This window comes from Drosophila miranda, chromosome XR (assembly GCF_003369915.1).
Source record: "Drosophila miranda strain MSH22 chromosome XR, D.miranda_PacBio2.1, whole genome shotgun sequence".
In the NCBI taxonomy this organism is placed as follows: domain Eukaryota; kingdom Metazoa; phylum Arthropoda; class Insecta; order Diptera; family Drosophilidae; genus Drosophila; species Drosophila miranda.
In genome coordinates, this window is record NC_046674.1 from 44,253,182 (window position 1) to 44,325,270 (window position 72,089).

General features: G+C 42.1%; 2 protein-coding genes across 8 annotated transcripts; both read right to left on the minus strand.

Annotated features, from left to right (window-relative positions):
- Window positions 1-1,405: 1,405 nt before the first annotated feature.
- On the minus strand, window positions 1,406-2,047 carry LOC117186172. Its single transcript, XM_033386417.1, has 2 exons — window positions 1,906-2,047; window positions 1,406-1,845 (listed from the first exon to the last, which is right to left on the minus strand). Exons 1-2 carry the CDS (start codon window positions 1,990-1,992, stop codon window positions 1,525-1,527), a joined length of 408 nt encoding a protein of 135 aa, XP_033242308.1. The 5' UTR covers window positions 1,993-2,047; the 3' UTR covers window positions 1,406-1,524.
- Window positions 2,048-7,271: 5,224 nt separating this feature from the next.
- On the minus strand, window positions 7,272-59,862 carry LOC117186171 (G1/S-specific cyclin-D2-like). 7 transcript variants are annotated; one of them, XM_033386412.1, is made up of 5 exons: window positions 59,523-59,859; window positions 30,999-31,220; window positions 11,792-11,966; window positions 7,772-7,917; window positions 7,272-7,711 (listed from the first exon to the last, which is right to left on the minus strand). In XM_033386412.1, the coding sequence occupies exons 1-5, from the start codon at window positions 59,574-59,576 to the stop codon at window positions 7,391-7,393; spliced, it is 918 nt and encodes a 305-aa protein (XP_033242303.1). In that variant the 5' UTR covers window positions 59,577-59,859; the 3' UTR covers window positions 7,272-7,390. The 7 variants fall into 7 exon arrangements, with proteins under 7 accessions (XP_033242303.1, XP_033242301.1, XP_033242304.1 ...); XM_033386410.1 differs by having other exon boundaries at window positions 58,823-59,859; XM_033386413.1 differs by lacking the exon at window positions 59,523-59,859 and adding an exon at window positions 40,286-40,372.
- Between the last annotated feature and the right edge of the window lie 12,227 nt (window positions 59,863-72,089).

Below are 72,089 nucleotides of genomic sequence, written 5' to 3' on the forward strand. Positions count from 1 at the left end.
TAAGTCTGACCAACTTAAATTTTTCATGTTTTTTACTAGACTAGAAGCTATTTTTACAAAAAATAATCATGACCATAGCGATAAGCCTTCCTTATATTTTCGGGTACCTTGATTTTTAATATTAAGCAGTCGATGTTTTTTGGCTTATATCCCTTTCTGTAAATATTTGTTTTCGAATTTGCCCAAAACTTTTTAACTGGCCTTAACTGAGGCACATTTGCAGGTTTTGCAGCTTAGGCACGAACTCAATGCTTTGTTAAGTGCTTAACAAATGAGTTGGAAGCAGATCAAGGATAGTGGCTTCAGTCTTCTTCAGATGTGACAAAGTTGCGACAATGTTTGAAATAAACATAGAAATGTTGAAAAAACCCACAATGTTGCGAGAATGATAGAAATAAACAGTGTAACGTTGAAAAAACGGACGCATGGTATGAGAAATGCTACGTTGTGAAAACAGTCAAGGAAAACACTTAGAAAAGAAAGGTTTATCCAACGGCTTCGAGTTGTGCGATTATATGTGGTTAGTCTACACGTCAATAAAACATACGGCTTTTCCTGTGAATACGGATATTTGGAAATTCCGCCAAGAATTTGCCGAAAAACCAACAAAGGTATTCCCATATATATGGGAGGATCTGAACCCAAAACAAGCAAAAAAAAAAGTGGCCAAGAGGCTTCAGAGTTGTTCTGGCATAATGAGCAGAAGGTATTATCATTCGCATAATACCTATCAACAAATTTTTTAAGCGTCGGAAGACAATTGTCCTTGTAATTTTGCGCATTTACAGCCAATACTGCCAATATGTTGGTTTTTTTCATCTGGTACAGAGAAAAGTTTGATCAGGTCTTCTGGTGTCTGCATATGTAGTATAGAGAAAACTATTTTTTAACAATTTTTTTACAGTCGGTCCGGTTCAGCGCATTTTATTATAATTTATTGTACCAATACGTTGTATTAAATGTAATTCGTTACATAATTACCCATACTAATAAATCGTTATATATATATAAATGGAGTAAAAAATTTACGGGATTTCATAAATTGAGCATGACTGAGCCGATCTGTCTCAAATTTGGTTTTCAGCTGTTTAAATTATCCAGGAGAAGGTTTATACGAAAACGCTCCCGAAAAAAATGGATTTTCTATTTTATTTTTTTTAATACTAGCCGTAGTAGCCGTATTAGCGGAGAATCAATTGCCATAGTCGGAGATCAGGTCAAAACTCTTTATATTCTCCATCAAGAAACAATCAACTGAGTTGTCCTCATTTCTTATCCGTGCAACCACAATGAGCGCCACAGCAAAACGAGGCAGGGCCGGCTAGTTAAACAACAAAAATCGAAGTATAGAGGCAATATAAAGAAAATTCCGTTTTGTATAAGGAGACTTAAAAAAAAAATGTAATAATGTTAATTATTATGTATTCTTCTTTTTTATGTGTAATTTAATTTACAAAGACTTGGAGGAAACTAATATATATTTAAATACTAATATTTAGTATACTAGCTCAAAAAATACTTTTCTCAAAATTGTATGTCTTGTAACTCATTTTTAGCCTGCCCTAGAATCTTAAATGTTTGCGTCCGATAGGGTAGGGTAGCCTTAAAGCAATTTTGATCAGCGTTGGTGTCAGCAGTAGTAAATGTTAGGGAGGGTATTGGCATTTGCCTCATGCGTTGCGGGCGCTGCTGATGATATTGCTGGTTTGGATGAGTCTGATTACGTCTCTGGCAGTACATTTTTGCAGAGTTAGGAGGTTGAATGTCAACAAAAAACGGCTGCAGGTTGCGACTGTGCTCTTCAAAAATGTTCTCCATATGCAACATACACTCTTGCAGTTGAACCTATTCATATAAAAATAAAATTTAGTCAATGCCTTGGACTTCAATCTTTCTTATACAAACTTGTTCGATGCTGGTTAAGTCCGTAAGTAGACCTAATAAAAAGGGAAGATTATGGCCTGTGCGAAGATGCCATTTTAGCCCACTCATTGAAGCGGCTATACTCGATGCTGCTACTGTGCTAGCTGGGTACTTTGCAAATTGATGTTCTGCGGAATAACAGTTATATAACTTATATAAGTGTTATATATAATAAGAAGAATAATAAAATATTAAAATACCGAATATTCGGTAAAATGCACATCCCCACAACAAAACATGTCTGTCCAGAGAAGGGTTGGTAATTTCGGCTTCAGAATTCCAAAGGGGGCTCTAAAACACATGATGGGTATATTTTGGTATATTGTAAGGAATGGGCAGATCAAGCAGGCCAAGAATTGGGCCTACCTCATGCCGTATTGACTAGGAATAGTTTTTCTTAGCTCAAACTTGGTTCGCCATGGAGCTTAAATTTTGTCTGAAATATTGTGATCCCATAATTGTAAAAGTAACTCTCTGTCTACATTCCTCGATTCGGAAATTTAAAAAAAAAAAAACGGAAGGGCTCGTTGTGAGGTGCTGTGGCGACCGCAACTCTACATTTATACCCGATACTAACTCCGGCAGACGCCGAAATTTTGAGATATACGTTGTTTAGTGACATCTAACAGGAGTGTGGATACCAAATTTGGTTGCTCTAGCCTTAATAGTCTCTGAGATTTGTGGATGCCCCAGATTTTCGTCCTTTGCGGGGGCGGAAGGGGGTGTGGCGAAATTTTGAAACTAGCTCGTCAAGGTCCGATATCACAGGAGTGTGGATCAAAAATTTGGTTGCTCTAGCTTTTATAGTCCCTGAGATCTAGGAACTCACTTTTAGCAATAGGCAAAGCCGACCATGAAACCTGTGTGTTAGAGAGAGACAGAGCGAAGAGAATGAAATTTTTTTCATCAGATTCTGCAGTCTAGAAGATATAATCATTTTTGAAATTGTGGATGCCACAGATTTTCGACCTTTTTGGGGGCGGAAGTGGGCGGGGCGAAGTTTTGAAATATACCTGTAACAGTGACATGTCACAGAAGTCTGGATACAAAATGTCGTTGCTCTAGCTCTTATAGTCTCTGAGCACTAGGCGCTCATAGGGACGGACAGACAGATATGGCTCTATCGACTTGGCTTTTGATGCTGATCAAGAATATATATACGTTATGGGGTCGGAAACGGTTTCTGGACGTTTCACATATCCACTTTCACCACTTATCTAATATAATATAAGAGTACTGGATATAAAAATTGACTGACTCAATATGGCAGAAAAAAAATTAGAAGAAAAAAAATTTCGCCTCAAAATACATACTCCTTTTGAGACATTTCAGGTATTCAAAATTAAACAAGTTATACCTTTTTACGAAGTTAAAATTTAAGAAGAAATTATAAACCTGATGAAATTTTGTTACATTTACATTCATCTTCTATTTTTCATGGCTTTACACAATTTCCCAAGATATCTGCTGTTCATTGAAATAGTGTTGCTTTCAAACAAAATCAAAAAAAGAAACTTAAAATAAAACCTATGTTATATGTTCTGTATGAGCTGCTTTACCCCAGCCTGGCATGGGTCAGTAAGGTCCTGCCAACGTTTCAATAGGATTTGAGCCAATAATTTGAATAATTCTTAAACCACTTGCCAAAACTTAGTTCATGTTGACGGATTTGCAGTTGGTAGAATTCCTTTGACCTTCGGCCATAAGATTTCGATGAGTTTAAGATCAGTGACTGAGCTAAAAATGGCAGAACGTCGATATTTTCGGAATATTTTTTGTTCAGGGCATCAGTAGATAATTGCCGCGCACTGTGCCAACTCCGTGCGGTCCGGTCCCAACTCGATGTCGCGAGTTTGGCGGTGCGGTCGGAAGATCCACAATCCACAAGGCGTTCACCGCAGCGTAACGCTTAAGATAAGTTAGTTACGCTCCCACCGCCGTTTTAACCGGCGCGCTACCTACACGTTACACCCAAGTGATCCAGTAGCTATTTCTTAATAATCTTGAACTTGAATCCCCGCACATATTTATGTACATATGTTTATGGCTACGTATACATTTTCAATTAGCATATACTTGAACATATGCATACATATATATATTCACTCATGCCTTCATAGTTATTGATACACATACATATATCACTATAAAATGGTTATATACCGTTTTACCCGTTGTTTGAATCTCGTCAAAAGGGTGGTTCGTTAACCGAAGCCTCGGTAAATAGCACTTACAGCCATACATACATACATGCAGTGCATTCTTTTCGTTTTTTCGCTTCTCCACTGGTTGCTTGGTTTGTATTTGTTGGGATAGTTTTCGATGCCGCACTTGAACTTAATGGAACGTTAAGCAACGCGCTACCTCGCATTTCGAGGGTATATTTTTTTGAACTGCCGTTTGCAACCGACTCTATACATTGGTACCTCGTGCCTCAATATTATTGTTCGTCCACAATTTTCGCTCTTGGTTAAACATTTATTGATCGTAGTATTTATATCTGCACATTCCGGCCACATTTTACAATTTCCATAATATTGTTACGTTTATACAGTTCGTATTTTATGGGTTGAGAATATGCTTTCGATGTCTTGTTGCTCCCCTCGGCAGTCCCTCTTACGGTTCCGAGCACTATGGACCAATCGGCAGCCATTTTCACACGGTCTAAGTTTGCCTTCGCTGCAAGCAGACTGACCCGCTTCGACCAGAAGCTCGACGCTCCAGATGCTAGCACTCCAACCTGCTCCCAAGTCCATCGAGATCAACTCCAAAGCCTGTGGGCAAAGGTGGACGCGGAGCTCTAGGCCTGTTCGGTGGCGATGGCGGAAGCGGATCCAAAGGGTGGTAGCTGATGTCCAAGGGATGTACGATGACTGCTACACGGTCTACACGTAATGCCTTGCCAAACTGAACGATCAGCTCGAGCCCCCGAGTGTCTCTCACACGCCGCAACTGGCCGTTCAAGTGCAGACTTCCGGCGGTAGCCTCCATTCTCCATGTGACACTGGGGACTACCAGCAGTGTCCCACGTTCTGAGACCTGAGGTCTCCATTCTCAATGCCGTGTCCGCTCAGTCAAAGAAGATCTGCAGTTTTTCCATCCGCTCTCTGACTAAGCCGGGCTTACAACTAAATGCCGCAACCTACGTTATTCCGGAATTGGCCCTATGTGGTGGTTCTCTTGAGAAAATTACCGTGGTGGATGATCTTGGTGTTATATTAGACGCCAAGCTAAAGTATTCTGAACACATGTCGACAATGGTAAATATGGCCATGGCCGTACTTTGGTTTATAAAGAGGTGGTCAAAAGAATTTGACGACCCCTATATAACAAAGACTCTCTATACCTCGCTAGTTCGTACAAAGTACACCAGGACCGTATAGAATCAGTACAGAAAAACTCTTTACTCTTTGCTCTGCGGGGCCTTAACTGGGATACGGGTGTGAGACTTCCATCTTACTCTAGTAGACTGCTATAAGTAAACCTCCCATCCTTAGTTAGCCGTACGAAAATGCTTGGTGTGATTTTTGTGCACAACTTGATCAGGGGTTACATAGACAGCCCTGATCTGTTGGGCCGCATAAACTTCACGATTCCTATTAGACTAACTAAAAATGTTATACCGTTGTTCCTTCCACTTTGTAGATCGAATTATTCCTTGCATGAACCGTTTAGGGTCTTATGCTCGGATTATAATTCCCTCTACCTAAGTTACTCACACAATTTGAAATTAGAAATTGTAGTGGTATTTGTATTTGTATTTTAAATGCATGCTTAGTTGCTTAATAAGTGTAGTGCTAATTTTCCTCGAATATTAGTCTTACAACTATCTTTCCTGCATGTTCGCGTTTGGTTCGGCTACGCACCGCGCGTAATGCGGCGGAGGAGGGCTGACGGTGCAGTAATTGCATCGCCTCTTTTAAGATGCAGTCATTGCATGTCAACGTCCATAAAGAAAAAATGTCTGTCCGGTAAAAGTAAGTCTGACCAACTTAAATTTTTCATGTTTTTTACTAGACTAGAAGCTATTTTTACAAAAAATAATCATGACCATAGCGATAAGCCTTCCTTATATTTTCGGGTACCTTGATTTTTAATATTAAGCAGTCGATGTTTTTTGGCTTATATCCCTTTCTGTAAATATTTGTTTTCGAATTTGCCCAAAACTTTTTAACTGGCCTTAACTGAGGCACATTTGCAGGTTTTGCAGCTTAGGCACGAACTCAATGCTTTGTTAAGTGCTTAACAAATGAGTTGGAAGCAGATCAAGGATAGTGGCTTCAGTCTTCTTCAGATGTGACAAAGTTGCGACAATGTTTGAAATAAACATAGAAATGTTGAAAAAACCCACAATGTTGCGAGAATGATAGAAATAAACAGTGTAACGTTGAAAAAACGGACGCATGGTATGAGAAATGCTACGTTGTGAAAACAGTCAAGGAAAACACTTAGAAAAGAAAGGTTTATCCAACGGCTTCGAGTTGTGCGATTATATGTGGTTAGTCTACACGTCAATAAAACATACGGCTTTTGCTGTGAATACGGATAATTGGAAATTCCGCCAAGAATTTGCCGAAAAAACAACAAAGGTATTCCCATATATATGGGAGGATCTGAACCCAAAACAAGCAAAAAAAAAAGTGGCCAAGAGGCTTCAGAGTTGTTCTGGCATAATGAGCAGAAGGTATTATCATTCGCATAATACCTATCAACAAATTTTTTAAGCGTCGGAAGACAATTGTCCTTGTAATTTTGCGCATTTACAGCCAATACTGCCAATATGTTGGTTTTTTTCATCTGGTACAGAGAAAAGTTTGATCTGGTCTTCTGGTGTCTGCATATGTAGTATAGAGAAAACTATTTTTTAACAATTTTTTTACAGTCGGTCCGGTTCAGCGCATTTTATTATAATTTATTGTACCAATGCGTTGTATTAAATGTAATTCGTTACATAATTACCCATACTAATAAATCGTTATATATATATAAATGGAGTAAAAAATTTACGGGATTTCATAAATTGAGAATGACTGAGCCGATCTGTCTCAAATTTGGTTTTCAGCTGTTTAAATTATCCATGGATTTTCTATTTTATTTTTTTTAATACTAGCCGTAGTAGCCGTATTAGCGGAGAATCAATTGCCATAGTCGGAGATCAGGTCAAAACTCTTTATATTCTCCATCAAGAAACAATCAACTGAGTTGTCCTCATTTCTTATCCGTGCAACCACAATGAGCGCCACAGCAAAACGAGGCAGGGCCGGCTAGTTAAACAACAAAAATCGAAGTATAGAGGCAATATAAAGAAAATTCCGTTTTGTATAAGGAGACTTAAAAAAAAAATGTAATAATGTTAATTATTATGTATTCTTCTTTTTTATGTGTAATTTAATTTACAAAGACTTGGAGGAAACTAATATATATTTAAATACTAATATTTAGTATACTAGCTCAAAAAATACTTTTCTCAAAATTTTATGTCTTGTAACTCATTTTTAGCCTGCCCTAGAATCTTAAATGTTTGCGTCCGATAGGGTAGGGTAGCCTTAAAGCAATTTTGATCAGCGTTGGTGTCAGCAGTAGTAAATGTTAGGGAGGGTATTGGCATTTGCCTCATGCGTTGCGGGCGCTGCTGATGATATTGCTGGTTTGGATGAGTCTGATTACGTCTCTGGCAGTACATTTTTGCAGAGTTAGGAGGTTGAATGTCAACAAAAAACGGCTGCAGGTTGCGACTGTGCTCTTCAAAAATGTTCTCCATATGCAACATACACTCTTGCAGTTGAACCTATTCATATAAAAATAAAATTTAGTCAATGCCTTGGACTTCAATCTTTCTTATACAAACTTGTTCGATGCTGGTTAAGTCCGTAAGTAGACCTAATAAAAAGGGAAGATTATGGCCTGTGCGAAGATGCCATTTTAGCCCACTCATTGAAGCGGCTATACTCGATGCTGCTATTGTGCTAGCTGGGTACTTTGCAAATTGATGTTCTGCGGAATAACAGTTAGTATATAAACATTTTAATAAGAATAATAAAATATTAAAATACCGAATATTCGGTAAAATGCACATCCCCACAACAAAACATGTCTGTCCAGAGAAAGGTTGGTAATTTCGGCTTCAGAATTCCAAAGAGGGCTCTAAAACACATGATGGGTATATTTTGGTATATTGTAAGGAATGGACAGATCAAGCAGGCCAAGAATTGGGTTCTCATGCCGTATTGACTAGGAATAGTTTTTCTTAGCTCAAACTTGGTTCGCCATGGAGCTTAAATTTTGTCTGAAATATTGTGATCCCATAATTGTAAAAGTAACTCTCTGTCTACATTCCTCGATTCGGAAATTAAAAAAAAAAACGGAAGGGATCGTTGTGAGGTGCTGTGGCGACCGCAACTCTACATTTATACCCGATACTAACTCCGTATAGCTCTCCTCCGGCAGACGCCGAAATTTTGAGATATACGTTGTTTAGTGACATCTAACAGGAGTGTGGATACATAATTTGGTTGCTCTAGCCTTAATAGTCTCTGAGATTTGTGGATGCCCCAGATTTTCGTTCTTTGCGGGGGCGGAAGGGGGTGAGTTGAAATTTTGAAACTAGCTCGTCAAGGTCCGATATCACAGGAGTGTGGATAAAAAATTTGGTTGCTCTAGCTTTTATAGTCTCTGAGATCTACGAACTCACTTTTAGCAATAGGAAAAGCCGACCTGTGTTAGAGAGAGACAGAGCGAAGAGAATGAAATTTTTTTCATCAGATTCTGCAGTCTAGAAGATATAATCATTTTCTACGATTCTGCGTTTTCTCGTATCTTTGAAATTGTGGATGCCACAGATTTTCGACCTTTTTGGGGGCGGAAGTGGGCGGGGCGAAGTTTTGAAATATACCTGTAACAGTGACATGTCACAGAAGTCTGGATACAAAATGTCGTTGCTCTAGCTCTTATAGTCTCTGAGCACTAGGCGCTCATAGGGACGGACAGACAGATATGGCTCTATCGACTTGGCTTTTGATGCTGATCAAGAATATATATACATTATGGGGTCGGAAACGGTTTCTGGACGTTTCACATATCCACTTTCACCACTTATCTAATATACCCCTATACTCTAAGAGTACTGGATATAAAAATTGACTGACTCAATATGGCAGAAAAAAATTAGAAGAAAAAAAATTTCGACTCAAAATACATACTCCTTTTGAGACATTTCAGGTATTCAAAATTAAACAAGTTATACCTTTTTACAAAGTTAAAATTTAAGAAGAAATTATAAACCTGATGAAATTTTGTTACATTTACATTCATCTTCTATTTTTCATGGCTTTACACAATTTCCCAAGATATCTGCTGTTCATTGAAATAGTGTTGCTTTCGAACAAAATCAAAAAAAGAAACTCAAATTAAAACCTATGTTATATGTTCTGTATGAGCTGCTTTACCCCAGCCTGGCATGGGTCAGTAAGGTCCTGCCAACGTTTCAATAGGATTTGAGCCAATAATTTGAATAATTCTTAAACCACTTGCCAAAACTTAGTTCATGTTGACGGATTTGCAGTTGGTAGAATTCCTTTGACCTTCGGCCATAAGATTTCGATGAGTTTAAGATCAGTGACTGAGCTAAAAATGGCAGAACGTCGATATTTTCGGAATATTTTTTGTTCAGGGCATCAGTAGATAATTGCCGCGCACTGTGCCAACTCCGTGCGGTCCGGTCCCAACTCGATGTCGCGAGTTTGGCGGTGCGGTCGGAAGATCCACAATCCACAAGGCGTTCACCGCAGCGTAACGCTTAAGATAAGTTAGTTACGCTCCCACCGCCGTTTTAACCGGCGCGCTACCTACACGTTACACCCAAGTGATCCATTACCTATTTCTTAATAATCTTGAACTTGAATCCCCCGCACATATTTATGTACATATGTTTATGGCTACGTATAAATTTCAATTAGCATATACTTGAACATATGCATACATATTAATGGAACGTTAAGCAACGCGCTACCTCGCATTTCGAGGGTATATTTTTTTGAACTGCCGTTTGCAACCGACTCTATACATTGGTACCTCGTGCCTCAATATTATTGTTCGTCCACAATTTTCGCTCTTGGTTAAACATTTATTGATCGTAGTATTTATATCTGCACACTCCGGCCACATTTTACAATTTCCATAATATTGTTACGTTTATACAGTTCGTATTTTATGGGTTGAGAATATGCTTTCGATGTCTTGTTGCTCCCCTCGACAGTCCCTCTTATGGTTCCGAGCACTATGGACCAATCGGCAGCCAATTTCACACGGTTTAAGTTTGCCTTCGCTGCAAGCAGACTGACCCGCTTTGACCAGAAGCTCGACGCTCCAGATGCTAGCACTCCAACCTGCTCCCTCTCCCAAGTCCATCGAGATCAACTCCAAAGCCTGTGGGCAAAGGTGGACGCGGAGTTCTAGGCCTGTTCGGTGGCGATGGCGGAAGCGGATCCAAAGGGTGGTAGCTGATGTCCAAGGGATGTACGATGACTGCTACACGGTCTACACGTTATGCCTTGCCGAACTGAACGATCAGCTCGAGCCCCCGAGTGTCTCTCACACGCCGCAACTGGCCGTTCAAGTGCAGACTTCCGGCGGTAGCCGCCATTCTCCATGTGACACTGGGGACTACCAGCAGTGGCCCACGTTCTGAGACCTGAGGTCTCCGTTCTCAATGCCGTATTCGCTCAGTCAAAGAAGATCTGCAGTTTTTCCATCCGCTCTCTGACTAAGCCGGGCTCACAACTAAATTCCGCAACCTACGTTATTCCGGAGTTGGCCGCGAATATTCCATCGCATCCGATCTCGCAAAGTTTCATGAGAGACTTGCCGAGACTTCCATGGGCGGATCCCACATTTTTCAAGAGCTCTCCAATCTATCTCCTGATTTGAGCTGATGTCCTACCATCCGTCCCGCTAAATGTGCCCTTAACCCGTTCTAAGCTCCTTACTAATACTTTGAATTTTGTATTCCATCCTAGTTTTTTGCATCCAGACGGAGAGCCTCGAGATTAGCTTGTGCCGTTGCCGGGTCTGCCGAGGGGTCTATCCTACGGACCTGCCACCATTTTCGTCGCCTGAGCCCCGAGAAGAGACTCCGAGCCGTCCTAATTAATATATATTACGTCAACTGCCTGGCTCACCAACATTCCGACAAGGATTCTCGCTGTGGCGGGCTGTACCGGGTGTGTGGGGGGGCTCGGAAGATTCACGATCCACACGGTGTTCGCCGCTGCGTAATGCGTCCCACCCCCGTTTAAATCGGCCGCGCTACCTACACGTTACACATGCATACCCTACGAAACCACAAACAAATATATGAATATATGAAGATTATTGGAAATATTCAATCCTGACCTCGTTCAAGTACTCTGACGTACACAATTGTTAAATTTTGCATCTAATGTTCAACCTGAATACTATAAATGTACAATTTGAATACTATAAATGTCTCAAAAATAAAATTGAAAGTAGTGACAACTATTTCATTGTATGTACATTCATTTTGACATCAACCTCCTCTGACAGACATCTTATTTATAATTTAATTTCATAATTTTTCGTTTCACTTTTTTTTTGCGCAATTTGTTGTAGGCTGCGTAGGAGTATTTCTTTTTTTTCTTTATTTATAAAATGTTGTATTGTACTAAAATGAATTTAATAATTTATAATATTTGTACATATAGTATATATTGTTTTTTTCTTTTTTACAGTTAAATGTAAAGGCACTTTCGATTAAGTTTCATTACCACTCACAAGAAGGTTTTCATTGGATCGTTAGTTGGTGATTAGTGAACGAAAGGTATTGTGTGCTGATGAAGACCTATTGACTTACCTTTGGCTGCCATCGATATAAAGGCCTGAGCATGTTGTCTAACTTTAGCAAAGCTTATATCAGGGATTTTTGTACTATTTATTGGCACTCGTCTAATTAAAAGATCAAGAAAGTCCAAGGGGGTCACAGATGAAAGGTCCCATCCCAGTCGGCTTAGCACGTACAGTTCCCATTTCTTAAGGTTAGAGAAGAGAATCAAACTGTTAAAAAAACGAAAACTGCATTGTGTATTAAGAAGTCGAGGACAATAAAATGTAGTTTCCTACATATGTATTTTTTCTATCAATTTTTTAATAATAAAGTAACTGATCCAGATTCGGAAGATTCGCCACAGATTTTTGCACTTGTTGTGGCAACTTGTTGTGGCCTTAATTGGCCTTCTAGATAGGGGCGGCACTGGCCGTCAGCCATCGGGTGCTACAGAGGGATAAACGGATGACGGGTCGGCTCGTCACAACTGTAAGCTCGGAACGGGGCACAGGCGTCTCAGGTTCATGGCTTGCCCTGAATCCAAGGCAACTGTGCTTCACGCCATAGGATACAGGTGGTCACGAGCAAACAGGCACCCGCCGTAACTGTACACACCGGTGGAAGTGCGACTATACTCTCCCCGTGATGCTGGCTAATTGTAGTCGGGGGAAAAAGAGAAGAAAACTCTCAGTGAAATACCCCAATCCAAGGTGACACTGTCATATGCCGAGGGATGCATGGCCGAGGGGGTGTTCGGTCGTTAATATGCGGACTCGGGATACCTGCTTACTTCCAGTTTAAATAAGGCTTCCCGGGGCACGCGGGCTATGCCCTGTCCGACTAACCCCTTCCCGCCTACTCGTGGGACCAACAATGCCAAATTTAAAGATAAATATCAAAAACACCGCAATCCACTTCGGGGGGCCCCAAGGGCGACCCGGTTACCATTGACAACCCCGGCAGCCTGCGCTTCTGCCTCGAAAGATAGGACCAAGTTTCAAGACAAGAGACGTGCGGCCTTCATCCTGGGCAACGACGACCCAGTGTTCCTGGCGTCTGCCCAGGGCATCGAATCGCGGCGATGGGCCAAGACGGTCCTGCCCGACTACCAGCCAGCAAAAGCTGGCAAGGCCGCAGGGCCAAGACGGTCCTTCCCGACTGCCAACCAGCAAAAGCTGGCAAGGCCGCAGACAAGGCCCCAAGCAAGCGACAACGCCTTGCGGAACACACCACTACGCAAGTCCAACAGGCCAAGAGGACGAAAACCTTAAGCAACGGCTCGTTTGCCGAGGTGGCGAGAGGAAAAACCCTAATTGGAGTCATAGACAGGGGCTCTAAAGACGGGACGATTCCTCAGGACAAGTGGCACCGCGTAGAAAACGAGCTCCAAGACCGCTTCCTCCAGGAGTTGGAAGAAAATGGAGGACCACCGCCCAAGTGTGAGGACGCCGGGTGGCACCAAAGCAGAGTGAAAGCCATCGCCTGCCAAGATGCTCGCTCGGCGGCCCTCTTCACGAAGGCGGTAGCATCGCTCAAGGAGGTCTACCCAGGAGCCAAACTGGAGGCCGTAAAATGAGTACCATACAAGTGCATGGGCATGGAGATCAAGCCTGCGGTGTCAGACGTGGCATCAGTGGTGTCGGATGACATCCTGGATGGTTACGTGTCTGACGTGAGCGATCTTACTAGGGATCTCAAGCACATCGGGGTCGGGGAGGAGCTGGACTCTTCGGAGAGCGACCACGATAAAACAATGTTGGAGGTGAACCTCAGGAATGTCACTGATACTCCTGCAGATAAACCTCCACCATTGTAAGGCAGCATGCGCTGCTTTCTTGCTCCACCTAGCCAAGGGTGGAGCCGACATAGCCGATTTGCATTTATTTTTGCTCCCAAATTTCAGCAATAAAGACCAAACTGCAGTGAGCCTCGAAGGCCAGGGGCGCTCACTGAAGATCTGCTCCACGTACATGGGTCACGACCAACCCGACCCCCCTCCACATGCGCTCCGGGCGCTAATCGCAGACAGCGAGGCCAAGGACACCGGCCTAATCGTAGGGTGCGACGCCAACGCACATCACTGCCAGTGGGGAAGCACTGACACTAACTAAAGGGGTGAGTACCTTTTCAATTGAACCAAAGAAACCGGAATGGTGGACTCCTAAACTGGGGGAACTACGGAAAGCCTCCCTGAGACTCTTTAACACAGCTAAGGCTGAGAACGTTGAGCGGAACTGGGCCGAATACAAGGTCAGTCTGTCAACTTATAATAAAGAACTTAGGAAAGCCAAACGCGCCTCATGGCGTAAGTTCTGTAGCGAAATCGAGAATAACTCAGAAGCCCTGACGCTGGCGCAAAGTTCTCTCAAAGACTACACCCAGTCTGGGCTACCTGAAGAATGCCGACCAATCGTGGACAACGTCCAGCAATGAGTCGCTACATCTTCTCCTCAACACCCACTTCCCCGGCTGCGATGAAAACAGACCACACTACTTCCGTTGCCTCAAGTGATATTAAGAACCTTCTAAGCCAGGAGAACATTTCCTGGGCAATCAAAAGCTTCAAACCATACAAGTCTGCGGGGCCAGATGGCATTATCCCTGCGCAACTGATTCAAGTTGTACAAAAAGCCACTAATTGGCTCAAAAGGATATACGAGGGAATCTTCTCCCATGGATATATCCCGGAAGCCTGGCATCATACCAAAGACGTCTTCATTCCTAAGGCAGGCGTACTGCCCCCAAAGATTTCAGACCCATAAGTCTATCGTCTTTCCTTCTGAAGGCAATGGAACGGCTTCTGTGGATGCATCTCACGGTGAGTATTCCGCCTAGTCTAATCTCAGACTTCCAGCATGCCTATCGGAAGGGAAGATCCACCGAAACGGCCTTACACACGATCACATCGATCATAGAAGCGTCCCTTAACTGTAAGGAGTGCACCCTAGTAGCCTTCCTTGACATAGAAGGCGCCTTTAATAACATCCTCCCGACCGCCATCACGGGTGCACTGACGGACCTGGTGGTTGACTCCCGGATGGTGAGCCTGATCGATCATATGCTACAATGCAGGACGGTTGAGGCATCACTGGAGACGTCAACGTCCACCAGATTTGTCAGCAGAGGCACACCGCAGGGCGGAGTCCTCACGCCCCTCCTATGGAACGTGGCAGTGCGGGAGAAAGGGGGGGGTGTCTGCCGCGTGGTGGCGTATGCGGACGATGTTGCCATAGCATTCTCCGGTAAATTTCCGCAGACGCTGTGTAAGTGCCTGACAAGCACACTCATGAAGATGTCAAAATGGGCAGACAAATGCGGTCTAGGTGTCAATCCGTCTAAAACGGAACTGGTGCTTTTCACTAGGAAGTACAAAGTTCCGGCACTGATTCCCCCAAAACTATGTGGGAAGCGCTAGTCTTTAGCAACAACGCCAAGTATCTTGTCCTAATCCTCGATAGAAAGCTCGACTGGAAATTTTGCATAGAGGATAGAGTACAGAAGGCCACAGTGGCCCTCTATACTTGTAGAAAAACCATCGGACTAAAATGGTGAATTACCCCTATATAGTTTGGTGGCTTTACACCGCCATCATACGACCAATCATATGAGGTGCTGGTATGGTGGCCAGCCTTAGACAAAAGAACATGCCTCAATAAACTCAGCAGAGTTCAACGCATGGCAGAGCTATGCATAACTGGCGGGCTACGCACTACTCCAGGGGAAGCCCTGGATACTGTGCTGGACCTCCTCCCCATAGATCTCATGGGAAAGAAGGTGGCAACACTTTCCGCACTCAGAATGAGAGAAGCCAGACTGTGGAAAGCGTCCGCGGTTGGGCACTCGGGAATCCTGACGAGACTCCCGCAATTACCAGAGAGGACAGATTATTGTATCCCTAGTGATCACCTCTCGACGCCTTTCCAGGTATCAATCCCACCTAGGGAGGACTGGGAGATGGGCGAACCAGGACACGCAAATGCGGTTCACTTCTACACTGATGGCTCAAAGTTAGACGGCCGCGTGGGAGGCGGAGTCTACTGCAGCGAGCTGAACATCAGTCGTTGCTTCAGGCTCCCGGACCACTGCAGTGTGTTCCAAGCGGAGGTTGTAGCCATCAAGGAGGCCATTTCCATCGTCTCCAAACTACTTCTAGACACGCACTTAGTGTGCGTTTTCTCGGACAGCCAAGCAGCTATTAAAGCTTTAGGCTCAATATCGTCGAGCTCAGCGACTGTAAATGACTGCCATAGGACTCTGCACGAGATCGCAGAGCAGCTAGATATCTTCCTTACATGGGTCCCCGGAAATAGGGACATCGTGGGGTATGATGCCGCCGACGAGCTAGCCATGCAGGGCACTACAAATCCTCTCTTATTAGAGAGGGAGCAGGTAGCGGTGCTTTTGGCTACGTGTAGGCTTCTTACGCACGAAATATTCGAGCAAAAGGCGAACGGGAGATGGCAGCAAACTATCTCCTGTAAAGTGTCGAGATCGATATGGCCTCATCGATCGAAAAAGCGCTGGGCGGAGCCATAGAGGCTCAGTAGAGTACAATGCTTTGCAGTTATCCAAGCAATCACGGGACACTGGCAGATAGGCACTCACGCCTCTAGGCTGTCAAACCCTCACAATGACTCCTGCAGGAGTTGTCGCGACGAGGAAGAGGAGGAATCGATCTCCCACTTCTTCTGTCATTGCCCGGCCCTTGGAAATCGCCGTCTTCGGTTTCTCGGGGCCCCTTTCCTCACAGACATTTCGGACCTTTTCGAAATCAAACCTGGGACCTTGTCTAAATTTATACAAGCCTCCGGATGGGACTGCTCTTAATTTGCAACAGTTTGCTCTCCACGGTTTTAGGCATTGAGAAGGGGCACACGCCCATACGGATTCACAACGGACCTTGTTACAGGTCCAAGTGAGCTTGGGGGGGTTTCATCGCTCCCCCTCAGGCTACCGCCTAAACCTTACCTAACCTAGGGGCGGCACTGACGGTCGGCTCCGTCGCGACAAATTGCACTAGTCGGAGAACGAGCTCAAGGACAGCTTTCTGCAGGAGTTGGAGGAGAGCGCGGGCACCGCCTAAATGTGGGGACGCCGAGTGGCAGTAAGGCAGAGTGAAAGTCATCACATGCCAAGAAACTCGTGCGGCGGCCCACTACACGAAGTCGTTGGCTGCGCTACCCCCGGAAATCTACCCCGAGCTTAATTAAAGGTCGTAAAATGGGAAGATGTTCCCAGCAAAGCGAGACCTAGAGGATGCGTTTTGGCAAAGCCTGCGGAGCCGGAGAAGATTCCGAAGAGAGGCACCAGTTGATCCTCGTCATAAACGAAAAGTCGTTAGATGTTATCGGATAGACGGGCTATGGCTAGAAAAAGGTAACAATAGGTATCTGTTGTTTCACCCCTATTCCCCTATCCCGCCCCGAAGGGGGAAATCAATCGTCCACCATATCGGACGTAGCATCAGTGGTGGCAGACGATATCCTGGACGGCTACGTGTCTGACAAAAGCGACATAGCCAGGTGTCGGAGATTGATCGATGCCGATAAGACAATGGTAGAAGGAAATCTCAGTTATGGCACTGGCACACCTGTAAAGAAAGCCATGATCCCTGGTCTCCGGTTTGAGGACTCAAGACTATAGGCCACACGTAGATGCCACCACAGGTAAAACACGTACTTGCATTCTTGCACTTACTTATGCTCCCAAATTTCAGCAATGAAGACCAAACATCAGTGAACCTCGAAGGCCAGGAGAGCTCACTGAGGATCTATTCAACATACATGGGTCACGAGCAACATCACAGACTGAGAAGCCAAGTAAACCGTCTTAATTTCTGACTCGATACTCAGGACATTCTTCCGGCGCTATTCTTCCTGAGTCCCACTCATAGAGGAGATTTCATGGGAGGCGACAGGTGGTCTTCGAAGACTATCTACTGACGCCTGCAGGCGCTCAATAAATCTTGCCTTTTTAGTATAAGAATAGTTTAAGGAATAGAGTTAAAGGAATAGAGTTAATTAAAAAAAATATTTTCGAAATTTCCAACAGAAGTGTGGATACAATATTTGGTTGGTCTAGCTCTAATAGTCTCTAAGCCCTAGGCGCTCATAGGAACTGACGGACGGACAGACAGACATGGCTCAATCGACTCGGCTATTGATGCTGCTCAAGTATATATATGTACATATACATCATGGGGTCGGAAACGCTTCCTTTTGGACGTTACTACACTCATCCATTTTCACCACAAATCTAATAAAATTCTATACTCATTCTGAGTATCGGATATAATTATTCACTAAAGAAAGTTTTTAAAAGTACCACAAAAATTTCCGTTTCTATTATTTTTTCCATGACTGTAAATCGTCTTTACGCATTATAAAGTACACTTTTTGTGCGGTCTTTTATGTTTTTTTCATATTTTGATTCATTACTTACAAATTAAGCTTTACCCTGCTGGCTCCCGTGTATGGTTCAATTTTTTATCTTTCCACCTTGGTTAAAGCTTTGAATCAAACCATTTGTTTAAATTGCATGTCCTATTTAAATAGCCCAAAATTATTCCCCATATCGCAGTTTTCTTTGTTAATGGTTTTTTATAAATATTTTAAACATATATGGTCAAATTACAATCATTAAATATTATAACAGGGACATCGATAAGAACGATGCTGCCGACAAACTGGCCAGGCAACGTACTACCTCTACAATCGGAGAGGGGACATAGCGATCCCATTGGCCACGTGCAGGATTCTCACTCTCGAAATTGGTTATGGACGTTGACATGCAATGACTGCATCTTACAAGAGGCGATGCAATTACTGCACTGTCATGTGGCCCGTGTGACACCAGCAGAAGGCTGTTATGCGCGGATCCCAGGCAAAACGCAGCCCTCCTCCCGCCCAACTGACCGAGGGGCGCTGCCGCATTACGCGAGGTGCGTAGCCGAACCAAACGCGAACATGCAAGAAAGATAGTTATTAGACTAACATTCGAGGAAAATTAGCACTAAACTTACTAAGAAACTAAGCATGCAATCAAAATACAAATACCACTACAGTTACTAATTAATAGAAAGGTGTGTAAGGATTAATAATTTAATAAGAGGAAGAGAATTAGTGTTGGATATAATATGGTAGAGGGAATTATAATCCGAGCATAAGACCCTAAACGGTTCATGCAAGGAATAATTCGATCTACAAAGTGAAAGGAACAACGGTATAACATTTTTAGTAAGTCTAATAGGAACCGTGATGTTTATGCGGCTCAACAGATCAGGGCTGTCTATGTCACCCCTGATCAAGTTGTGCATAAATATCACACCAAGCATTTTTCTACGGTTAACTAAGGATGGGAGGTTTACTAATAGTAGTCTACTAGAGTAAGATGGGAGTCTTACACCCGCATCCCAGTTTAGGCCCCGCAGAGCAAAGAGTAAAAAGTTTTTCTGTACTGATTCTATACGGTCCTGGTGTACTTTGTACTGAGGGCACCATACACAGGAGCCGTATTCTAAGATCGGACGAACAAGCGAGGTATAGAGAGTCTTTGTTATATAGGGGTCGTCAAATTCCTTTGACCACCTCTTTATAAACCCAAGCACGCCCATGGCCTTATTTACCATGGTAGAAATGTGTTCGGAAAACTTTAACTTGGGGTCTAACATAACACCAAGATCATCCACCAGGGTAATTCTCTCAGGAGAACCACCACATAGGGTATAGGGAGCCAACAAGGGGCTAAAACGATGAAATGTCATAACTTTGCATTTCCAGGCATTAAGGTGTAACAAGTTTGCACAACACCATGACTGAAAGTTATTGAGATCGGATTGCAAGCGAGAATGAAATGAAATGTACTTATACTGGACACAGAGTTTAACATCATCCGCATACATAAGTACTCGAGAGTATGTTAATACCGAAGGCAGGTCATTAATAAAGAGTGTGAAGAGTAAGGGGCCTAGATGGCTGCCCTGTGGTACTCCCGAAGAAACCTTTATTGGTAAAGAGAGGGAGTTTTTGAAGAGGACTCTTTGAGACCTGGAACAAAGATAGCTAGAAATCCATCTCAGGAGGTTGGGCGGAAACCCTAAAAGTTCAAGTTTATGCGCTAAAAGGGAATGGTTTACAGAGTCGAATGCTTTACTAAAGTCGGTGTAAATAACATCCGTCTGTAAGTTACCTTGAAAGCCTTTAATAATGAAAGAGGTAAACTCTAACAGGTTCGTGGTGGTTGATCGCCGCCTTATAAATCCGTGCTGAGTTGGAGATATAAGTGACTTGCAGAGATGTTGCAAGTGCGGAGTTAATACCTTCTCAAACATTTTGGGAATAGCGGATAACTTTGCTATACCTCTATAATTTTATGCGTCAGACTTGCTACCTTCTTTATGGAGAGGAATTATAAACGATTCCTTCCAGATCGCGGGGAAGCAAGAAGAATCGATGGACAGGCTGAATAGTTTAAGCAAGGGTCCACACAGAGCCTCGGCGCAGTACCTGAGTACACTACCTGAAACCCCGTCTGGACCCGGTGAAAACACCGGCTTAACTAGTCAACGATCATGAAGTAAAGAACATTCACTTAACAAGGGACTGAAAATGCCATTCGACCTCGGTAAACCGTATGGGTACGGATGACCAGAGTGGCTTTCCTCAGAATAGGTGGTTTGGAAAAATTGGACAAAAAGATCGGCAATTGCCTGATCATTATTTGCCGACGTATTACGAAATTATAGCGAGGGTGTGCGGACGTTCTACGCTTACTGTTTACGAAGCAGTAAAGCTGTTTGGGGTCCTGAGAAACTCATCCTGCATCGAGATAAGTAGTTCTTATAGAATTGAGCATTAAGAACTGAAAAGTTTGACCGAGTTATTACATAGCGAGAGTGAGAAGTAGCAGAACCAACTTCTTGAATTTTTGTATAAAGTCTTGATTTTAAGTTTTTGGACTGGATAATTCTTTGGTAAGCCAAGGCCCTTTTGAGGTTAATAATGAATAATAATGAGGTTAATAAGCTTCGCACACTCGGCTTTACGAAAGCGGCGGACACGTCCGGCTAGCCTACTCGACCGATCCAATACAGTTAGTCCTATATCTAGCGACACTTCGATAGTAGGATGGTAGGCGTCTTCAGGTATAGTGAGCGGAAGGGCTCGGGTTATCAATACTATGGTCGGATCCGATACAAAGCACAGATCAAGCAATCGACACAAGGAATTTTTCACATGGTTGACTTGAGACAGGGACAGGTCAAGCAAGCCGTCAACAAAGTCATGTCGTGACATGGGCACTAGGTTACTAGACTAGTTTACCGAAGACCAAACAGTTCCTGGCAAGTTGAAGTCACCAAGAACTATCATATGATCTCTATCTGATAGCGAGGAAGAAACAGCGGTTAAAGCGGACAAGTGCTGCTCATAAATAGGGATATCCGAAAAAGGTGGAATAAACGAGCAAGTAATGAATTTTGCGAAAGCGGGAAGAATCAGTTTTACATACAGGAATTCCATTCCCTGTTGAACTTGGACTGTGAAGTGCTCAGACATGAAGTGAGAGTCCAGTGAAATCAGAGCCCCTCCTGCACGTGGAGACGAACGATCCTTTCTAAAAGTTGTGTACCGACGAGACAACACTTCTTAACTAAGAATGTCCGTTTTCAGCCAGGTCTTCGTAAACACAACAACAAGAGATGCAAATGCAAAAATATCTCGAAAAAGGATTTCGAGCTTACTGCGTAAACCATTGGTAAATTAATAAGAGGGAAGTTAGTTTTTTGAATGGGTTAAAGAAGTAGGATGGGAAGATGTGGATGGCACGTTGGGCTGATTTGGGAGATTTATGGGGGGCCTATCGTTCTTCATAGCCTTAAACTGCTTCACCACCAAGTGCTCCGGCCAAAACTTGGCAAAGCAGCTGGTGTCAAATTGAGTGATAGAGAGTGATAGAGAGGGTACTTACAGAAAGCAACACACAAACACACGATTAACCAACGCACAGAATTAATATCAAAAAACGAGGGGGAACGTTGTGAGTTGCTGCGTACACCGCAACTCTACAGTTATACCCGATACTAAGTCAGTATGGCTCTCCTGCGGCAGACGCCGCTAATATTGAACCACACGACAAAGAGTGCGTGCGAGAGAGACAGAAAATCAGTCTGAGCGTGACGTCGGGCGCTGCGTGGCCACTGCAAATTGATTTCTTGCTTTTGGCTACAAAAATGATCCGATCTGATCCAGATTCAGCAATCTGATAGATATGGTCATTATCTATGATTCTGCGTTTTTAGTTTTCTCAAATGTGCAATATTGTGGATGCAACAGATTTTCGTCCTTTGTGGGGTTGGAAGGGGGTGGGGCGAAATTCTGAGATATACGTTTTATAGTGAGATCTAACAGAAGTGCGGATACCAAATTTGGTTACTCTAGCCTTAATAGTCTCTGAGATTTGTGGATGCCCCAGATTTTCGTCCTTTGCGGGGGCGGAAGGGGGTGTGGCGAAATTTGGACACGAAACGGTCAAGGTCCGATATCACAGGAGTGTGGATACCAAATTTGGATGCTCTGGATCTTATAGGTTCTGAGATCCTTGAACTCATATTTTGCAATTGGCAAAACCGACCATGAAACCTGTGTGTTAGAGAGAGACAGAGCGAGAAAGAATGAAATTGTTTTCTTGATTCTGGCTATAATAATTATACGATCTGGTTGAGATTTTACACTCTAGAACATATAGTCATTCTCTACGATTCTGCGTATTTTTGGATTTATCGTATCTTTAAAAATGTGGATGCCACAGATTTTCGTCCTTTGTGGGGGCGGAAGTGGGCGGGGCGAAGTTTTGAAATATTTTTGTAGCAGTGACATATTACAGAAGTCTGGATCCAAAACATCGTTGCTCTAGCTCTTATAGTCTTTGAGCACTAGGCGATGAAGGGGACGGACAGACGGACAGACGGACGGACGGACAGACAGACATGGCTGTTTTGTAAAAAAACCAGCTGTACTTGCAAAATAAAAGGAAAAGAAGCGGAGCTCAAAACAAAAAGACGTCTGGTCACTACGAAAGACAACGAACGATGAACGAATATTTGAAGTAAACCTGCACTTGCAGAACGTCACGATCGATAAGGCCAGAAGTCGGTGAAATTGAACTAGGGCCATGGCCACAGGTGCCTGCCGGGTAGGAATAAAACGCCAGGGGGTGGTTCTACGTATGGACCTTCGGGTCAAATATAGAGCAGACGGAAGATAAAACCCGGGTTGGGATGTCAACCCAAACATCAGAGGAAAGAGTGGCTGCTACCACCGGTGGGCCGCGCGGGTGCTGTTGTCGAGACAAACTCGGACCTGGAGAATAATAAAAAAAATCATAAAAAGACAGTCGCCTGAACTAGTTAGCTGCCTCCTGCGTAGGGAAGGGCCGAAGAGTTCTAGGGAGGGGATGAAGGCGAAAGCCCAATACAAGGCGGCCCTCAAATTACTGAGCCGGCTCCAAGGCAAGGAGGTTATCTCCCAGGAGAAGAAATTCAAGCTAGCCTGAGCTAAGCAACGGGTGGAGGAGGGTCGTAGATACTACGCGCAGTTGCCCCAGATGCAGGCGGCGAAAGGCGGATTCGCCAACAAGGTGGAGGGGATGCTGGCCACCAAAAGGCAACGCTCGAGCGAGAGTGCTGTTAAAGGCATTCTGGCAAGAAAAACGAGCGACGACAATGGGAAGATAATGGCAGAGTAATGGAAGGTAGTTCACGTGCAGCCCGTATTATCGCGAATGATGGACAAACCCAACCCATGTAATAATCCTTAAGCGCAATGACGACCCAACGCAGCAGTGGCAGATGCAGAAGGTGCCTCAGTTGGAAGCTGAGTGGGAGGGGTCCAATCAAGAGGTAGTAGAAATATACAGTCAGCACAACATTTATTCGGATGTCAACTTTCTTTATAAATAACTTGAAAAGTATTTAAGTTTGACGTTTTTTTATTTCATTATGAACATGGATATTACTACTACTCATTTTAAATCTAAAAACAAAAAAACCTTCTTTGGCATATAAAAAAAAATTAAAAATATCAAAAAGGCCACTTTTTTACGCACAACAATTATTCGGACAGCTGCTGCTATGAGGAATGTGCCGAAAAGAAACTGCACACTTACAATCGTCAGTGCGAGCTTTCGATCATGCCGTTCGATGCACCGTTAGAAAGCTCGAGAAATTCTGCGTTGTTTGCATGTTCCTTTTTCACTATTCGCTTATCAGTTTCAACGATGCCTCGAATTGAAGAGGAAGTTCGCAAAAAAATTGTGCACAATTATTGCACAGAAAAAGGTGTGTCTTACAGACAATTAGCTAAACGCTACAAAGTTAGTGTTAATAGTGTTAAAAATATTATAATTAAGTTTGGAGAGACATGTTCTTTAAAAGATCTACCAAAAACTGGGAGAAAAAAGGGTCCAAGGGATCAAAATATTGATGAAAAAGTATTAGCCTTAATCCACAAACATAACACGATGTCCGTTCGAGAATTGGCAAAAAAAAGCGCAAACAAGTATGAGTATGGTTCAAAGAATAAAGCAACGCCATAATTTAAAGACATACAAAAAACAAAAAGTTCCGAAAAAAAGTCGCGACAAGTAGAAGTCGGCAAAACGAGAGTGCGAAAGCTTAATGATCGCTTGCTCAATGATGCAGTTCAATGCGTTATTATGGACGACGAAACTTATGTCAAATTGGACTCGAAAACTTTACCCGGCCCTCAGTTTTATACAAAAGTTAAAGGTGGAACTGTTGACGAGTCGGTGTCAACAATTCAAGTCGATAAACCTGGGGAGAAACTGCTAATATGGCAGGCCATTTGCACCTGTGGCCTAAGAACCAGTGCTTTTTTCACAAAAGGGACAATCAACGCCGATGTGTACATGAAGGAGTGTTTGAAAAAGCGTCTTATACCTTTTTATGAAAAACACAATGTGTCAAGAATATTTTGGCCAGATCTGGCGTCCGCGCACAATGCCCGCTCAACTTTAGCGCTACTTGACTCAAAAGGCATCAATTTCGTGTCAAAAGAGGAGTACCCACCAAATTGCCCAGAGCTCCGGCCAATTGAGCGATATTGGGCATTAGTTAAAAGAAATTTAAAGAAGAATGGTAGTCTCTCCGAAAACATGGAAGATATGAAAAAAAACTGGATGCGTGCGACCCGTAGGATTACCAAAGAGTGTGTGCAGAACTTAATGAGCGGTGTTAAGCAAAAAATTCGATCAAAAATAAGAGGATAGACATTTTTTTAAATTTATTAACAAAATTGAAAGTTAATGTTTTTCTCTAAAATTAAAAAAAAAATTAAAATTGAAATCGGAACGAAAACATCGAAGTTATAAGAAAAACAAAGTGTGCAGTTTCTTTTCGGCACATTCCTTACACCCCCAAACCATTACATTTCCACCGTCATGCTTCACTTCATTTCCGATGTGAAAAAAAAAAGATTCGAGTTCGCCAAACTTCACTTAAATAAGCCAGATTCTTTTTGGGAGAATGTTATATTTAGTGACGAGTCTAAATATAATATATTCGGACATGATGGACCATCCAATGTATGGAGAAAGGAGAATCAAGCCATGAAAGAGAAAAACCTCGAAAAATTGGGTCTTGAAGCGAAGAATTTCTTGTTTCAACAAGACAATGAACCCAAACATACCTCGTATTTGGTTCAAGAATGGCTGTTGTATCAGTGCAAGCAGTTAAAAACGCCGCCGCAGTCACCAGATCTGAACCCCATAGAGCATGTTTGGGATTTGCTAGAAAAAAAAATTAGGAAACATAAAATTTCCTCCAAGGAAACCCTTAAAACGGCTCTGATGACGGAATGGGAGAAAATTAATCCAAATGAAACCAATCATTTGGTAAAAAGTATGCCCCGACGTCTAAAAGCTGTTATTGAAGCTAAGGGCGGCCCCACCAAATATTGAAATCAGAAAAAATGTGGGACAATAAGTTTTTTTCGTACAAAATAAAAAGTGACCGAATAATTGTTGTGCGTAAAAAAGTGGCCTTTTTGATACTTTTAATTTTTTTTTATATGCCAAAGAAGGTTTTTTTGTTTTTAGATTTAAAATTAGTAGTAGTAATATCCATGTTCATAACGAAATAAAAAAATTTTGTCAAACTTAAATACTCTTCAAGTTATTTATAAAGAAAGTTGACATAGACGAGTGTCCGAATAAATGTTGTGCTGACTGTAACAAGGAGGGCGAGCACTGAACATTTTGCAAAGGCAGAACACAGATGTGCCAACAGCAAACTATAAAATTTTTCATGCTGATAGCCCATTACCCAACGAGGGAGGCCAGCATGTGATACTCCAGATCAGCAAGGAGCCGGGAACCTGCTATACCCTTAATTGGATAAGAGAGCGTGGGGCGTAAGCAGTTTCTCCATACGGCTTAAAAAGCGCCCCCACGAAGATAAAGATGCGCACACGCCACAGCTCCTCATAGCCATAGGTCAAGGTCCTGAAACCATGGATTGCGTTAGGAAATACAGTGAGCGGACTGAAATCCTCTTACCAAAACTCATTCCACTCAACATCGATAAGAAAGATCAGATCCGTCGTACTCGTGCGAAAGAGAATCCATGCTTACCTCCTGTCTCATTACAGAACGGATTATCTGACAGTAGTGATACTGGATAGTAAGGAAAAGCGCTTTCTGGTATCTTCCAGCTACATGGCACACGACAGGCCCGAAACACCTCAAAAGCTAAGGAGTCTGGCGGCAAAGACCGGCTGTAAAGATCAGCCACTTCTTTTTGGTACGGACTCCAATGCCCACCAGAGCTTTTGAAAAGGTCACACATCAATAACAGAGTTGAGTCACTTTTAGACTTTATACTATTCTTACATAGACATAGATTTCTGGCTGAAGAGTCTTGGAAAGACCATACTTCTCAGATCATAAGTACATTCAGTTCAAGAGAAAACCTAAACACACTCCGAAGATAAAGGTCTATAGAATCCCCCGGAATACAAACTGGGAAAATTTTTAAACGACGGTTACTTCGAATCTCGCGAAGCCAAGCTCTGTGAAGTTCGCAGAGGATATAGAGAAGTCCCTATCCTATTACTGGATGCCTACCACGCATCTTGCCCAACCACAAAAAAGAGGACCAAGCCACTCTGGTGGAACCGGGATCATTCTCTGTAAGAAAACGAACTCAAGGAATTCTTTAAGATCGACAACGAGAAATACAGAACCATACTCAGGAACTACAAGAAGGAAATACGTAAGGCCCAACGAAACTTGTGGATTCACTTCTGCTCCAACATCGCGAAAGTATATGAAATGGCTCAAGCTAGATGACGGACAGTGGGCAGGGGGCAGTGAAGAAGCCCTAACAGCAATAACGCAAGCTCCCTTCCCAGGATGCACCCAGGTTACAAATGCCAAAAATCATCAGGACATAATACCCGAGGAACAACACCCCCTAACAGATCTGATAACCTTTAAAAGAATTCACTGGGTCATAGACTCCTTCGCGGGTATAAAGGTAAAAACAACTGAGCTGGACGGAATGTTTCCAACCATTCTGGTGACCAAAGAGGTGACTATCCCAGGGAGATATGTGAGTGGGTGGACGCAATAGGACTCAGCATCAAAGCGGACAAAACGGTACAAAGTACCAATATGGATCCCCCGAAAATTGAATAAACTAGGCTAACCCCAAAAACACAAGTCAAATACATCGGCACAGTACTACACAACAAACTGGCATGGATAACTAATCTAGTTGAAAGGGTGAGCACCATTGCGGTTTACGTATGCAAGAAGATGCTCAGCTGCACATGGGGCCTGCTTTAATGCACTTGATTTACATATCGGTGGTGCGAACAACTCTGCTGCATGGGGTCTTTGAGTGGCAAGCTACCGAAAGGAATACGTACCATAAGCTTATTGGAAAAACTCAGCGACAGGCTCTGCTCTGCAGACAAGGCCTAATTGCATCGGGAAACATGTCGATGCAAGGATACGGGCATACCTCTATTGGCAGGGAAATGATAGGTTTTACTAACTACATGATCCGCCAAACTTGCCTCGATGTCAAAAAAGCCTCATTTATGGGAACCACCGACTGGATAAAGAGACGGGATCAGATTCAGCACCTTAACATATATACAGACGTCATCAAGATGATCGTTATCAATAAGATAAGGCTGTCATACACACTACCGGACCGATGCAGCAGGACGAAGAAAGCAGCAGGGGTTGCGCAACTTTTTGGATCGAGCATACGATGTGGTCAACCTATTAAAATTAGCGTTTAGAGAAGCACATGGAGAAGTACCACTACCTGCAAAATCTTGAAACCCATATGCAAAGAACGCAATAAAAACTCAATCACTACTTACTTACTACCGTGGTAAGTAAAACCACGGTCACTGTCTAGCTGCGGTACATGCATCCGAGGCATCATCCACTGAGACAGCTCTAGGAAATGTGATGAACCTTGGGCCATTGAAACCCTGGAACATCCTATCAGCAACTGCCCGGCTAAGATACCTGGGCGTCCCGACGCTGTGGTCATTGACAGATGCCTCCAAGAGAACGCCAAGGAAAAAACAGTTCGATTCTCGATCAAACCGCAACAACAGGCGGACAGATGGACACATCCACTCGGCTATATATGTATATATGTACATATATACTTTATGGGGTCTGAGACGCTTACTTCTTGCTGTTACATACATCTACACTATAGGTGGAGAACTATCGATGGCACTATCGAGACACCATCGATAGTGGCTCGTCACTATCGATAGCATTCGATATTTTTTAGTGAATGCTTTACACAGTGAAAAAAGTGTGTGTAATGGCGTCTGAAGCTACCTGATATGCTAATTTTGCCTCATTCGATGGTACGTTCTGTTGGGATCTGTTGGATTTTTGATTTTTTACAAGAAAATGCAATGGAAAACAAAAATACCGCTCGAAGTAATGCCATTATAACAAATCGTCCCTATTTGGAGAAGTCAATTGCCACCGAGGATACTGATCTAAGCTTTGGATAAAAGTAAATATAAACATATTTTAATAATATTTTACAAAAATACTTATTATTTTTCTATTTTTCAGGTCATTTTGGATGTTCCTAATCCGCACGTTTCTGTGCGATAGTTAGCCGATAGTTTTCAAATGCAATTCTGAATAATTGTCATTCACAACGAAAAAATGGTATTCACTGCGAAAACATAAACAATGATTGTGACAAAATTAACAAAAAACAACAACAATCATGCGGCATGGCCGAGTCTGCCAGGCTGAAGTTGCAAGTTTGTGGCGAATAAATGGCAGACGACTGACAACATAGAAAAAATATTTCTCTGCTCTGTAAATGCTTTATGTTATGCATAATTTATATTTATACCCGATACTCAAAATGAGTATTGGGGTATATTAGATTTGTGGTAAAAGTGGATGTGTGTAACGTCCAAAAGGAATCGTTTCCGACCCCATAAAGTATATATATTCTTGATCAGCATCAATAGCCGAGTCGATTGAGCCATGTCTGTCTGTCCGTCTGTCCGTCCGTCCGTCTGTCCGTCTGTCCGTCCTCTTCAGCGCCTAGTGCTCAAAGACTATAAGAGCTAGAGCAACGATGTTTTGGATCCAGACTTCTGTGATATATCACTGCTAAAAAAATATTTTAAAACTTCGCCCCGCCCACTTCCGCCCCCACAAAGGACGAAAATCTGTGGCATCCACAATTTTAAAGATATGAGAAAACCAAAAACGTAGAATTGTAGAGAATGACCATATCTTTAAGACTGCGGAATCTGAATTGGATCGTACTATTATTATAGCCAGCATCAAGAAAACAATTTCATTTTTTCTCGCCCTGTCTCTCTCTAACACACACGTAGCATAGGCGGCTTTGCTTAGAGTAAAACATTAGCGCCTAGATCTCAGAGACTACAAAAGCTAGAGCAACCAAATTTGGTATCCACACTCCTAATATATCGGACCGAGACGAGTTTGTTTCAAAATTTCGCCACACCCCCTTCCGCCACCGCAAAGGACGAAAATCTGGGGATATTCAAAAATCTCAGAGACTATTAAGGCTAGAGTAACCAAATTTGGTATCCGTACTTCTGTTAGATCTTACTATAAAACGTGTATCTCAAAATTTCGCCCCACCCCCTTCCGCCCACACAAAGGACGAAAATCTGTTGCATCCACAATATTGCACATTTGAGAAAACTAAAAACACAGAATCATAGATAATGACCATATCTATCAGATTGCTGAATTTGGATCAGATCAGATCATTTTTATAGCCAATAGGAACAAATCAATTTGCAGTGGCTACGCAGCGCCCGACGTCACGCTCAGACTGATTTTTTTGTTTCTCTCGCACGCACTCTTTGTCGTGTCGTTTAATATTAGCGGCGTCTGCCGGAGGAGAGCCATACTGACTTAGTATCGGGTATAACCGTAGAGTTGCGGTGTCCGCAGCAACTCACAACGTTCCCCCTCGTTTAATAATGAGTTTTTTTCTAACATTATTGAGTTGGATCTGGACGGATTATGTAGCTCCAGCACCTTTTCTGGCGACAAGGGCCCCCGCCAAAGCGAACCAAAAAAGACGACAAACCTTGGATGGCAGAGATCGCCAGAGAGCGACTCGAAGAGCAGAAGGACCTTCACAGGAAGAACATGAAATGAGGCTGGAAAAGATGGTCGAGGACCTCATCAACACGCAAAAAAAAATTCCAGTATGACTTATTGGAAGTGCTGAGAAATAAAAATAAATAAGTTTATAATTTGCATTTGGTCTAAACAATATTTTGCGATTGCAGAACGTATCTGCTCTGCTGACTGATTAAAATCACCAGAACTGTTGCTGCTATCGGGCTTTTCGCATATTTTGCTGTTGAACCACGGCCGAACCAAAAATTAATAAATCTTCCGCGCAAATTTAATGCACTTGTTATTGGCATCAGCTGTTTTTGACGGATGGTGGCAGTGTGAATCAGAGTTTCACATCTGACAAAAAATCCCACCATTCTCCCGGGATGGGCTCAGTGTGCAGAGCCTATTACCCTATCCTGAATTAACACGATTATATCGTTTTCATTATACGTATCGAGCCTCATGCCATTTCTAGGACTTGATGCTAAAGCCATTGCACGTCAACGCATTAATATTTTAAATATTTGATAATAAGAGAAAAGCTTACAATTAAATCATCCTTGTATATGCTGTTGTCCGTATAAACGACTAGTAATTCCACGGAGAGTGCACGACAGCTGGGTTCCCGAAGTTTTGAAGCAAGTAAAAGACAGGCAGCAGCTAAAATTTGAAGATGGGTCTTGCGTACTGATTTAGTTGAAAGAAAGCGATCCATGTAATTCAATGCCAGTAATACGACCTCTTCCTGGCAGTTTTCTTCGGCACATACCTGCATCAATAAAATTTTAAATTTTGAGCCGCATTAAAAAAAGGGGAAATATATTTCTGCTTTATTATATAAATTATGATCATAAATTATTTGCGGTTATTATTTGTAGTGATTCTTATTTATAAAATTGTATATACAGATAATATATAATTCAATAATATAATATAATTAATTCAAAATATATTAAAAATTAAACTGTCGCAACTACCCCCAGCAACAACTTCATGCACTTGTGACTTCTCTAGTCGGTGGTTTTCGCAAATGTTATCCTATTCGTCTAAATTTAATATTTTGTTTGTCGCTTAATTAATTTCAAACAGAAGTCCATACTAATTTGTTGTTATATTAATATTGTTCGGACAAAGCCCGAGTGTAAATTCTTTCCTCGTCTTTCTATTTCCTATCCTATTCATTTTCTGTACCATTTTGGTCATTGCACTTATGTAAGTAAGCGTACCTTCGCCTTTGCTCGCTCAGAACCATGCTCTCATTGCATCATCTATTCTTTATCTATACTCGCTCTTGTTATCTTTTCTTTTCTATGCCGTCGCTTAACCGTCAGCAGCTGTGCCTGCTTTGGATGTTACTACTTGATATAGTTGAAGAACAGACCTTTTTTGTCCCCAAGCTATTCATTTGGCTCGAGATCGGCTCGCTTGCCTCAGCCGTCACTACTTTTGTAAAGGGCTCTGCCATCTTCGGCCACCCTCAAAGTACCAATTACAAACAAATTAAAATTATTGAACAATTATAGTCAGCGAAAAAGCGAAAGGTAAGGAGAGAGCCAGAATAGAGCATCGGTAACACAAGATGCGAATAAAGCTACTTGCTCGTTGCTAAGCTTAAGCGAATCAATTTAAGAAAATTCTTTTTAAAAATTGGTTGCCCTTTTGGCCTCAGTTCAAGTTGGCAGTACTCGAAAACCCTGCCTTAGACTCAGCAACTTAATTCCACAATATGAATGAGTTTCTTACTAATTCAGCAGCAGTGACAATGTCTGGATTTATTCCAACTGAGGCTTGTTATAAAGATGTTATTAGTTTGTGTATTTCGTTCGTTCTCTTTCGTAGTGACCAGACGTGTTTTTGTTTTGCGCTCCGCTTCTTTTCCTTTTATTTTGCAATTGAGCCTGTGCTTTTCAACATAAACCTTGATAATAAACGTGTGTTGCTTTCTGTAAGTACGCTCACGCTGAGTTCAGCCCGCTCTTATCCCGTAGCCTTTGCTTTAGCTATCACTCTCTCTGTAACAGCGTAGTGCACGCAAAATGCGCTGGATTCTGGCCTCGTGAGTGCATTACAGTTACGAGGCATGCCGTACGGTGGAGAAAGACATGGTGGCTTTTATGAGGGAGACGCGGAGTGGCTTTAAGGAGCTGACCGTTGGTTTTAAGAACCAATACGATCGGCTCCAAGCCATGGAGGCTCAGTTAGCGGTTTGAAGCTGCTGAATGAGTCTCCGAGGAGCAAAAAGGTCACTCCGCGCGATCTGCAAATGCCAACCGTCACTCAGCCGTTCGCGGCCGAAAAATTGACTCCTACCACTCCAAGTGTGAAGCAGTTGATCTCGTTTGCCACTCCAAGGGCAACGACAGCTGCTGGCGATTCAGATTCGGTAGCCGAATTCATCGCTTCGGAGAACGTGCAGCCAAGTACGTTTGCAGCGTCCATGTCCCGTCTATTCCGATCCCACCAGTGATCAGAAGTTCCGGACCTCCGGATATTGCCACCACAGGTACTAGACTTGTGGTGCCTAAACCACTGGTGGGGATCCACCGAAACGACAAGTTTTTGTTTCACGGCTGGCCCCTGACCATACATCTAATGATGTAATTGCTTTTACTCAAAGCTAAATAACAGCCGTGGGTTTAAAGGTGGAGAAGTTTAACTTCTCTTATGCCAGGGAGATAGCCTCGTTCAAGCTAAGCATCTCCTCAACTCATTTTGATACCACTTGTTCTGCCAAATTTTGGCCAGAGCATTTGGTGGTGAAGGTTCAAGACTAAGAAGAAGAATAGGACCCCCATAACCCTTACAAATCATCCCAGTGTGCCATCCTCCTCCTCCTCCTCATCTTCCCGTCCTGCTTTAACCCGTCCAAAAAATTAACTTCTCTTTAAGTAACATATGATCCAATGCGGTATCACAACGGGCCGAAACCGGCCTAAGTGTGACGGGTTCCGAGCGAGCCCGGCAGCCGCCTCAACCTAACCTAACCTAAGTAACATATCAGAATGTTGGGGGCTAACGTAGTAAGCTCAGCATTCTTTTCCGGGATAGTGTTGCATTTGCTACCCACGTTATTGTGCTTACCAAAACCTGGTTAAAGCCAGACATTCTTAGTTCCGAGGTTTTGGCCGGCCGGTACACAACTTTTAGAAAAGACCGTTCGTCTCGACGTGCAGGAGGGGTTCTGATTGCAGTGGACTCTAACTTCACGTTGGAACACTTCCCAGTCCAAGTTCCACAGGAACTGAAATTCCTGTAAAACTGATTCTTCCCGCTTTCGCTATATTCATTACTAGCTCGTATATTCCATCTTCTTCGGATATCCCTATTTATGGGCAGCACTTTTCAGCTTTAACCGCTGTTTCTTCCTCACTATCAGATAAAGATCATAGTTATTTAGTGTACGTTGACATGCAATGACTGCATCTTTCAAGAGGCGATGCAATTACACCGTGTGACACCAGCAGAAGGCTGTTACGCGAGCATGCAGGAAAGATAGCTGTTAGACTAATATTCGAGAAAGATTATCACGAAAGTTTCTAAGAGAACTAGACATGGATTCAAAATAAACATAAAAATAAAAATACCACTACAATTACTAATTACTAGAAATGTGTGTAAGGATTAGCAATTTAATAAGAGGAAGAGAATTAGTGTTGGATATGATATGGTAGAGGGAATTAAAATCCAAGCATAAGACCCTAAACGGTTCATGCAAGGAATAATTCGATCTACAAAGTGAAAGGAACAACGGTATACAATTTCTATTAAGTCTAATAGGAATCGTGAAGTTTATGCGGCTCAACAGATCAGGGCTGTCTATGTCACCCCTGATCAAGTTGTGCATAAAAATCACACCAAGTATTTTTCTACGGTTAACTAAGGATGGGATGTTTACTAATAGCAGTCTACTAGAGTAAGATGGGAGACTCACACCTTCATCCCAGTTAAGGCCCCGCAGAGCAAGGAGTAAAAAGTTTTTCTGTACTGATTCAGTGGTCCCTCGGAAAGCAATATTTGTTTCTCGTCTTATTCCTGAGGCTACAACGGAGGACGTTAAACAACATCTTTCCTCTAAACTTAACGCTTCGCCTGATGATATAGTTGTGACTAAATTTACATTTAAACATAAGCGCAACATATCATCCTTTAAAATTCTTCTCCCTGATTCTTTACTATCCAATTCTCTAGAACCGTCAATATGGCCTGAGCATACAATTATGCATGAGTTCCTTCACAAAGATTCGAGCTCGAGTCCCAGAATTACCGAACCTGCTGCTCCAAAAAACTGATGTACCATTTTTCTATGCACTATCAGAACGTTCGCAGTTTGTTGGGCAAATTGCGTCAAATTCATACAAATAGTGCGTCTTTTGATTTCGATGCCATCGCTTCTACCGAAACCTGGCTTAACTCTTCTATCAATGATCTTGAAATTTTCATTGATAGTTACACTTTTTATAGAATGGACCGCCCATCTTTTGCAGGTGGGGTTCTGATTGCAGTCAAATCTGTTTTCTCATCTGAGTTATTCCCATTCAATAACATCCATGGAATTGAATTTGTTGCAGTCAAAGTTCGTGTTGGCTCGTTATTTTTCTATTTAACCTGCTCTTACATTCCTCCCAGGTCTGATGCTGAGCTTTACTTACACCACCTCTCAGCAATTAATACTGTCGTATCTGCATTAGGGTGCAATGATCGAATTATTGTCATGGGGGACTTTAACCTCGCATTTCTTTCTTGTTTGCCTTGCGATGACGCTAACCTGTTGTTTCTAAATTGCCACAATGACTTTATCAATGGGCTAACGGATATTTCCCTTGTCCAAAGGAATGCCGTTAAAAACATTAGGGATAGACTTCTTGACCTCATGTTTGTTAACGATGCTTCTCTTGCTACGGTATCTAGAGAAAGCCCAATATCATTCCCTGAAGATCCTTACCATCCAACTTTGTCGATATCCCTTAAGTGTACCCGATCTGGTTGTGCTGACAGATCCATGGCTCCTTGCCACATAAAGTGTTTTCGCAAAACAAACTTTATCGATTTAGATCTACATCTCTCGCGGGTTGATTGGTCGTTTCTTTATTCATTACCGAACTTAGATGCAACTGTTAACTCGTTTTATAGCTCTATTTACTCCGCCCTTAATACATTTGTTCCAGATATCACTGTATCCGTATCGTCAAGCCTCCCTGGTTCTCCAAGTATTTGTCATACTTAAAAAACAATAAATCCAGGCTCTATAAAAAGTACCAGAAGTCGGGCTCCACGTCGGCCTTAGCTCTATACTCCTCCGCTCGCTCTCTGTTCCTTGCCGTCAATAGTCAGTGTTATAATCATTACCTTTCACAATGTAGTAGTAACTTTCGTAGTGATCCTAAAAAATTCTATTCGTTCGTTAACTCTAAGCGCAAGTCTAACGTTTTTCCTCCGTCCCTTCATTACCAGAACAAAACAGAAGCTTCTGCTGTTGGTATTGCAAATTTATTCGCTAACTTTTTCCAAACAACGTACTCGTCTCATATTTACAACGCATCCACTCCGTATCCGTACCAGCTACCTCAAGCTAACAGCATTTTTCTGCCCTTTTTCGAGGAAAGCGTTGTTCTGGAAGGTTTGTCATCTATGGACATATCGTTTTCTGCGGGTCCAGATAAGGTACCAAGTTGCATCTTAAAACACTGTGCCCAGTCCCTTTGCAAACCCTTGACCTTTCTCTTCAACCTCTCCTTGGAACAGTCTTGTCTCCCAGTAATTTGGAATGAGTCCTACATCATTCCGCTTCACAAAAAAGGTTCAAGATCAAACATTGAAAACTATCGTGGTATCGCAAAGCTTTCCGCCATCCCGAAGCTTCTTGAGTTCCTGGTCACCCGGCAACTGCAACATCTTTGTTGCAGCTTGATATCTCCGTCGCAACACGGTTTTTTCAGACATCGTTCAACACCGACTAACCTTCTTGAGTTTTCTAACCTTATCAACCGTGGTTTTCAAATTGGTTTGCAGACGGATGTAGTTTTTACGGACTTCAGCAAGGCATTCGATTCTGTGAACCATGCTCTGCTTATTCACAAGCTCTCTTTATTAGGGTTCCCAACGAATCTTCTAGATTGGATTTTGTCCTATCTCTCGAACCGTATTCAACGTGTTTTGTTTTCTAACGTGTTATCAAATACTGTTAATGTTACTTTAGGTGTGCCACAGGGAAGTCATCTGGGCCCGCTTCTGTTTATTTTATTTGTGAATGACCTTCCTCAAGTTATAACATACTCTACTACACTAATGTATGCTGATGATGCTAAAATCTGTCTTTCTTACTCTGATTGGTATTTGCACACACGCCTTCAACTGGATCTAAGTGAACAACTATTGTGGTGTTCAACTAATCTTCTTTTTCTGAACCTTTCCAAATGCAAACTTATGAACTTATTTTATCGTCGCGCTCCACATTTTGTCTCATATGTTCTAAGAAATCATGTCCTCGAGCGAATTTCGAGTTCAAATGACCTCGGAGTCCTTTTTGATTATAAGATGTGTTTTAACAGCCATATAGCTGCAACTGTAAATAAAGCAAAGGGTGTTTTAGCGTTCATCAAGCGTTGGTCCAAGGAGTTTGACGACCCGTACGTTACGAAACAAGTGTACATCTCGTTAGTACGTCCTATATTGGAGTATTGTTCTTGTGTGTGGAGCCCGCAGTATAAAGAGCAGCAGGTTGTTATTGAATCCGTGCAAAAGCAATTTTTAATTTTTGCCCTTCGTAACTGTAACTGGGACTCGGGTAGCATCTTGCCACCCTACCGGTCTAGGCTAAATCTTATTGACCTGCCGTCGTTGCACCATCGCAGAATATGCAATGGCGTAATGTTCGTGCACAAGCTCCTTCTCGGGATTGTTGACTCCCAAACTCTCTTGGGTCAGATTGACTTGGCCGTTCCATCTAGACCTACCCGTACTTTTAGGCCTATCCGTTTACCCATATGTAGGTCTAATTATGCTGATCATGAACCATTTAGGGTTTTATGCCATAATTATAACTCCCTCTGCCATACCCTAAACTGTCTCTTAAACTAATTGCATGCAATATTTATAATCACTTAAATTTAGCTAACTTTTAACTTCTCTTTTTCCGCCTTTTGTAATTAAGTACCATTATTAACAGATAATTTGTTAATTTAATAAATAAATAAATAAAATTCTATACGGTCCTGGTGTACTTTGTACTGATGGCACCATACACAGGAGCCGTATTCTAAGATCGGACGAACAGGCGAGGTATAGAGAGTCTTTGTTATATAGGGGTCGTCAAATTCCTTTGACCACCTCTTTTTAAACCAAAGCACGCCCATGGCCTTATTTACCATGGTAGAAATGTGTTCGGAAAACTTTAACTTGGGGTCTAACATAACACCCAGATAATCCACCAGGGTAATTCTCTCGAGAGAACCACCAAATAGGGTATATGGAGCCAACAAGGGGCTAGAACGATGAAATGTCTTTACTTTGCGTTTCGAGGCATTCAAGTGTAACAAGTTTGCACAAATACATGACTGAAAGTCATTGAGATCGGATTGCAATCGAGAATGAAATGAAATGTCCTTATACTGGACACAGAGTTTAACATCATCCGCATACATAAGTACTCGAGAGTATGTTAATACCGAAGGCAAGTCATTAAAAAAGAGTGTGAAGAATAAGGGGCCTAGATGGCTGCCCTGTGGTACTCCCGAAGAAACCTTTACTGGTAAAGAGAGGGAGTTTTTGAAGAGGACTCTTTGAGACCTGGAACAAAGATAGCTAGAAATCCATCTCAGGAGGTTGGGCGGAAACCCTAAAAGTTCAAGTTTATGCGCTAAAAGGGAATGGGTTACAGAGTCGAATGCTTTACTAAAGTCGGTGTAAATAACATCCGTCTGTAAGTTACCTTGAAAGCCTTTAATAATGAATGAGGTAAACTCTAACAGGTTCGTGGTGGTTGATCGCCGCCTTATAAATCCGTGCTGAGTTGGAGATATAAGTGACTTGCAGAGATGTTGCAAGTGCGGAGTTAATACCTTCTCAAAAATTTTGGGAATAGCGGATAACTTTGCTATACCTCTATAATTTTATGCGTCAGACTTGCTACCTTTTTTATGGAGAGGAATTATAAACGATTCCTTCCAGATCGCGGGGAAGCAAGAAGAATCGATGGACAGGCTGAATAGTTTAAGCAAGGGTCCACACAGAGCCTCGGCGCAGTACCTGAGTACACAACCTGAAACCCCGTCTGGACCCGGTGAAAACACCGGCTTAACTAGTCAACGATCATGAAGTAAAGAACATTCACTTAACAAGGGACTGAAAATGCCATTCGACCTCGGTAAACCGTATGGGTACGGATGACCAGAGTGGCTTTCCTCAGAATAGGTGGTTTGGAAAAATTGGGCAAAAAGATCGGCAATTGCCTGATCATTATTTGCCGACGTATTACAAAATTATAGCGAGGATGGGTGTGCGAACGTACTATGCTTGCTGTTCACGAAGCAGTAAAACTTTTAGGGTCCTGAGAAAAACGTATCCTGCATCGAGATAAGTTCTTCTGGAATTGTGCATTAAGAATTGAAAAGTTTGACCGAGCTGTTACAAAGCGAGAGTGAGAAGTAGGAGAACCAACTTCTTGAACTATTGTATAAAGTCCTAATTTTAAGTTTTTTAAACTGGATAACTCTATGGTTTTTCAGATCTAATCGGACAAGAAAGCGGGACTCAAGAATCAAAAAATGTGCCAAGAGCATTGTAAAATATGTTTGTGCGGACCAATCAAAATCCCTAATGAGGTTATACCAAAGACTATACAATACCAAGATGTTGCATGAGCGACCCAAAAAGCTGTTGGCGGGTCCTAACATTAGGACCCAAACGGCACGAGGGAGCGCGCGGGTTTTCAATTTCCTTTTCGCCTGTACTTCGTCTCTACCGCGACCCCGCTGCCCATCGGTTTCGTCTGTTCGGCAATGCCTTCACCAGCAACGAAATAATTCTGGACTCTCGAGCCTCAGCACCGTCGAAGCGGTGGTCGCGGATCGCCGATGTCTTTGGAGCGGCACAGTGGGACCTTTGACCGTCTCAGCTTGCTAAATTAGTTAGTGAATATGAGTTCAATAAATATTTGCACACTGAAAAAATGTTAAAGTTTGAGTGCTTATATCTCCTAAACTAAAACTATCTTGAAAATTCGATTGGAAAATTCTCTATTAGATGCGTACATTAAATTTATCTAAAGCACTCATAAAATTGTTTGACTATTTCGGCTGAGTCCCCACTGTGCCGCGCCAAAGACATCAGCGACCACGCTGCCCTACGGTTTCGACGCTGACCGAGGCATTGACGAAGCCGAGTAGCATTTCGGAGGCGAAGGTAGCGTAAAAGAGAATTGAAGTACTAGCCCCGCGCGCCCGTACGCGCGTCAAACGAAAATTGAAAAAGCATTTGTTCCTCATGCAACATCTTGGTATTGTATAGTCTTTGGTTATACTCATTTAGAGTATAAAAATTTAGGTAAAAAAATGATAGACGATTACACATCGTTCACGACCTCTATGGGACAATACGAATGGTTGAGGATGCCTTTCGGGTTACGCAATGCGTCTGCGACGTTCCAAAGATTCCCAAAAAAAATGTTCTCAGAAATGGTAAAAGAAGACAAGGTTATAATATGCATGGGCGACATAATGATAGCAACAAAGGATAGCGATAGTCACATGGAAATTTAACAATAGGTGATGGAACTTGATAAACTTGAGTTAAGGAGTTAAGGATAAATGCGAATTCTTAAAGTAAGAAGTTAAGTACCTTGGTTATTCCATCTCGGGTAACGGGATTAAACCGGATACGAAGGGATTACAGGCAGTGAAAGAGTTCCCAGTCCTTACGAAAACATATGATTTGCAGAGTTTCCTAGGGTTATGTTCGTACTTTAGACGGTTCTTCAAAGATTTTTCTACGAAAGCAAAGCCTCTTTATGATTTGGTCAAAAAAGACAAGAAGTTTGAATTCAGAATCACAGAACTAGAATGTGTCGAGCAACTGAAAAGTAATTTTTCGGTGCTTCCTTGGCACTTTACAATCTCAAAAGCCCGACAGAATTACATTGCGATGCAAGTTCGCTAGGTTTCGGTTTAATAATATCGATATCGATATCTATCGTTGCTGATGGTCGCGTCTTTTCTTCGCTCCGCTTAACAATTATTATTTTCCGTGATTTAAGGAGAGTAATTGCATTCTATAAACATTTATTGTGTTTGTAACTGATCGTGCATTCCGTTTGCTATATGTGCATAATCGTGTTTTCGTGTATTTTTTTCCCCGATATTAATCCAATATGTGCATTCTTACCTACCCCGCCATTCTTAGTCACTGCTGAATAGTTGTTGACATATGTATGTATTGTCGGTGCACTCGCTCTGAGCCAATCTCTCGTTTATATATCTCTTCTGCATACATACTAACACAGTCGGTTCGCGTTTGTCGCCTCCCTCTCTGCGCCCGACGCTTTGTGTTATTTTTATCTCATTGTACAAACTTTGATATTAATCAAGCGCACAGCGTATTGGCGACGGCCGTTCGTTCCTTGTTGTTGTTATTTTGATCTGTTATTGTTTGTGCTATTTGGTCTGTATTAGTTTTAACTTAAAGTTATCGCTCAAGCGTTTTTCTAGATTAATTTCACGCCTTTTCTTATTTCTTTTTTCAAATTTCTAATAATTCATAATGAGTACTTGCTGTGCTAAATGCTGCCGCTCGGCTGTCACACGGCAAACATTCACCTTCTGCTGGTTGTGTGATAACATGGCACACACTGTTTGCGCCGACTTTTGCCAAATTGGAGGACGCGTAGTCGACCTCATAAAGAGTAGCTGCGGTCTCAACTGGACTTGTTGGGACTGCAGAGCTATTTAGATCGACCTGCGTGTTTCTATGAGACAGACTTATAATGAATTGAGGGCAGACTCTGGATTCAAAATGCTCCACGATATGTTTCTCGCGATGGAGGCTCATTTCAAAAACCTAAAAATTATGTCTGATTCGCCAAAGAGAAAGAAGATTAACAACTATTTGCCAAACTCTAATACGTTCGTTTGCATTTTAACTAATTTGAAATCGTGTAACTTTTCTTTCTCCACTGGTCCAGATTTGGTTCCCAGTGCCGTTCTTAAACGTTGTGCGGATTCTCTTTGCGTGTTCTCTTAGAACTGTTCAAACTCTCTCTCGGGCTTGGTGATTTTCCCACCGTCTGAAAAGAATCTAAAAATTTTTCCCATTCATAAAAAGGAGTCTAAATCAGATGTTTCAAACTACCGTTGTATCCCCAATTTATCTCCCAATCCTAAACTCTTCGAAAAAATTATTACTACTCAGCTCCAACACTTTTTAGTTCCCTGTTTTCAGAATCACAGCACGGATTTGTAAAACGTCGCTTTTTTCGTCTAACCTCCTCGAATTTTCCACCTATGTAACCTCCGGATTTGCAAAACAATATTAAACTTATGTAGTCTATACTGATTTTAGAAAATCTTTCGACTCAGTGAATAACAATCTTCTTATCCACAAACTATCTCTACTAGGATTTCGGACTAAACTTCTTCTCTGGACTAATGCGTACCTTTTCAATCGTTCTCAGCGTGTCTGCTTCCAATCTTCTCTTTCTAAACCAGTTTTTTTCCCTTATTATTTAACCTCTTTATCTATGATCATCCCAAAGTTTCAGCACATTCCCGAGTCCTAATGTATGCTGATGACGTCAAGCCATGTTTTTTCTATAGCGATCCTGAGTCCCCGAAATTCCTTCAAGCGGATCTCGAAGCTCTCAACAATTGGTGTATAATTAACGCTCCTCCTCTTAACATTTGCAAATGTAACGTCATGACCTTCCATCGCAGCAAGCCTTACCTATTTGACTTTTCAATTAATAACATTTCCTTGGAACGCCTGTACAAAATTAATGACTTGTACTTAAATTATGTTGTAATTTTCTGACCCCAATACCACTAAACTACTCTACGTTTCTCTTGCCCAACCTATCTTGGAATATGGTTCCTGTATCTGGTCTCCTCATTACCAAAAATAACAAGATATGCTTGAGTCCGTTCAGAAACAGTTCCTTATCTTTGACATGCGCGGTCTTAATTGGGACCCTTCTCATCACCTTCCTTCTTTTGAGAGTCGGCTACGTCTTAACTTGCATTCTTTTAAAAGCCGTAGGACTTGTTATGGAATTCTTTTTCTGCATAAACTTCCCCTAGGCAAGGTTGAATCCTCGGCCCTCATTAGCCTTATCAGTATTGCTGTCCCATCTCGACCGACCGGTCAGGAAGAAAGTCGCCAGAACATAAGTAAGGCAGAGGAACACCTACGGCGCCTTTGCGACAATATCCAAGATGACATAGACCAAAAGATGTCGAAAAATTAAAAAAAAAATAAGATATTAAAGTTATAGAAGAGTCGTTATCGTAGTCTCACAGAAGAAACCAGAAGAATTTATCGAATGATAAAACATAACTTTTTGCAAAAATTAGAAGACTTAATCGGATGAATAAGAATCAGAAGCTCGATAAAGAAGGAATGCGACACTTTGAACAAACCGTTCAAAAACCCAGAGAAATTCAAAAGTTGTCAGATGTGCTAGACTTTTTGGAACAGCAGTATCAAACACTAACAGCAGTAGCAGGAAACAATCATGCTAAGAGAGAAAGAAAGGCGAATCAAAAGCAGGTAACGTCCGCCTACTTACAAATTTTAAAATGTAAGTGTTGCAACTTTGATGGTTTTTTTTATCTCGGAGTGCCGGAGATTGGAACGGTTAACACCAGAAAACCAATTGAAATTGGCAGGAGACGAAAGGTTGTGACTTATATGTGCCAGTGCTACGAAAAAAACAAAAAAATTTAAAAATGCTTCAACAACCATAAGCAAAAGTATCATATTGAATACAAAAGTACTCCGAAAAATGCTACGACAATAACGTCCAAAAGTAATCCTGGCAACAGCACAAGCAAGAGTAAAAGGCGCCAACGGAGAATACTTGCTATTAAAAGCGTTAATCGATCAAGGATCACAATTATCTTCGATATCGGAAGAAGCCGATCAGCTACAAGGACTTTCTCGTCAAAGAGCCATCACGAAAATACAAGGGCTAAGCGAGAAGCTAGTTGGTGAGTCAAAACACGAAATCAGAGTCGAGATAAAACTACGACCAAAACGCTAAACAGTGCGCAACCAGACAACTCATTCGAATACGAGATGGAAAACTGGAAAAATGATCATCGTGCTAATCCATTATTTAATATATCGCACTGAAACGATTTAGTGGAGGAGAAGTTTTCGTAAGGTTTACGTCAGCAGTCACTATTTTGGAGCGGTTTTTGGGAACTGGAAAAAGCCGAAGATCAAGACGCTAATAGAAAGGAGACGCTACTAATAGGAAATAGAAAAATGTATGGAAAGATACCACAGTTCCGTCAAACGCAATAAGTGACAGAACCATTCAAAGAGAACAAGGAATTGGGCAAATCACGAAAAAAAAGCTATTTGGACGTTGACATGCAATGACTGCATCTTTCAAGAGGCGATGCAGTTACTGCACCGTCAAGTGGCCCGTGTGACACCAGCAGAAGGCTGTTACGCGCGGATCCCAGGCAAAACGCAGACCTCCTCCCGCCCAACCGACCGAGGGGCGCTGCCGCATGACGCGCGGTGCGTAGCCGAACCAAACGCGAACATGCAAGAAAGATAGCTATTAGACTAACATTCGAGGTAAATTAGCACTAAACTTACTAAGAAACTAAGCATGCAATCAAAATACAAATACCACTACAGTTACTAATTAATAGAAAGGTGTGTAAGGATTAATAATTTAATAAGAGGAAGAGAATTAGTGTTGGATATAATATGGTAGAGGGAATTATAATCCGAGCATAAGACCCTAAACGGTTCATGCAAGGAATAATTCGATCTACAAATTGGAAGGAACAACGGTATAACAATTTTAATTAGTCTAATAGGAATCGTGAAGTTTATGCGGCTCAACAGATCAGGGCTGTCTATGTCACCCCTGATCAAGTTGTGCATAAATATCACACCAAGCATTTTTCTACGGTTAACTAAGGATGGGAGGTTTACTAATAGTAGTCTACTAGAGTAAGTCTTACACCCGCATCCCAGTTTAGGCCCCGCAGAGCAAAGAGTAAAAAGTTTTTCTGTACTGATTCTATACGGTCCTGGTGTACTTTGTACTGAGGGCACCATACACAGGAGCCGTATTCTAAGATCGGACGAACAAGCGAGGTATAGAGAGTCTTTGTTATATAGGGGTCGTCAAATTCCTTTGACCACCTCTTTATAAACCCAAGCACGCCCATGGCCTTATTTACCATGGTAGAAATGTGTTCGGAAAACTTTAACTTGGGGTCTAACATAACACCCAGATCATCCACCAGGGTAATTCTCTCAAGAGAACCACCAAATAGGGTGTAGGAAGCCAACAAAGGGCTAGAACGATGAAATGTCATAACTTTGCATTTCGAGGCATTAAGGTGTAACAAGTTTGCACAACACCATGACTGAAAGTTATTGAGATCGGATTGCAAGCGAGAATGAAATTAAATGTCCTTGTACTGGACACAGAGTTTAACATCATCCGCATACATAAGTACTCGAGAGTATGTTAATACTGAAGGCAAGTCATTAATAAAGAGTGTGAAGAGTAAGGGGCCTAGATGGCTGCCTTGTGGTACTCCCGAAGGAACCTTTACTGGTAAAGAGAGGGGGGAGTTTTTGAAGAGGACTCTTTGAGACCTAGAACAAAGATAGCTAGAAATCCATCTCAGGGGTTGGGCGGAAACCCTAAAAGGTCAAGTTTATGTGCTAAAAGGGAATGGTTTACAGAGTCGAATGCTTTACTAAAGTCGGTGTAAATAACATCCGTCTGTAAGTTACCTTGAAAGACTTTAATAATGAAAGAGGTAAACTCTAACAAGTTCGTGGTGGTTGATCGCCGCCTTATAAATCCATGCTGAGTTGGAGATATAAGTGACTTGCAGAGATGTTGCAAGTGCGGAGTTAAAACCTTCTCAAACATTTTGGGAATAGCGGATAACTTTGCTATACCTCTATAATTTTTTGCATCAGACTTGCTACCTTTTTTATGGAGAGGAATTATAAACGATTCCTTCCAGATTGGGGGGAAGCAAGAGGAATCAATGGACAGGGTGAATAGTTTAAGCAAAGGTCCACACAGAGCCTCGGCGCAGTACCTGAGTACACAACCTGGAACCCCGTCTGGACCCGGTGAAAACACCGGCTTAACTAGTCGAAGATCATGAAGTAGGGAACATTCATTTAACAAGGGACTGAAAATGCCGTTCGACCTCGGTAATCCGTATGGGTACGGTTTACCAGAGTAGCTTTCCTCAGAATAGGTGGTTTGGAAAAACTGGGCAAAAAGATCGGCAATTGCCTGATCATTATTTGCCGACGTATTACAAAATGATAGCGAGGATGGGTGTGCGGACGTTCTACGCTTACTGTTTACGAAGCAGTAAAACTGTTTAGGGTCCTGAGAAAAACGTATCCTGGATCGAGATAGGTAGTTCTTATAGCATTGAGCATTAAGAACTGAAAAGCTATTACAGCTATTACATAACGAGAGTGAGAAGTAGGAGAGCCCACTTCTTGAAATTTTTTATAAAGTCTTGATTTTAAGTTTTTTAGACTGGATAACTCTTTGGTAAACCAAGGGGGTTTTCCAGATCTAATCGGACAAGAAAGCGGGACACAAGAATCAAAAAATGTGCCAAGAGCATTGTAAAAAATGTTTGTGCCTTTTGTGACATCAGTGCACAAGTACAGAGCGGACCAATCAAAATCCCTAATGAGGTTATTAAGCTTCACAAACTCGGCTTTACGAAAGCAGCGGACACGTTCAGGTAGTCTACTCGACCGATCCAATACAGTTGGTCCTATATCTAGCGACACCTCGAAAGTAGGGTGGTAGGCGTCTTTAGGTATAGTGAGCGGAAGGGCTCGGGTTATCCACACTATGGTCGGATCCGAGACAAAGCATAGATCAAGCAATCGACCCAAGGAATTTTTAACATGATTGACTTGACAGGGACAGGTCAAGCAAGCCGTCAACAAAGTCATGTCGTGACTTGGTCACCAGGTTACTAGACTAGTTTACCGAAGACCAAACAGTTCCTGGCAAGTTGAAGTCACCAAGAACTATCATATGATCTTTATCTGATAGCAAGGAAGAAAATAGAGATATCCGAAGAAGGTGGAATATACGAGCAAGTATATATGAATATAGTGAAAGCGGGAAGAATCAGTTTCACACACAGGAATTCCATTCTGGTTGAACCTAGACTGTGAAGTATTCCGACGTGAAGTTAGAGTCCACTGCAATTAGAACCCCTCCTGCACGTCGAGACGAACGGTCCTTTCTAAAAGTTGTGTACCGACCTGCCAAAACCTCGGAACTAAGAATGTCCGGCTTTAACCAGGTTTCAGTAAACAAAATCATTTGGGAAGCAAATGCAACACTAACCCGGAAGAGAATGTTGAGCTTACCACGTAAGTTCCTAACATTCTGATAGGTTACTAAAAGAGAAGTTAGTTTTTTGGAAAGGTGGAAGCAAGACGGGAAGTTGAGGGTGGCACACTGGAAAGATTTGGAAGGGATATGGGGGGCCTATTCTTCTTCTTAGCCTTAAACTCCTTCACCACCAAATGCTCCGGCCAAAATTTGGCGGAGCAAATGGTGTCAAATTGAGTTGGGGAGATGCCTATCTTAAACGAGGCTATCTCCCTGGCATAAGAGAAGTTAAATTTCTCCACCTTTAAACCCACGGCTTTTATTTTGCTTTGAATAAAAGCAATTACATCATTAGATGTGAGGTCAGGGGCCAGCCGTGAAACAAAAACTTGTCGTTTTGGTGGGACTCCCACCAGTGGTTTAGTCACCACAGGGCTAGTACCTGTGGTGGCAATATCCGGAGGTCCGGAACGTCTATTTACTGGTGGGATCGGGAAGCGAACTAGCGAACTACTGGACGGGACAACTAGCGAACTTGCGGACACCACGGACACGGACGCTGCAGACGTACTTGGCTGCACATTCTCCGAGGCGATGAATTCGGCTACCGAATCTGCATCGCCAGCAGCTGTCGTTGCCCTTGGAGTGGCAAACGAGATCAACTGCTGCACACTTGGAGTGGTCGGAGTCAGTTTTTCGGCGGCGCACGGCTGAGTGACGGTTGGCACTTGCAGATCCCGCGGAGTGACCTTTTTGCGCCTCGGAGACTCATTCGGCAGATTTAAACCGCTAAACTGAGCCTCCATGGCTAGGAGCCGATCGTATTGGTTTTTAAAACCAACGGTCAGCTCCTTAAAGCCACTGCGCGTCTGCCTCATAAAAGCTACCATGTCCTTCTCCACCGCACGGCATGCCTCGCAACTGTAGTGCAAACCATTACGCTTTGAAATGGCATCACTCACAAGGCCAGAAAATCCAGCGCATTTTGCGTGCACTACGCTGTCGCAGAGCCAGCAGGGGATAATCGGCTGATCGTGGGTGATCTGCTTATTGCATGATTTTTTGGCACATACAACAGAAAACTCCATATTAAAAAATTTGAACAAAATTTAAATTAAAATCAAATAATATTTCGAAACAAATGGCTATCAAACCAGTGTGCCAGACAAACGCTAATAGGAGGATAGGAGAACAGTTGCAGCAGCAGCTAATGAGATAGAGAGAGCTACTGAACAGAAAGTTACGAGAGCGAGAGAGAAAGAACAGTTATTTAAGTTTAGGTGATAGGGAGAGAGTGATAACACAACAAAAGCTACCAGACGAGAGCGGACTGCAATGCAATGTAATGCGTACTCACTCACTGCAACAACACAAACACAAGCACAAGCCGACGCCGAAAAATAAAAAGTTAAATAATTTTTTAACACAAATCAAAAGGCATGCACTCGCGGAATAGAATAGGTTTCCAGATTGTTGTCTGGTTAGGAAGTTTAATTAGAATTTATTTAGGAAAACACCGGCTGTTTATTCAAAACAAAAGGAAAAAATGCGGAGCGCAAAACAAAAACGCGTCTGATCACTACGAAAGAGAACGGACTGAGAACGGAGCTATGGCTCAAATGGAGGCCATGGAATATTGTCTTAGCTGCTGAAAGGTGAACAAATGTACAGGCAGATACAAACTTAAAATTAATCCCATTGAGGAATATGAGTTAGAAACAGTCACGTCGGCATCGTTTTTAGCGGGTTGAACATTAATGGAGATAGCCAATTACACTCCGGACTCTAAATTGTAAAACATCATCAAAAACGATTTTTACATGGATGATTTAATGACAAGAGCGGATACAATCGAGGAAGCTCAAATTATTCAAACAAAGATTTCTCCAACATTCAGATCATTCGGAGTCCATCTTCGGAAATGGTTATCAAACAACCAAAAAAAGTTGGGAAAAATTGACTCCACTATGGAGAAACAGTTAAAACACTGGGATCAAAAGAGGAGAAACAGTAGACAACGACAGCAGGATCAGTAACCTCTACCCATTTCTAGAAAAAGATGTGTTACTTACAGTGGGAGGACGGTTGACTAAATCTGATCTTCCATTTAACAAAAAACATCCAATAATTCTTATGAAGTCTCATCTAATTGGGCTCATAATTAAAGAATGACAAGCGATGATCGGACGCCAAAAAAGATTTTTGGAAACGATGGAAGGAAGAATACCTGCGAAATTTGGAAATAAACGTTTTATAGTGAGATCTAACAGGAGTGTGGATACCAAATTTGGTTACTCTAGCTTTAATAGTCTCTGAGATTTATGACTGCCCCTGATTTTCGTCCTTTGGCGGGGCGGAAATGGGTGTGGCGAAATTTTGAAACTAACTCGTCAAGATCCGATATCACAGGAGTGTGGATACCAAATTTGGTTGCTCTAGCTTTTATAGTCTCTGAGATCCTTGAACTCATATTTTGCAATAGGCAAAACCGACCTTGAAACCTGTGTGTAGAGAGAGACAGAGCGAGAGAGAATGAAATTGATCTGGTTCAGATTTTGCATTCTAGAAGATATAGTTATCCTCTACGATTCAGCGTTTTCTGTTTTCTCGTATCTTTGAAATTGTGGATGCCACAGATTTTCGTCCTTTGTGGGGGCGGAAGTGGGCGGGGCGAAATTTTGAAATATTTTTGTAACAGTGACATATCACAGAAGTTTGGATACAATGTCGTTGCTCTAGCTCTTATAGTCTTTGAGCACTAGGCGCTGATAGGGACGGACAGACAGGGCTCAATTGACTCGGCTATTGATGATGATCAAGAATATATTTCCTTTATGGGGTCAGAAACGATTTCTTTGGGACGTTACACACATCCGTTTTCACCACAAATCTAATATACCCCAATACTCATTTTGAGTATCGGGTATAAAAACGGTGAACGAAACAAGTCTCACGACTTTAAAGTCAGATAAGGCAGCAGTATATCTTGGTCCACTATGCCAAGTATATGATATTGAGCCCAATGGAATTGGGTAAATCAATCGGTAAATCAATGATTACATATATATTATGCTGCTTCAGATAAACAATATATGTCATCGGTAATATGCGATGACAAATATCGCGCATAGAAGATACAAATAAACACATGTTTGGGCACAGAAAGGCGAGAGTCAACCGAGCACCATTCGGATTTTTGGGATCATACTACCACATAGTATTGTTCGGACTGATGGATGAAGAAGATCGAGAAATCATGGAAATGAACATGAAGTGCTTCTCAAAAGTCAAAACCTTTTGAATTTTCTGATCAAAAAGCAGACGACGATAGTTGAATCCACTCTTAATATTTTGACACGAACCAAAAAGGAAATCAACGAACAATTCAAGAATACTGATCTTCACGTTAACAAAATGACACAAACGGTTCAGCAGAATTTCTACTTCTATCAAGAGACAATCAGATTGTGTATGCTAACCAAACAACCTAGAATATCGATTTCGGAAAGCGAAAGGATTCAAGCGGACATAGTTGGATTGCCAGTGGAGCATTAGTCGACGACAAATTCGCTATTAGCGTAAGCATTCCCTTGATAAGCAGTCAGTCATCTCAACTATATAAAATAGTCCCATTCCTTTTGAGATGCATAACCACATGATTCCAGTAGTACGAGACTACTATCTTGTTTTCAACTTCATACTTAATTAATACCATATAATGTCCAAAGCATCTTTACATAGATGTCTGCGAAGGAAATTGGGCAAATAATGATGCGTGCGAAATAGTACCTCTGAGGCGGACAACTACCTATCAATGCACGTTTATTGAAGACAATCCACTACTGTTTTGGGTAAGGTTAAAAAAGAACAACGACTGGCTCTTTAGAACGTTTAACAAGATATCTGCATAAATACAATGCAACGGGGATCATGAGATAATGAAAGACCTACCACGACAAGGGATATTTTCTCTACAAGACTTTAAAACACTGGGATCAAGGAAAATTTATAAAAGCAGGGAGATTAATGAACTCCAAAAGATAAAAAAAAATAAACAAAGAGAATATTCATATGATAGGACTCGACTTCCACCCAGTACACAATGACAGGGGATCTTTCACACTATCAGTTATTATCATCATTATTCTGGTACTATTGATTACATCTAAGGAAGAAATGAGAATCAAATAAAATAGTCCGCCATAATCGTTCGTTCTCTTTCGTAGATCATACGCGTTTTTGTTTTGCGCTCCGCATAAACAACCGGTGTTTTCATAAATAGACTTTAATTAACTTCCTCACCAGCATACAATCTGGAAATCTATTCTATTCCGCGAGTGCATGCCTTTTGATTTGTGTTTAAACATTATTTATTTAACTTCTAATTTTTCGGCTTGTCGTGTTTGTGTTGTTGCCGTGAGTACGCATTACATTGCATTACAGTTCTCGTCTCTCGTCTTCTAGCTTTTGTTGTTTTATCACTCTCTTGTTATCACCTCAACTTCAATAACTGTTCGTTCTCTCTCGCTCTCAACTTTCTGTTCAGTAGCTCTCTCTTTCTCATTAGCTGCTGCTGCAACTGTTCTCCTCTCCTTCTATTAGCGTTGTCTGGCACACTGGTTTGATAGCCATTTGTTTTGAAATATTATTTGATTTTAATTGTGTTCAAATTTTTTATAATGGAGTTTTCTGTGTTTTGTGCCAAAAAATCCTGTCAGAAAGAGATCACCCATGATCAGCCGAGTATCCCCTGCTGGCTCTGCGATAGCGTAGTGCACGCAAAATGCGCTGGGTTTACGGGCCTCGTGGGCGATGCCATATCAAAACGTAATGGCTTGCACTATAGTTGTGAGGCCTGCCGTGCGGTTGAGACTGACATGGTCATATTTATGAGGCAGACGCGGAAGGGCTTTAAGGAGCTGACCGTTGACTTTAAAAAGCAGTACGATCGGCTCCTAGCCATGGAGTCTCAATTTGTCAGTCTGCAACTGCTGAATGAGTCTCCGAGGCCTAAAAGGGTCACTCCGCGGGATCTGCACGTGCCAGCCGTCACTCAGCCGTTCGCGGCCGAAAAACTGACTCCGACCACTCCAAGTGTGCAGCAGTTGATCTCGTTTGCCACTCCAAGGGCAACGGCAGCTGCTGGCGATGCAGACTCGGTAGCCGAATTCATAGCTTCGGAGAATGTGCAGCCAAGTACGTTTGCAGCGTCCGTGTCCATGGTGTCCGCAAGCTCGGTAGCTGTCCCGTCTATTCCGATCCTACCAGTGATCAGAAGATCCGGACCACCGGATATTGCCACCATAGGTACTAGGCCCTAGGTGGCTAAGCCACTGGTGGGAGTCCGCCAAATTTTGGGCGGAACATTTGGTGGTGAAGGAGTTTAAGGCTAAGGTGAAGAATAGGCCCTCCATAGCTCTTACAAATCATTCCATTCCTCTTCCTCATCATCTCGCCCTGCTTCCACCTCTCCAAAAAACGAACTTCTCTTTTAGTAACTTATCAGAATGTTAGAGGCTTACGTAGTAAGCTCAGCATTCTTTTCCGGTATAGTGTTGCATTTGCTTCCCACGTTATTGTGTTTACTGAAACCTGGTTAAAGCCGGACATTCTTAGTTCCGAGGTTTTGGCAGGTTGGTACACAACTTTTAGAAAGGACCGTTCGTCTCGACGTGCAGGAGGGATTTTGATTGCAGTGGACTCTAACTTCACGTCGGAACACTTTACAGTCCAAGTTCAACTGGAACTGGATTTCCTGTGTGTAAAACTGATTCTGCCCGCTTTCGCTATATTCATTACTTTCTCGTATATTCCACCTTCTTCGGATATCACGATATGAGCTATTTATGAGCAGCACTTGTCCGCTTTAACCGCTGTTTCTTCCCCGCTATCAGATAAAGATCATATGATTGTTCTTGGTGACTTCAACTTGCCAGGAACTGTTTGGTCTTCGGTAAACTAGTCTAGTAACCTAGTGCCCATGTCACGACATGACTTTGTTGACGGCTTGCTTTACCTGTCCCTGTCTCAAGTCAATCATGTTAAAAATTCCTCGGGTCAACTGCTTGATCTGTGCATTGTATCGGATCCGACCTTAGTCTTGTTAACCCGAGCCCTTCCGCTCACTTTACCTGAAGACGCCTACCATCCCACTTTCGAAGTGTCGCTAGATATAGGACCAACTGTATTGGATCGGTCGAGTAGGCTACCTGAACGTGTCCGCTGCTTTCGTAAAGCCGAGTTTGCGAAGCTTAATAACCTCATTAGCGATTTTGATTGGTCCGCTCTGTACTTGTGCACTGATGTCATAAAAGGCACAAACATTTTTTACAATGCTTTCGTTACATTTTTGTGTCCCGCTTTTTAGACCCGATACTCAAAATGAGTATTGGGGTATATTAGATTTGTGGTAAAAGTGGATGTGTGTAACGTCCAGAAGGAATCGTTTCCGACCCCATAAAGTATATATATGCTTGATCAGCATCAATAGCCGAGTCGATTGAGCCCTGTCTGTCTGTCCGTCCGTCCGTCCGTCCGTCTGTCCGTCCCCTTCAGCGCCTAGTGCTCAAAGACTATAAGAGCTAGAGCAACGATGTTTTGGATCCAGACTTCTGTGATATGTCACTGCTAAAAAAATATTTCAAAACTTCGCCAAGCCACTTCCGCCCCCACAAAGGACGAAAATCTGTGGCATCCACAATTTTAAAGATATGAGAAAACCAAAAAAGTAGAATTGTAGAGAATGACCATATCTTTAAGACTGCGGAATCTGAATTGGATCGTATTATTATTAAAGCCAGCATCAAGAAAACAATTTCATTTTTTCTCGCCCTGTCTCTCTCTAACACACACGTAGCATAGGCGGCTTTGCTTAGAGTAAAACATTAGCGCCTAGATCTCAGAGACTAGAAAAGCTAGAGCAACCAAATTTGGTATCCACACTCCTAATATATCGGACCGAGACGAGTTTGTTTCAAAATTTCGCCACACCCCCTTCCGCCCCCGCAAAGGACGAAAATCTGGGGATATTCAAAAATCTCAGAGACTATTAAGGCTAGAGTAACCAAATTTGGTATCCGCACTCCTGTTAGATCTTACTATAAAACGTGTATCTCAAAATTTCGCCCCACCCCCTTCCGCCCACACAAAGGACGAAAATCTGTTGCATCCACAATATTGCACATTCGAGAAAACTAAAAACGCAGAATCATAGATAATGACCATATCTATCAGATTGCTGAATCTGGATCAGATCAGATCATTTTTATAGCCAATAGGAACAAATCAATTTGCAGTGGCTACGCAGCGCCCGACGTCACGCTCAGACTGATTTTCTGTCTCTCTCGCACGCACTCTTTGTCGTGTCGTTTAATATTAGCGGCGTCTGCCGGAGGAGAGCCATACTGACTTAGTATCGGGTATAACCGTAGAGTTGCGGTGTCCGCAGCAACTCACAACGTTCCCCCTCGTTTTTTGTTCGATTAGATAATGACTTGCCTTCGGTATTAGCATACTCTCGAGTACTCATGTATTCGGATGATGTTAAACTCTGTGTCCAGTATAAGGACATTTCATTTAATTCTCGCTTGCAATCCGAACTCAATTACTTTCAGTCACGCTGTTTTGCTAACTTGTTACACCTTAATGCCTGGAAATGCAAAGTTATGACATTTCATCGTTCTAGCCCCTTGTTGGCTCCATTTACCTTATGTGGTGGTTCTCTTGAGAGAATTACTCTAGTGGATGATCTTGGTGTTATATTAGACGCCAAGCTAAAGTTTTCTGAACACATTTCTACCATGGTAAATATGGCCATGGGCGTGCTTGGGTTTATAAAGAGGTGGTCAAAGGAATTTGACGACCCCTATATAACAAAGACTCTCTATACCTCGCTAGTTCGTCCGATCTCAGAATACGGCTTCTGTATATGGTACCAACAGTACAAAGTACACCCGGACAGTATAGAATCAGTAAAGAAAAAATTTGTACTCTTTCCTCTGAGGGGCCTTAACTGGGATGCGGGTGTGAGACTCCCATCTTACTCTAGTAGACTACTATTAGTAAACCTCCCATTATTCGTTAACCGTAAGAAAATGCTTGGTGTGATTTTTGTGCACAACTTGATCAGGGGGACATAGATAGCCCTGATCTGTTGGGCCGCATAAACTTCACGATTCCTATTAAACTTACTAGAAATGTTATACCGTTGTTCTTTCCACTTTGTAGATCGAATTATTCCTCGCATGATCCGTTTAGGGTCCTATGCTCGGATTATAGTTCCCTCTACCATATTATATCCACCACTAATTCTCTTCCTCTTATTAAATTACTAATCCTCACTCACCATTCTAGTAATTAGTAATTGTTGTGGTATTCGTAAATGTATTTTGAATGCATGTTTAAGTTTCTTGTTAGTGTAGTGCTAATTTTCCTCGAATATTAGTCTAACAACTATCTTTCTTGCATGTTCGCGTTTGGTTCGGCTGCGTACCTCGCGTAATGCGGCAGCGCCACTCGGTCGGTTGGACGGGAGGAGGGCTGCGTTTTGCCTGGGATCCGAGCGTAACAGCCTGGTGTCACACGGGCCACTTGACGGTGCAGTAATTGCATCGCCTCTTGTAAGATGCAATCATTGCATGTCAACGTACATTAAAAAAAAATTAGGGAACAAATTGGGAAACTTAGAAAAACAAATTTGCGTATAAAAAATGTCTATGCCAAAGACGTCGGATTGCTCTGACTAGTAAATTTGCTTGTATGTATGCAAACAAGAGAAACAAATATGTATGTACATATTCTCTTTATGTTCTTTCTTGTTTTCGTTTGGTTTCTAGCTGCTTGTGAGCTATGTGTGTTTTATGTGTGTTGAATGGAATAAAACCGTGTAAAAAAATTTAAAATGTTTGATTTTCAAACCGTGTTATTTTAAAACCCTGTAAAAACAGAATTAGGTATACTTGTGTTGTTCCGTGTAGTGACAATCACGCGTATTGTGCACAACGCGGAATTATACTAATCGCACTCAACCAGTCAAAGGTAGTTAGTTATCGGGAGTGTGTGAGAGAGAGACAGAGATATAGAGAGAGAGAGAAATAATGGTAAAAGCGTGGAAGGCGTCTCTTGTATCAAGAGAGTTATCAAGCAGTCTGTGTAAGCAATAAAGAAAAAATTAGCCAAAATCGCTCTCGGCAGCAACAACAACATGACGAAAATCGACTCTCTTCATTCGCGTACTTCTCTATACGCGCACCCGGAAATTTGCAAACGAACGCGGAGAGAGCACGCTCTGCCTCCCCTTTGATATTATGCTCAAGCAGCAAATTACAAAGTAAGTCGTGGAGTGCCATCTCCGACCCTTACGACCAGTACAATGACTTACAGCTTACAACTGTGACTTCAACAACGACAACAACAGCAGTTTCTCAGAGCCCGGTATTGTCAACTCATTTCATTAAGCTCGTCCTCTCAAAACCGAAGAGTACGCAAAACGTTAACGGAACGCTGACAGACTGGGCTTGATCGCATTGTGCAAATAAAAAGAAAATTGCAAGCAAAATAGTGCACCCAAAATAACCGAAACATCTAAAAACATCGCGGTTCTTAGCGACCTAAAAAGAAGATGATGATAGCGCTCAAACACCTAAGTTAGGTAAATTTTACTGAATTGGTTTAAAAATTAACTGGTAAAATTTGAGAAAACAAACTTTATTTCACGTCTATGAAAAGGAGTAACATAAATGAAACAAAAATAGTGGCCAAATACCTCGACAATGAAAAAAATAATTACTGTACCTACCCACTTAAAAGTAGCAAAGGAATATAAGTGGAATATAAAGAATATAATATAAGTGTCAAAGGAATCGAATCAACAGCTTCAGTAAATGAGATAATTGCTGGACTTAAAGATAAGGGCTTTTAAATGAAAGTGGCTATGAACATATAAATATAAATCTCCATTCTTTCCATTATAGTAGATTAAGAAACTGAACACCTCGAAATCAAATTTAAATAAAATAAAATAATAGACAATATCACCTTTAATTAATAATAACTACTGTAACATATTTACATATTTAACTGAATTAGAATGAACGATAATATAATCATATTAATTTAGTTTGACTTAACCGAAACCAATGTGACATCTAGTGACTAGTGCTCTAATTATAAGCCCCTTGCTTGTATCACTAGGAAAGCCAAATAAATAAATAAATCCCATGTTAAAGTTAGAACTGACACCTGAAAGTATGTCTATAAGTAAAAGCGATGTTCAAATTACAATATCTACTGAACTGTAGAATCACCGTTGAGGAACCGCACAAACAAAATCCCGTCCCATGCAATGTTCAAGGTAGAACTGTAACTTGCCAGGAATATGGAAACACGAAAACTGATTGCACTCAACGTGCAGTCTTCGTTGCCTGCTGAGCACAGAGCTTTGCCCCATAAATAAAGAGAACCCATCTGCCAAAAAATGTAGCAACTGTGGGGGTAACCATTTTCTACATTTTCTACAACTTATTAACGGGCAACATCAATTCATATCGAAACTCAAAGCGGTTACTTAAACCTAGCCTAGTTTCCAAAGCAGAATTTGTAAAATTCTTCGACCTATTAGATGACATCTTTGTTGCAGTTGGTGACTACAATTCCAAGCACACGGCAACACAGCAAATATAATCACACCACGCAATAAGCTTAGGCTTAGCTTAGGCCTACACAGATCTGAAGAAGCAACCTGACTTGATTGAATTTGATGTTACAGAAGTGTGCAACAATTTCACACTTTGGTTCAAATACACGAAATAAAGAAGTGGCTGCCCAAATATTTACTGTAAAGATGACATAGATAGCTCAGTTGAAGCATTAGTGCCTGTAATGTCACTGGCACTGTAACAGCTAATAAACTTCACAGCAGCAGTTGTGTTCCCAGGCATATTGAAGAGCTGCCATGCAATAAGAAAAAACTTCGGCGAGAGTGGCAAGCCGAAGGCGTGGTGCCTCGAAGGAGCGGTTAAAAATAACCAACAATCTACTACGCAAAGCAAATGATCATAGAATTGCCGAGCTGTGCAGAATACTTTCTCACCATAATATTCAACAGAATGATGAAATGGAGCAATTATCCTCAACAATGGAGGAAATTTACAATTCCAATACAACAATTTGGATTTCGCGAATGATAATATGATAATAAACAAGTATTGTCCCGGTGTTTTTCTCTTTTGAATCCAAAACTTTCAAGATCAATCTAATATAGCTAAAGTGTAAGCATTTAGTTTGTGCTTTGGTTCATCCGTTAATATTTCATGGTGTGAGCCCTATTATGCTTGGTCAAAGCTATGTACTGAATTTAAATGGGGTCAATCTAAAAAGCGTGGAAATTATGTAAATATATTCAGATGTCAAGCCCAACGAGTTGACTCCGCCAGTAAATTCACAAAGCCCAACATTTTTCTGTCAAATAAAAGTTTCTGGCTATTAGTTTTAGTCCCGCCATTTCATACAATAAGTAACATGTATTGATATTGTCAAGTCTATAGTTTGAAACAATGATTAAGTACTGGGTATAATAAAGGGACATACATGCAGACATTGCTCATTTACCGGGGTTTGATTGTATATATTATTAGTATGTATATTAGCTTCCGAGGTCTAGGCGATTACACTCGATAAATGTGGAGTACCAGCTCAACATACTCATTTTACTTGTATCAAGACTATAAAACTTAAAATAGGAAATAAATCATGTATAGCGTTTGAATTTCTTAACGGCGTCTGGTCACTAGATTACTCACTTCCATCATCCACTCAGCGACAATTTTACGCATTGCCGGAGTAATATCTCTTTGCACAGTTATAAAATATGTCTCGACTATATGTTGGTGCTTTTCCTCAGTTTTCAACACATTTTCCAGACATCGATCTGATTTAAAAGTAGGATCTCCAATAGCCGTATTGACGTGATCTGTACCGAGTGAGTCGGATTTAATCTGCCACTCTTGAGGTCGAAGAGCCGCAGGCTCCTCGCTGCAGCTGCGAGTAAATCTTTCCTTAATACCTTGTTCTTGAAGTTGGAGTGATTGGTTTTGTGTGATTAATGAATCTGCTGCATATATATAAACAATTTCACTCCTTTTGCATACGACGGAATTAGGCGAGACGTTGGGTAGACTTGAAACTGCGATTTCGTCGTTACCAGCACCAGTAGAAGTAATAGAGGGGCATATCGAGGCGAGATCAGTCTTGATTTTGGGCGCAGCAAGCGTTTGTTTGTTAATGCGATACAATGACAAATCTGAATCACATACAAGACTTTCCGAACACAATAGATCCATTTTTTGCATTTAGAACAACCACTTAATGTTAAATTTTTTTTTTATTGACGTGTTTGTTTAATTGGTTTTTTTCTCTTACTGCTTATATATGTGTTTGTTTAATATGAACTCCGTTTGTATGTATGTATATATGAAGAATGTTTCCTCTAAAAAACCTTACATGTAAGCATTTTGGTACATTCACAGTTTTCCACAATGACGTATTCATATACATAAAATGTTCCTAATTAATAATTCATTTTATTTAGCGTATTCTCCTTTTTTTAATTACAGTGATGACAGCAACAAATACAGATACAAGCTTAGAATTCAAACAGTTTTCTGTTTTGACGTTGAAGTAGGTCACGAGTAAGGTACACACTTAGCTCTAATATACAAGCATATTTTGTATAGCTCGAGTTCAGAATTTATAATTAATTTTTAAAGCCATAATTGCACTAAATTCGAGGTGTTGCCTCTAATTTAAACTGTTCTACCATGCACATAGACACTATCGATAGAACCATCGATCACACAAGCAAATAGTAGCGGGATTCCTGAAATGGATAAAGCAGATGCAAATCGAACACAGTTGTTGGAAAGGTCCAAATTTCGATGTGAGTATGGTCGTATCACTGACCATACAGTATATAGATGTACCAGTTCATGGAACGAACATGTCGCACGTTGAACACAGAATATTCCGTCCCGCGTCCCGCCGCGTCATCATGAGCCAAACTCAGAGAGATCATCTGCGCATGTGTTAGTACTTTTTGTGTGTATTATTGTTTTGCTGGCAGCTAGAACCAAAATTTGAGTTTGGTTTTCGTTTGAGTCTTCTGCTTATGGATGGACTGACCTTACCGAATCAAAATAAATACAAAATGGGGGTGCGAGACACTTGGGCGTGGGCTATAAAATAAAAGCTGTTATTTGTTTGATTTATTTAAATACATAGATATTAATATGTAAATGTGTGCTTAGTAACACATGCGAAGATGTTCTCACTGCGTTTGGCTTAAAATCAATCTAGTCTAAGGGCTCGCGCACACTATAGCTGAAAGCGGAGCTGAAATCGGCGCTGAAATTGGAGCTGAAAGCTCACTTGATCTGAGAGCTTTTTCCAGGCAGAATCAGCTTGCAGGTGCGTACATTGTCGGCTGATCTGATTGCTGAAAGCTGAAAGCCATTTCCTCCCTTTGTCTCCTCAAGTGGCATCAAAAGTTATCATTATAATTATTATTATTATATTGTTAATTAATTACTTCACAGCACGTACAGTAGCCAGACGGAAGTTTTCTTCGTTTTTTTTTATTCCGTGTATTTCAACCACATTTCCGTTATGTATTGTATTCGTATTACTTTTATTTTACGAATTATTATTAAATTTTCAATTATTCATTATGTTGTATAATAATAAACATTGTGATGTTTTCCTAGCGTTTACTGTACTTGGGGACATAGTATATTATATTTATTATTGACATATGAAAATGGTAAATAATACAACTTTTTTGCCCAATTTATCTCCTGCCAGAAATAAAACTATGATTCAAATATTTTTAATAATCCCGCTTATTCCCCAGCTCTGGGTTAACCGTAATTTCGCTTAACAATGTTTTGCAGCCCATTTTCGATCACTTATGAACCAATACACTTGAACAAAATCAGCAATCAGCTTGCTGAAAAAACAAACATGCTTGATCGATCAAACTGATTTCAGCGAGCTTTTTCAGCTTTCAGCTCAGCTCAGTCTGCAATGTGCGCACTTGCACCGGTGCAGTGTGTTTGTTTTTTCAGAGCTTATAAATCTGCTATCAGCTCCGCTTTCAGCTCCGATTTCAGCTACAGTGTGCGCGAGCCCTAAAAGACATAAAACGCCATATTAGGAGCGTAGGCTGGAACTTGTCGTGTTGGCGCCCCTTTGGACACTTTATGCATCGATAAAATCCATAATAGATTCTATAGACTTTTAAAACTAAAACACGCTGAATGTATGTAAAAATAATCAAATTACTTATGTATAAATGATATCCATTTATGGCATAGGTATTTAGTCAACTTTAAAAGAAAAATCTGGCCTTATAGAAAAGCATAGAGTGATAGTGAGAGAAATACATATACATATGCTTCAATGCGATTATATTTGCAAAAGCCCATTAATAAAATAACAAATTGTATATGGACGGCACCCCGCTAAAGACTGCGTATATGTTGTAGGATTCTGGGACGGTTTGGGACGAGTGGGCAGCGGAGCCGCGATCATTCGCAAATGAAAAATAGCTTAAAATATATATTAAATACCAGGAGCCGTTCCCGAACCAAGAAGCGTCAAACGAAAATTAAAATGGAATTTGCTCGTAATGCAATATCTTGCTAACTGCATGTCTTTGATAAAATCCTTAAAACAAACATTAAAGAGGAAATGTACATACTGCGGACATACTGACGCTGATCGATTTATGGGATGAAAACATTCATGGTTTTCGGTTAGTTAGCAAATTGTCTCATAATAACGAGAATATTGCAAAGGTTGTTATTGCAAATACTTTATTTCCTCAGCGCATAAAATAAATGGTTCAGGAGGCGGTTTTTTTAATTATTTAAAATGGGGTGGCCAAAATTTAATTGTTTTGTGAATCAAAATGTATTTTGAAATAATTTAATCACAATAGTCCACGAGATCTGTCTTTTTTCTTTCTTGGAATCAAAAAGTGTTTTCTGATAGTCTCCAACATATTTTAATGAACTAAGATTTATTATGGATGTTTTTTTTTTTAATTTGTAGATTTTTACATAAAAATTTTTTTTTATATTTTCACAGGTATTCCTGCTGTTTTTCAAATAAGAGAGACCGATTCTTCTTGGGAAGCTGATGAATAAGTTCATTAATTGGCCTTAAAAACTTTTTATCTTATGTTTAAAGTCTGGGAAATTGTAAGCTTCCAAATGTAAATTAGATAATATAATTGCTGAGAGTGGTTGAAGGAGTATTGAAGCTTGCTTATGTTTAGTTCAGACCTTAATAGCCTATGCACACTGCCCACCATCCATTTCTGGGATGCTCCTTAAGGTTTTGCCGTTCCACTATCTGTCTTGGAAGTTGCTATGCGCAATTTTCTATGCGATATTTAGCTGATAGTGAATAGCAATAAAAAATAGTTCGTTGCTAGGCATATTTCAAATCTTATTTCGAATTTCTTATCCTTGAAGACCAACAAAAGACAAAAATACACCAGAAACAATACAAAATGAAGTACGCAAATTATTGGTAGCTGTAGTTTAATAATATATGTCGGGTTCTTATTTGTATTTTTACCCGTTTACAGTTGAATTACTCCGAGGGGCAACTGTGTGGGCAGACCTAAGTAGGCATGCGCAGCGAAAGGATATTCGGTGGACAATAAAAAACGGTAAATCGTAAATCGTAAAGAAGGCAACGGAAGATAACACTGCGAACAATATCGTAGTGAATTCTTGTACATCAACCATATTAAAATACACTAAGTGAAATTTTAGAATAGCTTTTCTAAATGATAGAGACCGAAAACTTGGGTGGCTGCAAATTATTGTATTTTACGACGAAAAAAAGGAGTGCGTGCGTTCGTTTCAATAGATTTTCTCGACTTCTCCAATGTATTCAAAAACAATTTCTTCTTAGCCTATCTTACCTACGGTGGCAAAGCGGGGCGAATTCGCCAAGAGCGAGAGAGCGAGCTTTTATTGCGCTCCCGCTTTGCCCTAGCCTAACTTACACTAGACTTCATAAAATTCGATCCTAATAATCATTATAATACAGATTATACGCCAAATGGCGCTACACCGTCTCCGGTCTCCAGCTCCTCTGCGGTGAGGAGAGCGCTTCCGACTGCCCGTAGGAGTACCCCCTTGGCAGACTTCACCCGCTTCTTGACGCAAATTCGCGTATCGCGTCCGCCTCCGCCTCTATCCTCCTCCGCAGTTCGCTGAAGTGGCGACTTGCTCCGACGAAGTTTGTCGCGTTGTCGCAGTTGCGCGTTGCGGACATCCTCGACGACCGACGAACCTTTGGAGTGCCAACAAGAAAGAATTAGTCGTCAAATCGGAGACAATTTCTAAATTAACCGCCTTGGACGCAAAACAGACAAATAACGCAATGTAAGACTTATAAGGGAGCCTTCCACGAATTTTCAGAGTCGTATAGACTGGGCCACAAAAATCAACGCCACCTACTGAAAATGGGCGGAGAGCACGAAGACGGTCTGCGGGTAAGTTGCCCATCATTTGGGTCTGGAGTAGCGGCTTGCATTTAAAGCAACGAATACACGACCTAACTGTCGCCCTTCAGACCGCCTGAGCGTTCACTATCCAAATACGCTGTCTAAGGATACTCACGAGTGCTCGTGGGCCGGCATGAAAATTCGTTTGATGCAGATGGCGAACATATGTCTGCACAAACTGCGAGCGTTTTGTCAATGACAAAGGAAACTTGGCATTATATGACATAGGAGCGTTAACTAGTAGCCCCCCAACTCGCAACAACGAAAAACAGCACCAAGTCCCAGCATCTTCATGGATGAAGGGTTGAAACGCTGAAGACTGGGGCCTAACTTGGTGCCTTTACGAACCCTTTCAATATCTTATTGAGACTCATTTTGCTGAGTTATCTCGACTATTTTTAGAAACGCCTCGTCGTATTCTACGGATGACGGCCGCGACGGTCAGTCCGACCGATTTCTTCCGACTTTCCATCTGTAGCTCTTCTTCGGAAAGCTCGAAGTGTGGATTTCTGGGCCAGCTCTCTTCTTCAAACTTTAAGAACGCTGGTCCACCAAACCAGATCGACTGCACGATTTCCTCTACGTCACAACCTCTCGAAAGTATGTCTGCTGGGTTCTGTTTCGTTGGCACATGCCGCCACGTAGCATTACTTGACCACTCTTGAATCTCCGCTACTCGGTTCGCAACGAATGTTGACAACGACGAAGGGTGTGATCGGATCCAATGAAGAGTAACTTCTGAATCTGACCAGTATATTATTTTCTCAATTGGAACCTTGATCAGCGATTTGATTCGGTGACAAAGGTCTGCGAGAAGGTGAGCGGCACATAACTCAAGCCTTGGGAGCGTTTTCGTCTTGAGCGGCGCTACTTTTGACTTTGCAGTCAACAAGGAGACCTCGAAACCTTCTGCAGTCTTTCTACGGATATAGACGCAGGCTCCATAAGCTCTCATGGATTCGTCGGCAAAGGCATGTACTTGAATCGGTGACATGGGATCAGTATGCACAAATCGAGGTATGGTAATCTTCTCCAACTGACCCAAGGATTCTTTTAATAATTTCCATGCTGTTTCCAAGTTCATTGGAATTGACTCATCCCAATCTAGCTTGTTAAGCCAAAGCTCCTGCAGTAGGATCTTTCCCTTAATTACTAAAGGACTTAACAAGCCAAGGGGGCCAAACAGCTTGGATGTCACCGATAATATGTTCCATTTTGTCGCTCGGAGACCCATAACTGACGTGTCAATTCGGAACTTAAAGACGTCTTCGTGTGGCAGTCACGATATTCCTAACGCCTTAGTTGACTCTGAGTAAGAGATCGTTATCGGTTTAACTGTGCTCTCGGATGCAGTGACCTCAGGTGAGTTCGAAAACCATTTAGTCAATTCAAACCCAGCAGTTTGAAGAACCTGAGCCACATCAGACTTAATTGTCTTTAGCTCCTCTACGCAACCAGCACCAGTCAACATGTCATCGACATAGAAGTCGGAGTCAATAACTTCAGCAGCTTTAGGGAATGAGAGTCTTGCACACTCACTCAACCTTTTCAAACACCGAATAGCAAAGAATGGGGCTGGTCCAGTCCCATATGTTACGGTGTTGAGCTAGTATATTCTCAAGGACTCAGACGGGTCTCTCTCCACACTATGAGCTGGAATTGTCTATCCGCATCAGCGACCCAGACTTGGCGATACATCTTCTTGACATCGGCTGTCAAGGCGTACCTGTGTAGTCTGAATCGGAGCAATGTCGAATACAGCTCATCCTGTATCCTAGGACCGACCATCAAGATGTCGTTTAAGGCCACCTGAGAGGACGTTTTACAAGACGCATCGAAAATGACACGGAGCTTGGTCGACGTGCTTTGGGGCCTCAACACACAATGATTTGGAATGAAATAATGTGGGGTTTTAGGGATTGTGTTGTCTGTGGTAGACATGTGACCCAAGGAGAGGTACTCTTCCATGAACTCCAAGTACATTTTTTGTAACTCGGGGTCACGAGACAATCTTTTTTCAATAGACAAAAACCGCCGTTTAGCCACTTCAAAGAAGTTGCCTAAGATACTGGGATCTGATTTGAACGGCAGTTTTACTTCAAACCGACCTGAAGGCATGACCTGAGTAGTTCTTCTAAAATGCTCTTCACATAACTTGTGTTCAGGAGATAAAGACTTTTTAGAAGACGGCAATTCTTCCAGTGACCAAAACTTTTGTAATGTGTTGTCGATGTGTTTCACTGACTCTTCTCGACAACTCAAACAATTCCTCGCTTCTTGGGTGGCAGTAACCTTTGGTTGTATCTGCCCGACACAATCCAGCCGAGAAGCGTTTTCTGCAGGGTTGGATAGTCAGGACCTTGTCTAATTTGACCAACAGATAAAAGTTCGAAAAATGTTTCTGCATCTATCAACATATCTATCTTCTGTGGCTTGAAGAAATATGGGTCTTCGGGATTTTCCAGCCACTCACGTTAAGTGTTTGATCAGGGTGATACCCCGAAATGGACCCTAAAATCCAGAAGTCGACCGAAAACTCACTACCAGTAATTCGCGACTTCACCACCGTGTGTATCTTTTTCTTGACTTGTGAATTGGATTCACCAATACCAAGCAATACACGACTCCTCCCTACGGATCTGTAAGCGCTGTGCTAGGTTCTCAGTTATAAAATTGGTTTGAGATCCCGAGTCAAGCAGAGTTCGGGCCAAAACATGTTCACCATTATTTGTTCGGACGCTTACGATCGACGTAGCCCGAATAACTCTATCCATAGCTGTCGCATGGAGAGCATGCGAAGTGGAAGGTTGATTCTGATTGGGAGGAGGAGAAGAGTTCTCTGGGGGTGATGGTAACGCCAGACTTTTATTCGCCACTGTGTACCTATGCAATAAGGTATGGTGTGAGCAGCCACACACTCGACACTTCTTAGCTTTGCATCGTACTACAGAGTGGCCTTGTTGCAGACAATTGATGCACAGTGATGCAGTTTTTGCGAATTCGAACCTTTGCATTACTGCCAGCCGACCAAATGGACTGCAATCTGTCAACAAATGGTCTTTCGCATTGCAGTAGCTGCATTGTTGGTTTTTGGTATTCGCGGTAGAACACGCGAATGTGTTGTCGGAATTTTCGGCCGAAAGATGCTGATGTCTGCGATTAAGCAACTTTTCACAGTCAGCCCAAAGTGGCAGCTTCTCATAATCGAACTGTTCTTCCCATTTCTCTTTGGTCACCGGATCGACTCTGCTCAAGACGAGATGAATAATCATCGAATTCGAGATCTTTTTATCATCGCCTATCGACAACAATGAACCATATATGGATGAGGCGGTATCGATAAGGTTCCTTAAGGACGATGCTGATTGCTGGGTCATTTTGGGAAGATTAAATAGGGCATCAATGTGATTTTTAAAGATCAGACAATCATTATCGTAGACCCGTTTTAAGCTAGCCATTGCTTTCTCATAGTTGGTCTCGGTTACTTGGAAAGCTAACTGTTCCCAACGCTTCACCGGAGAGACACGAAAGAAAATGGTTGAACTTTTCGATAATTGGAATGCTTTCGTCATCGTAAACCAGAGTTTCAAATAAACCTATGAAGTTTTTAAAGTCCGAAAAGTTGCCGCTGAACTGCGGCAGTGCTAACTTCGGAAGGCGAGCACGAGTTGGGCCACCATAAGCTGGTGCTGCAGGTTCTCATCAGCTGTCTTCAAGGCGCAAATAATTTTGCCTTGTGACAATTGAGGGTTCTTCCAACTCGGCTCCAAATTCATCGTCAATGTCTACATCTTCAATCTTCTCTTGAAGTTCGCGTGCCGTGACAATGCTACGCATCAGCGTTTCGAGTCTGCACTCGTCTGCTCCGTCAATACCAACGGAATATCCCCCGCTTCTAAACGGTCCGCTAATAAACGAATGCCTTTGACACAGCAACTGCGCTTTTTCTTCAGATCTTCAAGGACGATATTGTTGGCTTTTGAGGTCATATTGATTCTCAATACAAGCAACTAAAGGCGAAAGGTCGTTACTAATAATCGTATTCAATGCCGAGGCACTCAATGAAATAATGGGTAATTGTACCCAAACTAGGTAAGAACCCAATACACCCGACAAGTTTAGGGTATTGCGTCACGTAGCTCAAGTACTTACGTATCTAGTTCGTGGTCGCACCCAACGAGGTGAAAATCAATATACCCGACAAATTTAGGGTAGAGCGTCGCTTGGCTGGCGCGTAAACGAAAACCAAACAAAAAGAACAGCGATAAGCAACGGTGAGGACCGAAAGCGAAACGAAAAATTCACCGCTTTAGTTCTGAAGAATGGATGTTGTGTATACGTATGCACCGACGACGATCGACGCTAAATTGATTTGCGAAGCACGACTTTGTCTTAATTGATAGTTGGATCCTACTGACACCAAACGAATATACCCGACAACAACAGGGTTGCGCGTCACTTGATGTTTGGTTTGGATCAAGCGCGCCAAACAAAAAGAACAGCGATAAGCAACGGTGAGGAGCGAAACGAAAAAATTCACCGCTGCAACTGCGTATTGGTATGCGTGCTTGGCCCACGACCCAACTATATATTTGACACAACGAAAACGAGAAAAGGGAAGGGGTGACAGCGATTGCAGTTAAAATGGGTTTAATGTGTTGCGTCCAAGATGGTTAGGTGTATATATATATGTATAAATATATATGCTCAACTCGAACTATAGCATGCAAATCTAGCTCTACTATGTCATACGTAAATATGTGCCAAGAATTGAAAGCGAGGTGCAATTGTTTCAGCACAAGACAATAATTGCGAGTTTTTTAATCTTTGCGTCTTCACTCGAGCTTTCAATTTTTTGCACAGATACCTCTTTATAAGATCGGAAATTCCAGGTGCTGTACTCTCCTCTTCTGGCGCTGGATGCTCCCACTTGGCTCTCCTTTGGTATATGTAGCTGCAGACAGGGTATTGCACGACCGACGCGGTGATTTTCAGTTTGTTTGCTGAATTCTTTGCACACACGTCGCGGTCAAATTGGCATTTTAGGTGTAGTACATATGCATGTACATAGGTATGATAGATTTTTACTTGTTATTAATACGTTTAATTTGCGAGTCCACCCGGGGGCGCCGTGAAATTTTAGAATGGTTTTTCTAAATAAAAGAGACCGAAAACTTGGGTAACTGCAAATTATTGTATTTTACGATGAAAAAAAAGGAGTGCGTGCGTTTCAATAGATTTTTTCGACTTCTCCAATGTATTCAAAAACAATTTCTTCTTAGCCTATCTTACCTACGGTGGCAAAGCGGGGCGAATTCGCCAAGAGCGAGAGAGCGAGCTTTTATTGCGCTCCCGCTTTGCCCTAGCCTAACTTACACTAGACTTCATAAAATTTGATCCTAATAATCATTACAATACAGATTATACGCCAAATGGCGCTACACCGGCCCCGTTGAAGGCCTGGAAGGCTTCAAGCCAGTGGCAGAAGCGCCAACTTGTGAATTGGCCTCCTGAACGTGGCTCCGCTGATCGTCCTTAGGTCGACCACCCTGACCCTTCCGTGCTGCCCGGCGGTTGTTCCGACAACCCTTCCGAGGAGGGGGCAGGTTGTCCTCGGCGACGATTACGAGGTCGCCTTCCTTGACATTTGGTTCCTCCTGGTGCCACTTGCATCTTATTTGCAAGCCCAGCACATACTCCCGGTACCATCGCTGCCAGAACATTTTCCTGGCTGACGAGACAAGCCGCCATCGCTTTAAGCAGCTTAGACCCTCCTGGTCCGGGGTCCGGGGTCCTGGGTGCTGGGGGTGCGATGAGCGGCCCGCCTGTCAGCAGGTGCCCAGAAGTTAGCGCGTCTCCGTCGCTTGGGTCTGGGCTTAGGGGTCCTAGCGGGTGCGTGTTGAGTACCGCCTCGATCCCGACCAGCACGGTCTCCAGCTCCTCTGCGGTGAGGAGAGCGCTTCCGACTGCCCGTAGACTTCACACCGGCCTCCCAAAGTACGCCCATGTGCGGTGCTCGAGGCGGTATGAAGGCAAACTCGCACCCGCTTCTTGACGCAAATTCGCGTATCGCGTCCGCGTCCGCCTCCGCCTCTATCCTCTTCCGCTCCGACGAAATTTGTCGCGTTGTCGCAGTTCACGCGTTGCGGACATCCTCAACGACCGACGAACCTTTGGAATGCCAACAAGAAGGAATTAGTCGTCAAATCGGAGACAATTTCTAAATTAACCGCCTTGGACGCAAAACAGACAAATAACGCAATGTAAGACTTATAAGGGGGCCTTCCACGAATTTTCAGAGTCGTATAGACTGGGCCACAAAAATCAACGCTACATACTGAAAATGGGCGGAGAGCACGAAGCCGGTCTGCGGGTAAGTTGCCCATCATTTGGGTCTGGAGTAGCGGCTTGCATTTAAAGCAACGAATACACGACCTAACTGTCGCCCTTCAGACCGCCTGAGCGTTCACTATTCAAATACGCTGTCTAAGGATACTCACGAGTGCTCGTGGGCCGGCATGAAAATTCGTTTGATGCAGATGGCGAGCATATGTCTGCACAAACTGCGAGCGTTTTGTCAATGACAAAGGAAACTTGGCATTATATGACATAGGAGCGTTAACTAGTAGCCCCCCAACTCGCAACAACGAAAAACAGCACCAAGTCCCAGCATCTTCATGGATGAAGGGTTGAAACGCTGAAGACTGGGGCCTAACTTGGTGCCTTTACGAACCCTTTCAATATCTTATTGAGACTCATTTTGCTGAGTTATCTCGACTATTTTTAGAAACGCCTCGTCGTATTCTACGGATGACGGCCGCGACGGTCAGTCCGACCGATTTCTTCCGACTTTCCATCTGTAGCTCTTCTTCGGAAAGCTCGAAGTGTGGATTTCTGGGCCAGCTCTCTTCTTCAAACTTTAAGAACGCTGGTCCACCAAACCAGATCGACTGCACGATTTCCTCTACGTCACAACCTCTCGAAAGTATGTCTGCTGGGTTCTGTTTCGTTGGCACATGCCGCCACGTAGCATTACTTGACCACTCTTGAATCTCCGCTACTCGGTTCGCAACGAATGTTGACAACGACGAAGGGTGTGATCGGATCCAATGAAGAGTAACTTCTGAATCTGACCAGTATATTATTTTCTCAATTGGAACCTTGATCAGCGATTTGATTCGGTGACAAAGGTCTGCGAGAAGGTGAGCGGCACATAACTCAAGCCTTGGGAGCGTTTTCGTCTTGAGCGGCGCTACTTTTGACTTTGCAGTCAACAAGGAGACCTCGAAACCTTCTGCAGTCTTTCTACGGATATAGACGCAGGCTCCATAAGCTCTCATGGATTCGTCGGCAAAGGCATGTACTTGAATCGGTGACATGGGATCAGTATGCACAAATCGAGGTATGGTAATCTTCTCCAACTGACCCAAGGATTCTTTTAATAATTTCCATGCTGTTTCCAAGTTCATTGGAATTGACTCATCCCAATCTAGCTTGTTAAGCCAAAGCTCCTGCAGTAGGATCTTTCCCTTAATTACTAAAGGACTTAACAAGCCAAGGGGGCCAAACAGCTTGGATGTCACCGATAATATGTTCCGTTTTGTCGCTCGGAGACCAATAACTGACGTGTCAATTCGGAACTTGAAGACGTCTTCGTGTGGCAGTCACGATATTCCTAACGCCTTAGTTGACTCTGAGTAAGAGATCGTTATCGGTTTAACTGTGCTCTCGGATGCAGTGACCTCAGGTGAGTTCGAAAACCATTTAGTCAATTCAAACCCAGCAGTTTGAAGAACCTGAGCCACATCAGACTTAATTGTCTTTAGCTCCTCTACGCAACCAGCACCAGTCAACATGTCATCGACATAGAAGTCGGAGTCAATAACTTCAGCAGCTTTAGGGAATGAGAGTTTTGCACACTCACTCAACCTCTTCAAATACCGAATAGCAAAAAATGGGGCTGGTCCAGTGCCATATGTTACGGTGTTGAGCTGGTATATTCTCAAGGACTCAGACGGGTCTCTTCTCCACACTATGAGCTGGAATTGTCTATCCGCATCAGCGACCCAGACTTGGCGATACATCTTCTTGACATCGGCTGTCAAGGCGTACCTGTGTAGTCTGAATCGGAGCAATGTCGAATACAGCTCATCCTGTATCCTAGGACCGACCATCAAGATGTCGTTTAAGGCCACCTGAGAGGACGTTTTACAAGACGCATCGAAAACGACACGGAGCTTGGTCGACGTGCTTTTGGGCCTCAACACACAATGATTTGGAATGAAATAATGTGGAGTTTTAGGGATTGTGTTGTCTGTGGTAGACATGTGACCCAAGGAGAGGTACTCTTCCATGAACTCCAAGTACATTTTTTGTAACTCGGGGTCACGAGACAATCTTTTTTCAATAGACAAAAACCGCCGTTTAGCCACTTCAAAGAAGTTGCCTAAGATACTGGGATCTGATTTGAACGGCAGTTTTACTTCAAA

Bases quoted from the DNA above. Each gene is read 5' to 3' on its own strand.
- LOC117186172 (XM_033386417.1), bottom strand. From the start codon at position 1,992: ATGAGTGGGCTAAAATGGCATCTTCGCACAGGCCATAATCTTCCCTTT. The intron at 1,846-1,905 runs GTTTGTATAAGA...TTATATGAATAG, and splicing joins ACTTAACCAGCATCGAACAA to GTTCAACTGCAAGAGTGTAT.
- LOC117186171 (XM_033386410.1), bottom strand. From the start codon at position 59,371: ATGCAAAAAATGGATCTATTGTGTTCGGAAAGTCTTGTATGTGATTCA. The intron at 31,221-58,822 runs GTGAGTAATCTA...TTATTGATGCAG, and splicing joins TCGCTGAGTGGATGATGGAA to GTATGTGCCGAAGAAAACTG. The intron at 7,712-7,771 runs GTTTGTATAAGA...TTATATGAATAG, and splicing joins ACTTAACCAGCATCGAACAA to GTTCAACTGCAAGAGTGTAT.